The sequence below is a fragment of the Macrotis lagotis genome, chromosome 2, assembly GCF_037893015.1.
Source record: "Macrotis lagotis isolate mMagLag1 chromosome 2, bilby.v1.9.chrom.fasta, whole genome shotgun sequence".
Classification (NCBI taxonomy): domain Eukaryota; kingdom Metazoa; phylum Chordata; class Mammalia; order Peramelemorphia; family Peramelidae; genus Macrotis; species Macrotis lagotis.
This window is the reverse complement of record NC_133659.1, coordinates 130,817,644-130,889,732: the sequence shown is the minus strand read 5'-3', so window position 1 is coordinate 130,889,732 and position 72,089 is coordinate 130,817,644. Positions and strand designations below refer to the sequence as shown.

Below are 72,089 nucleotides of genomic sequence, written 5' to 3'. Positions count from 1 at the left end.
TCCAGGTCCTTCTGAATCCAGGGCCAGTGCTCTATCCACTGTGCCACCTAGCTACCCCAAAGATGGTGAATCCTTGACTAATTTTTGAGCAACTTAGTGGCATAATCAAAATAGCATCTTAGAAAGACTAACTCTATGGCAGTACATAGTGCAGATGAGCAGAAGAGTTTAGTCTGGGGGATATTGTAATAACAACTTATGTGAAGCAATAAAAAGCCTAAACTTGGGTGGTGGCAGTAACAATAAAAAAATAGGAAAATTATAATGACAGGGTCACACAATATGCAATTCAGTCCATAACCTGTGGGTATGTTAACAGAGGATTCCTTTGGTATATGGGTTGGTCTAGGAGGCCTCTAAGGTTCCTTCCAATTCTTAGATTTGGTGATTCTGTGAGTAGATTAAAAAGGAAAGATGATTAATTCTGGATTTGTTGGATATCATATTACACTTTAATAGAGCACAGGCCTTGGAGTCAGAAGGATGAAAATTTGAATCCAGCCTCAAACACTTGCCACTTACTAGCTGTGTGACCTTGGGCAAGTCACTTTACCCTGACTGCCTCTCATCTAGAGCTATCTCCAGTCATCCTGATTCATGGCTAACCACTGGACCCAGATGGTTCTGGAGAAGAAAGTGAGGCTGATGACCTAGTACAGCCTTCCCTCACTCAAATCCAATTCATGTGTTTGTCATGACAACAGCCTCCCTGATGTCATGGTCTTCCTCAAGAAAGAAGGACATGGGGTGGCTAGGTGGCAGAGTGGATAGAGCACTGGCTCTGGAGTCAGGAGTCCCTGAATTCAAATCCAGCCTCAGAGACTTAATAATTACCTAGCTGTGTAATCTTGGGCAAGTCACTTAACCCCATTGCCTTGCAAAAACTAAAAAAAAAAAAAAAAAAAGAATGAAGGACAAACATCATTCAGGTCTAGCAGCCAGCTGGTGATATGTGATAAGAATTCCGGACAGAAATGATGAACACTCAATATGTGCTTGAAATTAATAAGTGCTTATTGATTGACTATTAATAGATATGTAGATTTCAGTCATTTCTACAGAGATGATAATGAAACCCAAAGAAGCAAATGAACTTCCCAAGGTAGACTATAGAGAATGAAGAGAATAGGATCTGAGCACATGGAACAGGCCCCAGATCAGTAGTTGGGATTCAGCCGATTTACACTGGTTTGGAAGAACTGTTACCTAATTTTATGTTGAATTCGGCAAACTGGTTGTTAAAATGGCACTTCTAGGGGCGGCTAGGTGGCACAGTGGCTAGAGCACCAGCCTTGGAGTCAGGAGGGCCTGAGTCCAAATCTGTCCTCAGACACTTAATAATGACCTAGCTGTGTGGCCTTGGGCAAGTCACTTAACCCCATTTGCCTTGCAAAAATCTAAAAAAAAATCTTCCTAAAAAAACATAAAATGGCACTTCTAGTCAGGGTTCTCTCTAAGGTGGGAACCTGGGTGTCCACCCAAAGTGGAATCACAAATTTATATTCCTTACTCTTTTTTAAAATGTTTATTATTATTTATTTTTAATTTTTTTCCACATTACTATAATAGTCATGTTGTAAAGGTAAACACAACCCTCTCCCCCCACAAAGAGAAATCTCAAGAAAAATAAGAGGGAAAAAAAGTGTGCTTCAGTCTGTATTCAAATACCATCAGCTCTGTTTTTGGAATGGGTAGCATTCTTTATTGGGAGTCCATCAGAGAAATTGCTTCAATATTTTTCCCACAGTTGCTATTCCTAGCTGTATTTCCCTTCACTCTGTTCCTCCCCACTCCCATTTAATCTATTCTCTCTTCTTTCACCCTGTCCCTCCTCAAAAGTATGTTGTATCTGATTATCTTCTCCCACAATCTTCCTTCTCTTTTATCCTCTACATCCCCTTTCCATCCCCCGTCCCCTTTCTCCCATCCCTTTATTCTCCTATTTTCCTCTAGGGCAAAATAGATTTCTATATCCAATTGAGTGTGTATGTTATTTCCTCTCTGAGCCATTTCTGATGACAGTGAAGATTCGCTCACTTCCCCTCACCTTTCCCTGCTTCCACTCCATTGCAAAACCTTTTTCTTTCTTCTATGTAAAATAACTTAGCCCATTCTACCTCTCTTTTCCTTTTCTCCCAGTACATTCCTTTCTTGTCCATTAATTCCATCATTATAATATATCTTTATATTCAGTTCCCTCCTGTGCCTTGTTTATATATACTCCTTCTAACTGCCCTAATAAATGAGAAGGTTCATATGAATTAATAGTATCATCTTCCCATGCAGGAATATAAGAAGTTCAATATTATTAAATTTTCATAATTTACCCTTCCCCTCCACCCTCTCTATGCCTCACCTGGGTTCTGTACTTGAAAATTAACTTTCTGTTCATTTCTGGTCATTTCAACAGAAAAGTTTGAAAGTCCCCTGTTTCACTGAATATCCATTTTCCCCCCTGAAAGAGTGTATTCAGTTTTGCTGGATAGTTGATTCTCAGTTGTAATCCAAATTCTTTTGCCTTCTAGAATATCATATTCCAAGTCCTATGAGTCCTTAATGTAGAAGCTGCTAAATCCTGTGTAATCCTGACTGTAGCTCCACAATATTTGAATTGTTTTTTTCTGGCTACTTGTAATATTTCCTCCTTGACTTGGGAATTCTGGAATCTGGCTATAATATTCCTGGGAGTTTTCATTTTAAATCTCTTTCAGGAGGTCCTCAATTTCTATTTTGCCCTTCTAGGATCACAGGGCAATTTTGCTGGATTATTTCTTGAAAAATGAAGTCTAGGCTCTTTTCCTGGTCATGACTTCCAGGTAATTCAATAATTTTTAAATTATCTCTTCTAGATCTGTTTTACAAAGTCATCAGCTTATCTTAACCCCATTCTACATTTGAAAGAAGTATTTTCTTTAGAGAGCTTTTGTATCTTCTTTTCCATCTAGTCAATTCTGCTTTTTAAGGCATTCTTCTCCTCATTGACCTTGTGGACTGTTTTTCCATTTGACCTAAACTGGATTTTTAAGATGCTATTTTTTTCAGTAATTTTTTGTTTCTCCTTCACCAAGGTATTGACTTGGTTTTCGTGATTTTTCCCACATCACTCTCATTTCTCTTTCCAATTTTTCCTCTACCTCCCTTACTTGATTTTCAACATCTTTTTTGAGCTCTTCCATAGCCTGAGAAATTAATATTTTTCATGGAGGCTTTGGGTACAGAAGCTGTGAAGCTTTGATATATATATATATATATATATATATATATATATATATATATATATATATATATATATATATTTACTGAGTATGTATTTTGATCCTCCTTTGGGCCAAAGCAATTGTCTATGGTCAGATTTTTTTTTTCCTTCTGTTGCTTCTCATTTCCCCAGCCCATGACCTAATTTTAAGTCTGTGTTAAGATGGGGCTCTGCTTCCAGGGTGAAAAATGCATAGTCCCAAGATTTTGAGGGTTTTTGCAGCTGTCTTTAGGGACATTCCCCCAGGGACCCTCAATTCCTTCAAGGCCTTATGAGAGGCTCAGATTGCTCTCCTGGCTTGTGCTTTGATCTGTGGATGATTGTAAGCACTCCCCCTCTTCCCTAGAACTATAAGAAGGATCTGCTCTGCTATGGCAGTAACGCTCCTTTTTCTGAGAGTAGGACCCAGACTGCAGCCTGGATCTGAGCATGAGCAAAGCAACAGAGTCCTGCCTAAGGGGTAGATTTCAGAGAAACTTCTATAGTCTCCACAGACCCCCTTACCTTCTGTGGACTGAGTGCTCCAGAAGTGCTAGATGACTCTCTGCCAGGTAGTTCCCCAGACCTGCTCCTGGTCCCAGGGGCCGAGTCTGCACTGAGGCCTGCCCTGGCCTGGGCTCCCCTCTTACTCTGGTGCAGCAGAGTTACCCTACTGAGCTTCCAAGTTGCCCTTGGCAATCTCTGGGCAGAGAGGTCTGGAAACTGCTGCTGCCGCCAAGGACCCAGGGACCCAGGCACTCCATAGGCACAGCTGGTACAACCCAGGTTGCACTGCAACCCTTTCTAAAACCAGTGTAACAGGACCTTTCCCACAGATCTTCCAAGTTGTCTTGGGCTGGGAAATTGTTTCATTCAATCTTTCTGTCAGTTCCACCATGCTAGACTTTGGTTACAGTCATTATTTAAAAGTATTTGAAGATGTCTGGGGAGACTTTTTTTCCTGCCTTCACTCTGCCATCTTGGCTCCATCCCCTTCCTTACTCTTTTTTTTTAATGTATTTTTTCCCAAGGGCCCATAGTAATATCCATTTCATCCATAGGTGAAAAAATTGATGAAACTTTGCTTGTAATATTTATTTATTCATTTCTTTAAAACTCATTATGCCTTTGATGAAATACTACATTTTAATTTTCTCATTTTTGTTACTTCAATAAACAAGCATAAAACATAAAGAGAAAAAGTGCCAAACAACCAGGGGGTGACAAGCTGTCATTTGTTTCTGCTTTGTGTTACACCCAAAATTCCCCCGAGGTATTATGAGTGTACTGGTGTTCCTTGAAGGGTGAAATCAATAGGAAGTTGAGACACAATGAAACAATAGAAATACAGATTTCAAGGATTATCATATCACTCATTTTGGAAGCCATGAAAGAAGAAGAATATGTAGAATGAGTTTTAGCTCTGCATATCTTCCAACATCGGCTGCTATGTCACATGTCTGCTTTTGTTTCTAAGTGTTTGCTTACTGTGAGTAAATATAACATAATCCAATTTTATATACCTCTTTTATTGTTCTTATTTGAGTGTTAAATGCATGAAATACTAAACTACCTTTTGGTATATCTTTTTGTATATTAAAATGATCATGAGGGCAGAGAACCAGTTGTTATTTTATTTGAATTCCACCACTGCCCTGGATGATGATTCAGCAAAAAAAGACTGAGGAGCAGTTAGAAGAGTTGAGGAGGACCAAGAAACAGCAGGGTCAGGGAAAATCAGGGAAAAGAGAATACCCAAGAGGAGGTTGGGGGCGGGGATAGAGATCAATTGTTTCAGATGTTACAAGAAGAATGAGAATTCAGGGGAAAAAAATTCAGGAAAAAGGTCATTGGATTTAGTCATTAAAAGATTGTTGATGGCCTTAGAGCCAGATCACAAACTAAGTCTTGAGAAGTGAGAGGAATTGAAGGGAGTGATAAAAACAAGTGTAAAGATGATTTTTTTTCCCCCAAAAGTTTAGTAAGCTATAGGATGCTAGCTTGAGGGGACTGCATGAGTAAGTGAAGTTTTTTTTTGTTTGTTTTTGTTTTTTGGTGTTGTTTTGTTTTGCTTTTTGTTTTTTGCTTTTTAAGGAAGATCTGGGCAGTTTAGGGGAAGAAATAAATGGATAATTGAAGACTGAAGACTAAAGGGTTTTGCTTCTGATGCTTCCTATGCTACAGCTGTACATCTCCATTTCTTTGCCTGGCTTCTCATTGAACATGGCTATATCCACAGGAAGCCAAACATTTGGTTGAAAAATGGAAAGTATCAGTCTCATCTTTGGTCTTTTCAGTCTCCACCTTTGATGCAGATGTTGATTTCTTGAGATAGTCTGAGGTATCTGTGGACATGATTTTAGGAGAGTGAAAGAAGGACTACCTGGTTCTGCTTCTAATCTTCGGTCTCTCTTCTACTCTGTAATAGGAAAATATTGGACATGTCCTCATAGCTATCTTTGCCAGAGTTTCCTCTCCCTAAAATGGAACTTAAGTAAATCAATGAATATTTAAGTGCTATTTAGTGCCAAGCTAAGAGCTGGGAATGTAAAAAAAATCAAAAACTACAATTTTTACCCTCAAGAAGCTTACATTCCTATAAGGGAGTCAATATACAAATAACTATGTAGATCCAAGGATAATGTAAACTGAAAGTAATCTCAGAGGGAAAGGCAAAGCCTCCTGCAGAAGATGGGATTTGATCTGAGTCTTGAAGGAAGCAGGGAGAACCAGTAAATGGAGGTAAAGAGGAAGATTATTCTAGATATGAGGGACAACCAGTGTTCTGTGTGGGGAACAATAAGCAAGCCCATGTTAAGCGAGTATGTAGAGGGGAATCAGGTATGAAAAGCCTGAAAAGGTAGGAGGGGGTCAGATTGTGAAGGATTTTCAGTGTCAAACAGAGGAGTTTATACTTGATCCTGGAGGAAATGAGGAGCTATGGAAATTATTGAGTAGGAGAGTAACAAGGTCAGACTTGTGCTGTAGAAATATCATTTTGGTAGGGGAGTGGGAAAGACTTTAAGCAAAAATAGTCAAAAGGCCATGTGAGAGAGAGGGGGATCTATGCTAGGGATGGTGAACAGATAGAAATGGCAAGACTTTGGTATATATGTTATATATATGTAGAGTATGCCTGGCTTTTCAGTGAACATGGTTATATCTACATGAAGTCAAACATTTGGATAAAAAATGGAAAGTGGAGTAAATCAAGAGAAGAGTAGAGGATGACATCTAAGTTGTAAGCTGAGAACATGGTGTTGCCCTAGACATGATTCTATTTGGGACCTGTTGAGTCCTATGAGGACTTCAGTTCAAAATATTAAAAAATCAGGTATTGACTCTCAGAGAACAAGAGAGAGGTTATCTTCCTTTCCAACAATGCTTTGGAAAGAATGCCAGATTTCCCTCCTACCTTTCCAGGATTCTTACAACTTACTCTCCCCAATATTTCAGTCTAGCAACCCCAGGCTTCTTGCTGTTTCTTGAAAAAGACCTTTCATATCCTGATTTCAGGAATTTTCACTAGCTATTTCTCACATTGGAATTCTCTCTCTCTTCAACTCCTGGCTTCCCTTTCTTCCTTCAAGTTCCAGTAAAAATCCTACCTTCAAAGAGAAACCTTTTTCAATCTCTTATTCCCAGGTCCTGCCTCTCTCTCTATTTCCTCTATATTCTGTTTATAACTTGTTTTTGAAGTTGTTTGTCTTTCATTCTTGAAGAGAACCATGATATCAGGAAGATGATGCCATGACTTGCAAGCAAATTGGATTTAGGTAGGGCAGCTAGATGGTGCAGTGGATACAGCATTGGCCATGAAGTCAGGAGTACCTGAGTTCAAATCTGACCTCAGATACTTTCTAATTACCTAGCTTTGTGACCTTGGGCAAATCACTTAACCCCATTGCCTTAAATAAATAAATAAAATTTAAAAATAAATTGGATTTAGTTGAGGTGGGACTGTGCAAAGTCATCAGCCTCACTTTCTCTTCTGGAATCATCTGGTTCCAGATACAGATCAGAACAACTGGATATGGAGTTGGTGATATGTATTCTCCAGTAGAAACTGAGGTCCCCAAAAGAAGTAGGAGTTGTTTGTCTTTGGGTTTGTTTTGCCTTTTTTGGATTACCATAGTGTATTGAATGCTTATTGACTGACTGATTCAATTGACCTGGTTTTGAATCCTGGCTCTGATATTTATTAGGTAGTGAGGCCATTGGCACCTTACTGAAGGATTCTGTGCCTTAGTTTTCTAATCTGTAAAGTGGAATTAATAGGATTATTAATGTAAGGTAGAAATAGAGGTCATTTTAATGGAACTTCCAGAAGAACTTACAGATGAGTAAACTGAGACCAGGAAAGTTAATTTACTTATTCCAGGTCACTAGATGGTAAATGATGGGATTTGAATTCAGGTCCCATAATTCCAAGACCAGCAGAGCCTTTTCACTTCACTATGATACTTCCCACAATAATACTTCTACTTCATAGAGATAGTATAAGGAAAAGTGTTTCACAAATTTGTAATGTTATAGAAGTTATTATTTTTTCCACAAAGAATTATTGTCTATTTAAATTTTGTCCATCTTTTAATGCCGGTCTAAGCTTCTTCTTCTCTCCATGTAGTCACCTGATAACTCTAGCATATATAGTAACTCATAACTCTCAGCACCAAAGTACTTGTCCTAGAGTAAGGAAGACCTGAATTCAAATCCAGCCTCAGACACTTACTAGTTGTGTGACCCTAGGCAAGTCACCCAACCTGTTTGCCTTATCTATAAAATAGGGATAATAAGAGCACCTATATCCCAGGGTTGTTGTTAATTGTTGTGTCTAACACAGCATAATGTTTATTCTCTTCCATTTCCTTTCCATTAAAATCTTTATCTTTTCAGATTTTTACCACTCATCAGTTATTTTGACACGTATTCAATCTAGCATTTTACTATATTCTGCCTTCATAACATTTTAAATTGTTTCGTGTGCATAAAATCATAAGCTCCTTGGAGATGTCTTGGCTTATGTAATTTTGTATCACAATGACTAGCTTAGTGAAAGGCTCAGAAAGCCACCAAGGAAGGCTTGATATTTTGACTTGGACAAAGAGTTTCCTGTTAAACTTTCAGAAGGAAAAAAAAAAGGTACATCTTCAGTGCCTTTATTTTTCAGGAAAATAGTGCCTCATTAGGATTTACAATTATAAAAACTAACTTTTTCATAGCTCTTTATCTATACACTGTTTCAGTCGAATTGTTACTAATAACTAAACAAGGATGCAAGATCGTTATAACCTTTAAGATACTCTATAAATATCAATATCATATAATCATCCCCATTTGAATAAGATGATGAACTTGAGGCCTAAGAAGTTAAATTCTCACAGCATATAAAATTCTCACAGTTAACTTATTTAGACCTTAAATAAAATTAAGACCTGAAAAAAAATTTAAAACTGAACTCATCAGGCAAACTCAGTCAGAGAGAGGGATTTAAGGTATTTGAACAGTGTAATTGCAAGGTTCTTAAAGCTGTCTGAACAACTTAGATGAGCTTGGAATAAGAGTTATTCACTAGACAGTCTCCAAATTTCAGTCCTATTCAATCCATCAGGCCCTTCCCCTCAGTCTACCAAGACTTCAGATGTATAGGTCCAGTTTCAGAACAATAGTCTGGCTTTCCCAGGCCTGAGTGATTAGTTTGTTCCCTGATCACAAAAGAAGCAATCAAAAACTCAGCTGAAGTTTACTGGATTTCCATTAGACAGAAAGAATGCTAAGGTGCAGGAGAACAAAGAATTCTAATGCTTCATTGCTCAAAAAGCTATTATGCTTCTGGTGAACTAAAAAAACCTCACAGGAATAGCAATCATGATTGCAGACCACACAAGAGTCAAAACAAACTTCATTTGAAAAGATAAACTGGGTAATTGTGTTTAAAAATACCAGAGACAGTTTTTTAAGATTCATATATGTACACATATGTGTATATATACATATATATGGTTGTACATGTGTATGCTTCCAGAATGATATAGCATTCAAATATTTAAATGAAAATTAAAACAGTTGGGGAATCACAATATACATTTTTTAACCTAAATAAATTTTTTAAAAAAGAGAAGCAAGAAAAAAGTTAGACCCAAATAAAATTTTAGAAAAGGTAGATATAACTCCCTGACAATTACTGAATGAGAAAAAAAGGGATATACATGTCTCTCACTTTTGCCACACTAAATACAAAAATTGATTATAAATTAATATATTGTAAGGCTTCATAAATAAATATAAAAAGCAAAATATTAAAAACATCTTTTTATTGTCCACATTGCAATTAAAATTGTATTTATTAAAGGATCTTTAGAAGAAAGGACTAAAAATTAATTGAAGATTTAATAACTAAAATCTAAAAAAACAAATCATAGAAACAATAGATAATTTAATCAAAGAAAAACAACAATGAAAGCATACCAAAATTTTTGGGATATAGCTAAAGCAGTCTTTATGGGGAAAATTTCCAATCCTAAACATGTTCATCAACAAAAGAGAAAAAGAACATGTCAGTTAAATGGACTTGCAACTAAAAAAGCTAGAAAAGTAACAAGTTAAAAGAAAAAACAACCTCTAAGCTCCAAAACAAATTCTGAAGATCAAAGAAGCATTAACAGAATTAAAAGCAAAAAACCTCTTATGGAATTGACAAAAATGGAAGCTTTTTTATATGAAACAAAATTTAAAAATAAAATAGATATACTTAGGATAGTCTATTTGGTTTTTCTTTTGCAAGGCAATGGGGTTAAGTGACTTGCCCAAGGTCACATAGGTAGGTAATTAAGTGTCTGAGGGCAAATTTAAACTCAGGTACTCCTGACTCCAGGGCCAGTGCTCTATCCACTGAGCCACCTAGCTGGCCCTGGGTTATTTTGGGTTTTTTTTTAAAGAGAAAAATCACAATCAAAAAGGAAAAATGGAAAATTTACAATAAATGAAGAACAAAGGAAATTATTAAATTCTATTTGTCCAAGTATATGCCAATAAAACTAGCAATATAAATTAAATGGATGAATATTTATGAAAACATACAATACCTAGAAATTATACAAGCCATAGATGAGCTCCTAAAGGCTAACAAACAACAACCTGAAATAAAAATATTGGTCACATTATATAAACATTTACAAAAATAGAAAAATAAGAGAGCCTACCAAATTCCTTTTATAACACAAAAATGACTTTGATAACTAAACTCAGAGAGAAAAATAATAAAGAAACTAAAAATCAAAGCTAATGAATATCAATATAATATTTTAAATAAAATCTTAGCAAATTGGCTACAGCAACATGCCAAAAATATTGGATATATGACCAAGTTTGTTTTATGTAAATAATGCAAGATCGGTTCAATGTTAGAAAAACTGCTAATATAAAAGATCATATTAATAACAAAAATAATATCTGATGATTATATTGCAAAAATATAATACCCATTCATGTTAAAATGATAAAAACCCAAGAATAATGAGCTTTTCATTAATATTATAAATAGTATATATCAATCTATCAACAAACATTTATAAGGGGCAGCCAGGTAGTATAGTGGATAGAGAGTACCAGCCCTGGAGTCAGGAGGAATTGAGTTCGAATTTTGCCTCAGACACTTAATTGCCTAGCTGTGTGACCTTGGCCAAGTCACTTAATCCCATTGCCTTAAATAAAAATTAAAAAAATAAACATTTATTAAGTACCTATTATATACTAAGTACCAGGAATATAAAATAAAATCAAAAACCGGTCTGGACCTCAAAGAGTTTATCATCTAATGGAGGAGACATTGTACACACACACACACACACACACACACACACACACACATATATACATACACACACACACACACAAAGAAATCTATATACAAAATAAATAGGAAATAATAGAGGGAAGACACAAGAATTAAGAGAAGTTGTGGAAGGCTTCCTATTAAAAAAATGATATTTTAGTTGAAATTTTAGAAACCAGAAAGGTCATACATAGTCTTATCAGAAGAGGGAAAGTGCCTGATAGTGTCTTGTTCATGGGACAGCCAGAAGGCCACTGTCACTTGGGTTGATGAGTGGGGAGTATTAAAAGGTAAGTGGGTGCTAGGTTATGAAGGGTCACTGGAGTGGGGGGAAAAGAGATTGACAGACAGACAGACATGACTGAACCTGTATTTTGTACTTTGGGAAAATCATGTTAGTGACTGGCTGGAGGATGACTTGGAGTGGAAAGAGACTTGAGGCAGGCAAACTTACCAGCAGGCTTTGCAGTAATCAAGACCTAAGCTGACAAGGAGGTGCCACAGAGTGGTGGTAGCATCAGAGGAGAGATGGAAGTGTATTGGAAGGATGTTGCATAGGTGAAACTGCATGCTTTGGCAAGAGATTTGATATAAGGAATGAGAGAAAGTGAAGAGTCTATTAAAAATAAGTGTATTTGACCTTACAAAAATATGTTAAGCCTTAGAACAATGTTTTAAATTGCACAATATAAAATACATTGCAAAGGCAACATTCTATTGAAATATAGTTATCAAATATTTTAAAAAAACAAACACAAGTTCATGGATTCCAGATTAAGATTCTCTTATTTTGAATCAAAACCTAGCATTAGATAAAATGGAAATAAACTAGAAATAGGGGAAAGGCAAAGATATACATTATGATCATTATTATTTGATATACTATTGCTATCTACAGCAATAAGATAAAGAAAATAAAGAAAAAGTATAAAGTAAATAAAATTATTGCTTTTTGTAGATGTTATGATGGCCTTTGGGGCATCTAGGTGGCACAGTGGATAGAACACTAGAATTCAAATATGACCTTAGACATAAGCTGGATGACTCTACACAAGACATTTAACCCTTATTTACCTCCATTTTCTCTCTATAAAATGCAGATAATAAACCTCCTAGGGTTATTATGAGGATCAAATGAGATACTATTTACAAAGCTAGTAAGATATCTGTATGATAATCTCTAAATAAATCATAGATATTATATTATTATCATTTAGAGAATTCTCAATTAAAATTCTTTAAAACAATAATTTCAAGAGGGAATTAGAATATAAAATACACATACAAATCATCAGTCTTTGTTTATATCAACAATAAAATCCAGTAGAAGAAAAGTAGAAAGAAAAATTTTATTTAGAATAGCTGAAGAATAGGGGAGGCTAGGTGGCATAGTGGATAGAGCACTGGTCTTGGAGTCAGGAGTACCTGGGTTCAAATCCGGCCTCAGACACTTAATTACCTAGCTGTGTGGCCTTGGGCAAGTCGCTTAACCCCATTGCCTTGCAAAAACTAAAAAAAATAAAATAAAATAACTGAAGAATGTATAAAATATTTGAGAGTCAATCTTCAAAGATAAATATAATGACCATAGGAATACAACTACCTAAGACTCAATTTCCTCATTTGTAATATGAGATAGATGAATACAAAGACCTCTAAGTTTTTTTTCCAGCTCTCAATCTGTGATCTTTGGCTCCATGAACTATAAAGCACTCTTTGTAGTAATACAAACTTAAATAATTGGAGAGATAATATTTGTTCATGGCTAGGCAGTGCCAAAGTAATAAAAAATGTCAATACCATTCTAAGTTATTTTTATTACATATCATATGAATCAAACTAACAAAACATTCCTTCAGAAAATCAGAAAAAAGTAGCAAAACTCATCTGGAAGAAAGGAAACAACTGTTGACTAAATGCTTATCATGTGTCACAGTGTTAAGTATTATCTCATTTGATCCTCACAGCAACTGGCAGATAAGTGCTATTATTTATCTACATTTTACAGTTGCCTCCTGAGGTAAACAGAATTAAGTGACTTGCCCAGAGTCACAATAAGTATCTAAGGCTGTAAGTGTCACTAGGAAGTGTCTGGGGGTGTAAACTCCATTCTTCCTGACTCCCCATTCAGCTCTCTATTCACTGTACCACTTATCTTAAGGGAAATAATGGAAAATAAGTGAGAAGGCAGGGCACTAGCAGTTCCAGATATCAAAATATACTATAAAGCAATAAATATTAGAAAAAGTCAATCAATGAAATATCTTGGTTATACAACAAATGATGTAAGAACTAAATATTTGTTGGGGAGGGAGAGAATTATAGAACTCAAAATTTGAAAAATGAATGTTAAAAATTGTTTTTACACACAATTGGGAAAAATAGAATATTAATAAATAAAACTAATGGCAGAGATACTAAAAGTAGAAATAGCTAATGTTGGAGGGTTTGTGGAAAGATGATAATAAATAGAACTCTTCTAATCAAGAGGTGGTTTGGTCCAATCATTCCTGAAAAGAATTTGGAATTGTATGATAAAAGTGACTATACTATTCATAGTTCTTGATCCAGCAATTCTATTCTGACCTATACTTGAAAGCATAACAAAGAGAAAAAGATGTATCACATATAACATAGCAGATTTTTTGCTAGATCAAAAAAAAATGTAAACAACACATCACCCTTATCTAAAAATTTTAATTTGTGCTGACTTCATAAGAACTTAGTTCTAGCAAGAAAACTTTTTTTTATTACCAATCTCTCAAAATGAGTAAAAAAAATTGTAGCTAAAAACAAAAAACACTGATTATTTGACAAAAGCTTCTCAGAAAAGTGGAAAGCAGTTTGACAGAAATTAAGTATAGATCAACATTTCATAACATATAGCATAATAAGCTTTAAATAGATATATGTGATCTAGATGTAAGACATCATATCATAAACAAATTAGAGAATCAAAATCAAAGAAGGGACTATCTGTTGTAAGATACCTAGATGGGAAGAGTTTTTGATCAAACAAGGAATAGAGAAGACCAAAGAAAATAAAGTGAGCAATTTCAATTACATAAAAACTGAAAAAAAATACATAAACTCAAGTCAACTAAAATTAGAAGGGAAACAGTTACCTGGGGAAAAAAATTGTATTACATTTCTGTCATTAATATTACATATATGGGGTGGCTAGGTGGCTCAGTAGATAGAGAACCAATCCTGGAGTCAGGAGTACCTGAATTCAAATCCGACCTCAGGCACTTAATGATTGCCAAGCTGTGTGACCCCCATAGTCTTAAATAAATAAAAAATTTTTAAAAAGATTACATATCAAAAATAAGTAAGAAACTGATTCAAATATATAGCAAGAACTAGTCCTTAAAAGATAAATGGTGAAAGAATATAAGTGGGTAGCAAAGAAAGAAATCAAGCTGTTAATGATTATACAAAAAATACTACGTATCACTAACAGCATGAGAAATGCAAATTAAGGCAATTTTCTATTGCATACTAATCATATTGAAAAAGATAAAAAAGAAAAATAAATGTTTTTTTGAGGAGTTTCAGGAAGATAGACACGCTGTGCATTGTTGGTGAAATTATACATTTGTCCAGCCATTCTAGATAGCAACTTTAAACTATACCTAAAAGATCACAAAATTATGCATATTCTTTGACCTAATGGATCTCGAACTCAGATAGATCAAGGAAAGAAGAAAAGAACCGTGTTCATTCAAATACAAAAAGCATTATAAAATTTAAAAAGCATTATAAAAATACAAAAGTATTTTAGCTGCTCTTTGAGTTGTAGTAAAGACCTGAAAACAAGAATGCACATCAATTGGGTAATGTTTCAAAAAAGCCTGGGAAGAACTGAGAACATGTTATCTCAGAGTTAGGCCAGTTAAATTAAATTTTATTCCCAAGGAAAATTTTAGCTGCAAATCTAGTTTGGTGTCCCTAATCTAAATGTAGAAAGTCAGGAAAGCCTGGAATGGCAACTTCCTGATGTCAGTCAGGAATCCCATTCCCTCTTAGGATTCTGGGGGTATGCCTAAAGTATTGCAGAAGTCTGTCTCTAATACTATCAGCTTGAGTCCCAATTCTGGAGATTACCCTCCTCCCTGCCCTATAACTGGCAGGGAATAGTGCCTCGGTTATATCTAAACAATTAATGTAACTGGGCAGTAAAGAGGAATGCTAAATAGAGCCCTGGACCTGTGGAAGGAAAGACCTGAGCTCAAATCCAGAATCATATACTTCCAATTATGTGACTCTGGGCAAATCACTTAAATTCTTAGCCCTAGGCCTTACTCATGCATTTATCTCAATTATTCACCAACATTCTGATATCTTCATTTATTCTAATCCCATTCCATCCTTCAAAGTCCAACTCACATCCCATTTCCAAACATGAGCTTCCTCTTCTTCTTCCAGTCCACAGTGATCTTAAGAGATTTGAACTCTTACAGTACAATGGTTTGTACCACACAATTGTTTGTTTAATTACTATTGGGTCCAGTGCTGTATTATATCCACTTGTCTTTTCTCTACAACTAGTTCATAAATTTCTTTTTTTTTAATTTATTTTTATCATAAATTTCTTGAAGGCCTGGATCACATTGGTTTCTTTTATATTCTCAAAGGGTCATGTATATATAGAAGATGCTGGATAATTAATCAATTATTCATATACTCCCAGTTCCTATTGATCACAAAACCGAAAGTCTTTTTTTCCTGACCAAGCAATCCATGGATAAAAATCTGCTACGGAATATTTATGCTTGCTGTCAAGTGCTGTTCTCTCCAGTTCATATTATCACAAACTTCCAGAAGTAGGGAGATTGACACCAGGAAGAACACACTGTACATGCTTCTAATAATAATGCCAAGGAACTAGACTTTCATTGATCAGTCTCCCTGTTACTCTACTAAATTAGAGTAGAAATAAATTTTAAAGATCATCTAAGCACCCCCTCCATTCATCTTACAGATTAGCAAACTGAGGCTCAGAGAGACTGTGATTTGCCCATGATCACCCAGGTAGTTTGTAACAAAGCCAGAGTTTGAACCTATGTCCTTTGAAGGCAGATGCATTTTTCTTCCCACCATACCATGCTGCCTTTTAAACTGTTTCTATTTAGGGAGACTAGAGAAACATTATTCTATATTACAGCAACAGATAAGAATATATGGACATTATTGTTTCTAAAAACAAACAAAAACAACAACAGTTCCCACAAAACAAAAACTGAGCAGAAGGATTAAATTAAGGAGAAAATATTTTTTTCTGTTCGTGTGCTTCCAGGAATTCTGTGACTACAGTACGTGGCCATAGCCCAAGGGAAACTTTAGCTGCAAATCTAGTTTGGTGTCCCTAATCTAAATGTAGAAAGATCAGGAAAGCCTGGAGTGGCAACTTTCAAGCCCACACTGTTCTTGGAGTACAGGCTGCTACTGAATTTCTTTCCTTGATGACAGAAGGAAGGTTTAGTCCAATCCCCTATTGCTGGCTCCATTATACGCATTTATTTAATATTGGCTGTTTAATCAAAATTCTAGATATAATTAACCTCCTCCCTTCTCCAAACTTGAGGGAGAATCGAGTATTCTATTCAATTCAATAAATATTCATTATCCCTTCCACATTGTGGCTTTTCCACATTTTGCAAAAGGTCAGCATAAGAAATTAAATGGAAATTTTGGGGGGGCAGGGGGGAGTTTTGCAGAAGCCACAGAGAGCCCGTGAAGTTCAGCAGACAACACAGAGCCTATGACCAAATACTTAATCCAAATTTTACAATAAGATACTGTAAACACCCCATAAAAGTAAAAGAAAAAAATTCAAATTTCTTCTCTGGTATGGAAGGAGAGTCAAAAAATTTTATGTGGATATTCCAGATTGCTGGGGGTGGGGGACAGGGGCCCCTTCTAAATCCATGTAATGTGGAAGAACTAACTAATTAAGAATATATATCATGAGCAAGGCACTGTGAGATGCTGAAGGTACAAACATGCCAGATGTAGCACAGTCTTTAGGAACTAACATTCTAATAAAGGAAAGACAAAGCATAGATGAAAGGGGATCTAAGAAAAGTCCTCTGAGAAATTAGAGGAGATTTTGTGGACTTGGGGAGAAGGGAGAGGTGGAAATCAATTAGTGCCTAGAAACATGGATGAGACTTCAAAAGAGAGAGATGGTGTGTGTGTGTGTGTGTGTGTGTGTGTGTGTGTGTGTGTGTGTGTGTGTGTGTGTGTGTGTGTGTTATAATCAGAATTATAGAGGAGGAAAGGAAGCAGCACTTTAGAAACACGGCACTCCTGGGTCTAAAGGGAGTCCTCTTTTTCATCTTCCCCCACAGGAAAAATGAATCACAACAGAGCACAGAGGCAGAGTTTGGACCAGGATGGGTCTGACGGATGTTAGTCTGTCCAAAAAGGTTCCTGCTCCATGAGAAAAGGAGGGATCCCCAGGCGGGATTGGGGGATGAAATCCAATGACTGGAAACCTGGTTGCCGGGAAGAGAGGAGGAAAGGGGGAAGGGAGCTTCTTTGTTCTTTGTTGTTTTCGTAGATTGATGAGAGTATCAGACTAAGTGGTTAATATAGCCTCATGAGGTCACAGGCCCCTTTTCTCACCTCATTTCAGACACTGTCTGAGGTTCCTTCTATGCAAACATTTTAAAGGACAAGCATGAGGTCTGCAAACAACTGGTGGGACTTTCTGTGACTGCTTTTCAGGAGCTCAGATAAATCTTTTGGGTGTAGATGTGCTTTGAAGCCTGGGTTTGTCTCAGCATAGGAACAATCTCTGTACTTCTGGGTCCCTTCAGCATGGTCCTGTCCTTGAAGGCTCTGTGTCCCAAGGCTATAGGTCACAGTCCCTAAGAGTTCTCTCTGGCACCTTTACCTTTTCTTAGAGTAAGCTTTATACCCAGAGACAGTGCTAGAGGAGGACTAGGGAATGAGACTGGGTGAAAGAATAAGAGAGGGACCTGGGTCTAGTATGATAGTGAAGACTGGATAATGGTGAGAGAATGGGGCTAAGATTCAGATTGGCAACTAGGAGGAAAACAGAAGCTAGTGATGGTGTTAGTCAAAGAGACAAATGCCTAGAGATGCAAATTAATTAAAAATGACTAAACATCAGCTATTTATTTAAGGTTTTTGTGAGAATGTAATGTATAAAGGGGAAAGTTAGGATTATAAACTAAACCTGAAGGGAAAATAATATTATCAAAGTGATTTCAACAAGATCTGAGTAAGTATGAAAGATGATTTTATTTTGTTTGAGGGGTTCCCTTTGTTTTGTTCCTCAAATCCATATTCCAAAGTAAGTAAACTCATTGAGGTCCTGGACAATTTTTCACTTTGTCTTTAAATATCTAGCTCTTAGTCCAGTATCCTTCACATTTCAGATTCTTAACTATTTGTTGGAAAGGATATCCACCAACAAATATATATAGCATATTCATGTAACGTAATATCATATGGAAAAGGGCAGCTAGGTGGCACAGTGGATAGAACACTGGCCCTGGAGTCAAGAGAACCTGAGTTCAAATCCAGCCTCAGATATCTAATAATTACCTAGCTGTGTGGCCTTGGGCAAGCCACTTAACCCCGTTTGCCTTGCAAAAACCTAAAAAAAAATATCATATGGAAAAAAGTGATGAGGAAAACTGGAAAGACTAGTATAAACTAATGAAGAGTCAAGTGCAAAGAACCAGGAAAACAATTTATACAATAACAACATTGTAAAAAGAAATAATGTTGAAAGACTTAAAAACTCTGATCAATGTAATAATAAACCATGATTCTAGAAGACCAATGTAGAAGAATCAGTGGATCAGTGGAATAGACTGGGTGCAAAAGAGATAGCAGGAAATTATTATAGTAATCTGCTGTTTGATAAACCCAAAGAGCCCAGCTTCTGGGCTAAAAATTCTCCCTTCAATAAAAAATACTATTGGGAAAATTGGAAGTTAGTATGGCAGAAACTTGGATTAGACCAACATTTCATGCCCTATACCAAGATACAGGATTTAGACATAAAAGACAATAAATATTATAAGCAAACTAGGAGATCAAGGAATGGTTTACTTGTCAAATCTATGGAAAGGGAAGCAGTTTGTGACCAAGGAAGAGATGGAGAACATCATTAAAAACAAACTATATATAATTTTGATTACATTAAATAAACCACCGTTAAATAAAAAGAAATGTAGTAACTTGGGAAACAATTTTTACAACTAGTATTTCTGACAAAGGACTCATTTCTAAAATATAGAGAACTGAGTCAAATTTATAAAAAACAAACAAGCCATTCCCCAATTGACAAATGGTCAAAGGATATGCAGAGACAATTTACAGATGAGGAAATCAAAGCAATCCATAATCATGAAAAATTGCTCAAATTAAAGCATCTCTGAGGTACCATCTCACACCTCTCAGACTGGCCAATATGACCAGAAAGGACAATGGTCAATGTTGGAAGGGATGAGGGAAATCTGGAACATTAATCCATTGTTGGTGAAGCTGTGAACTCATCCAACCTTTCAGAAGAGCAATTTGGAATTGTGCTCAAAGGGCAATAAAAATGTGCATACCCTTTGATCTAGCAAGATGTCAATGGAATATCTGGTTTGAGATGTCCAACCCCAACTACTGGGTCTATACCCTGAAGAGATCATGGAAAAGAGTAAAAACATCACTTGTACAAAAATATTCACAGCTGCCCTGTTTGTGGTGGCAAAGGATTGGAAATTGAGTGTATGTCCATCAATTGGGGAATGGCTGAACAAACTGTGGTAGATATATTTTATGGAACACTATTGTTCTGTTAGAAACCAGGAGGGATGGGAATTCAGAGAAGCCTGGAAGAACTGATGCTGAGTGAGATGAGCAGAACCAGAAGAACATTGTACACCATAACATGGAGTTGATGATCAATCTTAATGGACTTGCTCATTTCATCAGTGCAACAATCAGGGACAATTTTAGGGTATCTGCAATGGAGAATGCCATCTGTATCCAAAGAAAGAATTGTGGAGTTTTAATAAAGACCAGAGACTATTACCTTTAATTTTTTTAAAAAAAATTATCTTATGTAATTTTGCTATCTCTCATATTTATTTTTTCCTTAAGGATATGATTTCTCTCTCAACACATTCATTTTGATCAATATATAGCATAGAAGCAGTGTAAAGTCTATCAGATTGCCTTCTGTTGGGGGGTGGGGGGAGAGAAGTGAGATTGGGAGAAAATTGTAAAATTCAAAGAACAAAAAAAAAAGAAATACAAAAAAATTGGAAAAAGATTTCATTTGAAAATTGCTTCTGTTAGGTTGCATTTGATTTAACTAAATTTCCAAGACTGAGATAGTAGTCACAGGTATTTTGCCAAGTTTTCTTTGTCAAGGTTTACTTTCTCAGAAAGGTAGATTTTTTGAGGTGCTGGTGAAATATGTAAAAGCTTGTGGAATGACCAGGAAATTCTAGATATAGGGGTAAAAGTAAGGTGACCAACAATAGGAAATAGGCAATTAGTAATAAATGTTTATTAAATAAATACTTATTAAGTATCTATTATGTGACTGACACTGTGTTCCAGTGCCAGATATTGGGGATACAAAGAAAGGCAAAAGCTAATCCTTGCTTTAAAGGAACTCAGACCCAAGGGGAAAGAATATACCAACAACTGTGTACAAACAGGATGTATTCCCTCAATAGAGGAAAGGCACTTTTAGAATTAAGTTGGATTAGGAAAAATTTCCAGTAAAAGGTGAGGTTTTAGGTGGGCCCTGAAGGAAGCTAGGGAAAGCTAGGAAGCAGAGATGAGGAGAGAAAGCATCCTGAGCATCCTGATAGCTAACTGAAATTTTATATGGATGATTATTGATAAATATATGTGTATATATATATATATATATCATATGCAAGGCATTCTATGAGGTGTAAGGATATAAATACCATATATATATATATATATATATATATATATATATATATATATACCATATGTGAAAATATATATACCATATGTGTGAAAAATATATATATATATACACATACCACATGTGAAAATGCCCAGAGTAAGGAGATGAAAAGTCTTGTTTTAGGAACAGCAAGGAGGTCAGTGTCACTGGATCATAGATATTGTGGAAATGAAAACCACAAAGGTAGGGATGGGTGGAGGGGGCAGGTTAGTGAAGGGTTCTGAATACCAAACATAAGATCTTTTTTTTGGGAAGATTAAGCTGACAACTGAGTTAAGGATGGACTAAAATAGGGAGAGATTTATGTCAGGGAGATCAGCTAGCAGTCTATTTCAATAGTCCAGGTTTGAGTGATGAAGGCCTGTTCTAGGGTGGTGGCTTGTATCAAAGGAAAGAAAGGGGTATATGGAAGAGATGATATGAAGATAAAATCAATAAGTCTTGGTAACAGATTGTATGTAGAGGGTGAGGAGTAAATAATATCTAGGTTGGGAGACTGGGTAACTACAAAGATGACTACTCTCATTGGTAACAGAGAGGGTTGGGAGAAAAAATAATGAGTCTAGTTTATCATGTTGAATTTAAGATGTCAATGGAATATCTGATTTGAGATGTCCAACAGGAAACTGGAGATGTGAGACTGGAGGTCAGAAGAGAAGTTAGGACTGGATAAGTTAGTTTGAGAATTATCAACCTAGAGCTGATAAGTGAATCCAGAGCAGAGGAGATCATCAAAGAAGCAGTATAGAAAAGAAGATAAAAGGACCCTGAGGGATACCTACCTACTCATCCAGGATTAATCTGGATGCGGATCCAGCAAAAGAGATAAAGGAGCAGTTGGATAGGAAGGAGAGAATCCATGATATCCAGAAAACCTGAAGAGAAAGGTGATCAATAGTGTCAAGATATCAAAGACCATATACCCAGTTTAAGGAACTCAATTCAATTATTAAAAAATACATATACAAATTAAAACGCAATATTGAGACAATTTCTGCTTTTTACAGGTAGAGAGGGTCACCTTTTTGAGTTAATGGGAGTAGGGAGAACTGGGGGATAAATACTTCAGAAAAAAAAATCAGCCAAAGGGGTTGGGCTAGAGTGGCCTTTACAGATAATATAAGCCCCAAGGCCCAAGAATTTGAATTTAGGATCACAGATTTAGAGTTACAAGTGATTTCATGAGTCATCTTACCTAAAGATTTAAATTATTTAAAGAAACTGAGATTTAAAGAAACTCAGGAGCAGAGTTTGTTATGCATCCAAAGTCACACAGGTGTTTGCCACTTAGAAGCCCAGGTCTTGTGATTTCAAGTGTAACACACTCTTTCTATTGTACTATGCTGACTTGATGCAATAGGAATTAAGAAAGAAAGAAGCAAGTGTTTAATGAAGGGCCTAGACCCTAGACACTGTGCTAAGCTCTTTACAATTATTGTCTCATTTAATCCTTCCAACAATTCTGGGAGGTGGGTGCTATTATGATCTCTTATTTTACAAATGAGGAAACTGAGGTAGATGAAGGTTAAGTGCTTTGTCCAGGATCACATAGCTAGAAAGCTTCTGTAGCCACATTTGAACTAATTTCTTCCTGACTCTAAGCCCAGGGCTCTGTTCATGGTTTTTGAATGGAATGACATGAAGGTGGATAGACTGGGACAGGGAGAAGCCCTAACCCCACTTCTTCCAATAAACATAAGCACCTGCATCTAGTTAAACACAGTCAGAGAGAGGACTGGGTCAGACTATTTTTTTTTTCATGGTTTTTAAATTTCAGCCCCTCTTAAAAGTGTTGGAACCAGCCCTCATTTTCCTCCATGACAACCCCTTGACCTATCATAAGTCTCTGGCCTGATACTCCAAATGAACCCCTTCCTGACCAGCTCATGACAGAGGACTAAGGGGTCTGATGTGGAACCCCAGACTCCTTCCCTTTGCATAACAAAGGGGACAGCCTCCGGTACTTACAGAAGGAATAATCAAACCCTTAGTAAAAGCGTTCCCAATCCACATCTTCTTTCTTCTGTTTTGGCAGCTGACTTCAACCTGTTTACCTAATTACGGTAATTCTTCAGTAAAGCCCATAAACCAACATGGAATCCACATTGAGGAAAAGGGGCCTGTATCTTTGGGAAGAATAATGGGTCTGGGGGACTAGCCTTCTGTCTGTCTCTCCAACCCTTGTGCCAGCCTTGAGTTGCCTCCCTGTCTCTCCTGAGTAATAAGTCTTCCTCAATTATCTTCAGACATTAAGGAACAGTCCAGGTTTGAACTCCATATAGATATCTGTTTTGAGCAATGGAAAAGCAGTAATAATTCTCACCCAAAGAGTTGATTTATAATTCTGATTCTCCTCTATACTAGTTGAGTAACCTTGGACAAGTTATTCCTCCTTTCTGGGTCTCAGTTTTCTTCATGTTGGAGGTTATCTCAATGGACCCTTCAAACCCTAACATTTTATGGCCAGAGACCTTTAAGGCTAATTCTAGCTCTAAGTTCTATGAATCTCTATCCTGGTCAAATTCAGGTTTTAGACTCCCCTCTCTATCAGAATTCACTTTTATAGTCTGGTACTCATATAACTCAAGCTTTTTCTCTGTGTCTCTGTTTCTGTCTGTTTCTGTTTTTCTCTCTTTCTCTGCCTCTGTATGTCTCTGTCTCTCTGTCTCTGTCTCTGTCTCTGTCTCTGTCTCTGTCTCTCTCTCTCTCTCTCTCTCTCTCTCTCTGGCTCTGTCTCTGTCTCTGTCTCTCTCTCTCCACAGAAAACCTTCCAGTCACTCTCTCTGAAATGGAAGAAAGGGGTCTTCAAAGGAATATTTTTTGCCTTTCTTTATAAATTATTATCAGAAAAAGGAGACTTTGCCTTCAATCTCTTCATATTAGAAAAACTTGAGAAAGTCTTCAATGGTAACCAACTCTAAACAATACCCTAAAAGGACCCACCTCTTTTCCTGGTTATTCAGGAAATAGAAAAGGTTAAATATTGATGGGACTGTTGTAAGTCCAATCAGACTCCTCTGTCCTAGAAAGAAATGTAGATTCTGAATCAACATAATAACAACTCACATTTATATAATTGTTAAAGTGGAATGAAGTGGGTAGTAGAAGCGTTATTATCTTATTTTAAAGAAGAGGAAACTGAGACTGAGAGATGTTAAGTGGCTTGCCCTGGGGTTACACAGCTGTCTTGGGAGTCAGAATCTGAATTCTGATCTTCTGACCTCCACTACATCATTCCTTCCCACTCAGCCCAACATTACCTCTAGACTGTTCTGTAAGAGATTTCCTTGTGTTTCAACTCTCTAAGGACTACTATCTATTTTGTAAAACGAATCAGCTTTCACAACCCTAAGGAATCAGCATCCATATCTACACCCTATCTGATAAAGCCAAGTTTTACTTGCTGTCCTGGTCTAAGACCACTGCAATACATTTCTTCCAGATGTATTAATCTAGGCTTCTTACTCCTATGTTTCTTTGATTTCCTGGTTGCCTACTGAGTAAAATTCAAACGGTTCTGCATGACTTACCACTAAGCTTTCCTGCCTTATCTTGTCTGTTTTCCATATACTCTCTGTTCTACTGCCAGTGCAATAATTATTCTCTTCCCTATAATCCACACTTTCTTTTAAGCCTTTTCTCACACTGCTTCTTATGTCTAGGATGCTTCCCCTAGCTTGCATTCTACAATTGAATTCTCATCCATCTTTTAAAGCCCTTCTACAGAAAAGATCCATTAGCCTTAATCCTTTCCCTCTTCAGATAAAAAAGCTGAGACCTAGAAAGATAACTGTATTCAAGGTCAGACAGGTGTTGTTGATTTTGTCTCAGCTCTCACACAGTACTTTACATCACTCTGGAGTATTTCTTATGTGTTATTTTATATTATGGTTATTTTTATATTTTTATATAGGCAGTGTGTATAATATTGGACTTGGATTTAGTAAGACGAGTTTAAATCCTATCTCAAACAACTAACTGTGCTACTCTGTGCAAGTCACTTAAATCTTCTTGGTCTTATTTCCCTCATTTGTAAAATAGGGATAATAATAGAACCTATCTCAAAGGATTGTTGTAAGGATCAGTAAAGATAATATACGTAAAACACTTTGCAAACCTTAAAGTTTGATAAAAGAAAAAATGCTAGCTATTTTTATTATAGTTTCCTGTTGAACCATAAACTTCATGAAGATAGAGAACTCTTATCTAAACTTTGCATCTTCCAATACCTAGGACCACGTACAAAGAAACTCCCTTGACTTAATTCTATTATACTGAATTGAACTAAATAATAGAAAGTTACACTTTACTTGGATGTCAGAGAGGAAGCTGCTCCCACAGGCTCTGTCTTTACCCTCTTATTAAGTTACCAAACTCAAGAATGGGCTGAATTCAGGGGGAAAGCATGAAGATCTCAACATCTCCCCTCTGGCCACTTGAGAGTTCCTGAAAACTTTGGGGGGGGATATTTTGGGACTTTTGGTTAACATGTTGTTGTTTCTTTTTTTTTATGTTTTAATGAGGAGACTATTAGGAGCTATGACACTTTCAGTCATTCACTCTTCTAGGAAGTGACCCTACCTGCTGGGCTTTCTCCCACCATGTGGCCTGGATCGACTAATTGACTATTTAATATTTATAAGACACTCGGACCGGGGCAATTTTCAAAGCCTGACAGTCACAGATCTGAAATCAGCATAAACACAAGACTTCTGCACCTTTTGGCATGATCTAAAAGCACAAATGTTGGTTATAAGAGGTTCCTTTTCCTAATAATTACCTGCAAAGAAAGGAATCCAAATATTTCTTTGGAAAGGACTTAACCTTCATTAGAGAGAAAATGGGAAAGTTGGCTGTGTGAGAAAGAGAGGAAGAGAAAGGGGGGCATGATGAGCCTTTGGAAGGATGAGTATCATACTTAGAGTATCAGAAAAGGCTTTCTGAAGACAACTTTTTTTTCTTTCTGCCTTTCACTATTGAAATCAGCTGAATAATATTCAGCCAGGACTGGTAGTAAAAAGGGAAAAGAGGTTTTAAGTTTCTTTCTCCCCTCATGTCCAAGGCCAGGGATTCCTTCCCTTCTCACTATCTCTAAACCCCAAATCTATGTCTTATACCATGCACAGTCCTACCTTTTTAAAATAGGTAGATCCTGGTTTTTAAGTACTGCTCTCCTCTATATTTCAGGCCCATGCCCAGTCACAGGTTCTTATTCCCTACCACTATTTCCATAAAATCACAGGATAAAAAAATCAATGACAATATTTCAACTCTAGGATAAAATTATCTGAGGCAGATAGGTGGTGCAGTGGATAGAGCACCAGCCCTAGAGTCAGGAGAACTTGAGTTCAAATTCAACCTTAGACACTTAATAATTACCTAGTTGTGTGACCATGAGCAAGTCACTCATCCACATTGCCTTTCAAAAATCAAAAAACTTAAAAAAGTAAAATTAAAATTATTTGTTTATATAACTGATCAGCTTTCCAACCCTAAGGAACTAGCATCCATATTTATACATATTTGTCATCTGGTACAGCCAGTCCTGGGCCAAACCACTGCCATACATATCTTCCTTATATGTAAATTTAGGCATCTCTTTTTCTTCTCAAAACCCTTCTACAGCTTTCTGTAGCCCATAGAATAAAATTCAAACTATTTATGACAATAATAATAATAATAATAACAATAGTAATCCAATAGTGCTTTATGGTTGCAAAGTTCCTTATATATATTATCTTTATTGATTTTCGCAATCTTCCTGTTAGGTGGGTGTTGTTATTAATTCCATTTTACAGAAGAGGAAAATGTGACTGAACAGGATTAACTGACTTGTCCAAGGTCACAAAGTGTGTAATTCAATTCAATTCTTCCTAATACCAAGTCCAATAGTCTATTGACTATATCATTTAGCTGCCACAATGTCTAATTCCAAAAAGTTAAAATAGTCATTTGCCTGGAACATTTCAAAGTTTAGAGGTAGAGGAATATACTGAGAGAGTAACCTGTCTAAATCCCTCTATTACCATACAGCTTCCATAAAAGAGAGAGTCAAAAGAGGTTTACAGATACTGCTTTAAGTGAAAGGATTTTCACAGGACTCCCCCAAAGATTCAGTTTGCAAACACTTTCCTCAGGATTTACATTGGTTCTATCATCGAAATTAGATGGAGTTGGTTGTGAAATATTGAGAATTTTCTAGCTTCCTGGAAAGCCTATGCTAAGCCTGCCAAAACCTACTCTTCAACAATTTCAAAGTTAAATTATCTTCTCCAGGAAATGTTTTCCTTCCTATACATGTAGGTCCCTTAGTCTATGTTTGAGAAACAAGAAAAAGATATGACAACTCCAAAGATCAGAGTTTTTATCCCATATGCCCTTCTCTAGAATCATAGATATACAAGCTACAAGAGAACTCAGATAACATTTAGAACAATTTTCTCATTTTCCTGAAGAGGAAACTGAGTCTAAGAAGGGTAAAAGAATTTTGGATATCAAAATGGAAGGGACATTCAGGATATTTTAAGTTCAGCTGCCTGATTTTATTAATGAAGAAACTTGCACTCAGAAAGATGCCAGGTTACCCAACTAATAAATGGGTGAGGAGGGATTTAAATTGAATTCAGAACAAATTCCAACTGTCACTATACATTAATGTCACATTTGACTGAGCCAAGGTCTTCTGGCAGAGTAGGGGCAATTGAACCTAATAGAATTTCTAGGATTTCATTTCATCTTTTGCAATGATTTGAGAGGATCAGTTAACTTGGATTTGTTTCCTCAAGTGACTGACCCAGCCTAAAAAAATTACTCCTAATACAGCCTGGAGTTTGACTCCAGTTTTAACAAAGTTTTGTTGTTGTTGTTAACTTCTTTTTCCTGCTTATTTAGAATAAATACAAAAGAGATTATATAATGTTATTTTTTATTTTACCATCATAGTAATTTTATAAGGTCACAATTCACAGAGGTCACAATCTAGTTGAAGAGTCCAACCTGTGTCTCAGTTTCCTCAATTGTGCAAGAGGAACAAGAAGGGATTCCCAGGGCTCTGTATGATGGGAGAGACACTGGTAGCAAACAGGAACCAGTCCCAGGTTTTCCAAAGATTAAGGAATTCAGGTCTACAAACTAGCAGCTGTTTTGAAAGACTGAGTGTTTTAAAAAAAAAGAAAGAAAGGACAGAAAGGAAGGAAGGAAGGAAGGAAGGAGGGAAGAAAGGAAGCAAGAAGAGCTATTTCTGCTGCAAAGACTAGACTGTGTCTGGAAAAGAGGCCCCCCAAAGACATCGTCTGCTGAAAGAGGGGCACAGAGACACTAGGAGATCTATTTCCTCACCTGTGGTCAGTCTGAGACTTTGTAAATCCTTCCCAGGATATTAACTTGTCTATCTAATGTGTTTCTAACCCCAGGGAGTCCCGAAGGGTGTGACCCTCCTGTCTGCCCTCTTCCAGCTGTCCATCTATATAAACAAGCCCTCAACCTCTGGCTCCTCATTCAGGCAGCGAGCCTGAAGCATCTTTCCAGGCAACAGCTTCTTTGAAACTGCTGTTGCTGCCTTGGTTCAGCAGCTCTTTACCTAGGGCAGAAGGACGGTCAGACAACATGAGGATTCAAGCACTGATCGGGGCATTGTGGGCACTGCTCCTTGCCAGTGGCAGAGCAATGAAGATAGAGAGGAAGATGCAGGAGAACCTGCTGAAGCAGCTGCAACTCGGAGAGCCCCCACTCCTAGGAAAGACAGATGTGGAGAACCTGGTCGTCCCAGTTCATGTGAGGACCAAATATTTGTCTCTGATGAAGCACAGCTCCAGGGAATCTTTCTCTCGGGGGAAGAGGCACAGCCAGACCATTTCAGGTAACTGCCCTCTCCAAAACACCTTGGCCTTGGTTCTTTTTGCTGGACCATTGATCCACCCTGATAATGATGCCTTAGTACTGTCCTCTGTTGTGCAGACTTCATTGGTGGGGCAGAGAGAGAGAGAGACCCAGCCTTGGGACATCCAGGCTCAAATGTTTAGGAAGAAAAGGACAGATTTTTAAAGGAGCCCAGGATGGGGGGGGGGGGGATGATTAATGGAAAGCCTCCTAGCCTGGGAGACAAGAGATCTAGGTCCTCTTCCCAAATCCCTCCTTGACCCTCACTCAGTGAGGCCTTTAGAATGTGGCAGAGCCTCTCTGCCACTTCTTCCAACTGTAAAATGGGGGTAGTATCTAACATACCCACAAAAGCTGTTGTGGTTATAAAATGTGATATCATGCATGATAAACCCATGAAAAGTATAAGGAAGGTATGAAGTATGCTATATAAATGTAAAGGATCAGTAATCATTCCCCTCCTTTGTCTTGATTGGTAGTCCCAGCTGTGTTCCTACTTGAAGATGATGAGTGCCGGTATTGGGGGCATCACTTCAGATCTTTGTGTCTAGTGCCAGTATTTAGAAGATTGTCTTTCTGCTAGTATTGATGAAAGGCACACAAGAGGGATGGACAAAGTGGGGGAACAGATGAAGGAAGGAAGGGAGGAGGGAAGAAGGGAAGGAAAAAGGAAGGAGGGAAGAGGAAGGAAGATATGAAGGAGGGAGGGAAGAAAGGAAGGAGGGATTCTCAAATGCTTACAAATTTTCATCTTAGACAAGTTATTTAATCTTTCTAGACCTCATTTCCTCATCTGTAAAATAAGATTAGACTTGATGATCTCTAAGGTTCCTACTAGCTCTAAATCCGTGATCTGATGGGGCAACAAAATCAACCCCTGGAATGGTGACAAAGGCTGCCTTCCCCTGCTCTACAAGAATGGGAGGCAATAGATCCCTTTACAAACTCCCATTCATGGTCTAGAATTTGGAGAAGGGGTGGGGATGGTGCAGGATACCTATCTGATACAACAATATTTTCTGCCAGCATTACAATCTTTGATGGAAAGAAGGGACAGGGTTGCATGTGGGAGAGGGGTTGCACACAAACTTAGGAGCAAGTCACTTTTTTAGCAAAGAAGATTGGAACCAGAAAAGAACAGTCAGTATCTTTTTAGCCAATTCCCTCATTTTACAGCTAAGGAAGCTGAAGCCCAGAGATGTCAAAGTGGTTTTTCCAAGGTCTTACAGCTATTTGATGACAGTCAAGCTAGAACCCAGGCCTTCCACTTATACCACCTTACCTCTCTTCCTCTTTCTCAGTTTCCTAATCTTTCAAATGATGGTATACGAATATTTGTGTTTTTTTTCAAATTCCTACATATTATACGACTTGTAAGTTTAATCATTGTTCTTATTGGGAAAGGAAGTAAGATAAGCTAAATTGTTCCCAAACCAAGAATATAAGCTGTGGCTAGATACAACCAACTAGTGACAACAAAGCTAAGTTTGGTGGATCTTTTTTTTTTTTTTGGCAAGGCATTGGAGTTAAGTGACTTGCCCAAGGCCACACAGCTAGGTAATCATTAAGTGTCTGAGGTCGGATTTGAACTCAGGTACTCCTGATTCCAGGGCCTGTGCTCTATCCACTGCGCCACCTAGCTGCCCCGGTGGATCTTTTTTTTAAAAAAAAAAACTAGAAATATTGCATCAGTTACAGTCACAGGCACTTCTTTTAAGAAGGGGTGATTATTCAGGGTGAGGGATATTAGCTTCTACAAAATTGCTTCATTTCCTATTAGTTGCTGATAAAATGCTTAAAGAAATAAATCCACCCTCAGGCTCATGTAATAAAAAGCTTACCCCTATACCTAGAGGCAGAAGAAGGGATAGGAATCAGGGTTTAGATAGGGACTGAACCAGAAGTAGAGTCAGAAGGCACCTTTTACTCTATTGTTTCTAGCTCATGGCCCATTAGGAAAAAGTAAAAAAAAAAAAAAAACCTCTGATAAGACATGACCCGGTTTTCACCTAGAGCATTTCATTACATATGAATCATTTTCTCTTTCCCTGAGTAAAATTTTGTTGGCATGCCCAAATAAGAATAAAGATAGTGTGAAATAAAATTAGGTTTGAGGTTATCAGTGATTTAAAAGTATTTAGAATATCCTTGTCCCTACCCTCACCACTTTGAACTTATTTTTTAAAAATTAAATTGTTTTAATTCTATTTAAACTATTATAAGTAGGCAAATTCCTTTATGAATTTCCCAGTAACAGTCTCTCTTCTCCTAGAACTCTGATAAACTATGCCTCTTTTCAGGCCTTGGGCTTTCTCTGAGGAGGATGAAATCAAACTGACTGGTATTTGTGTTGCACAGAAATCGTGGGCAAGTTCTTTTCTGATGCCTCCAACCAGCTACTGGTCTTCAGCATGAAGGAGCGTCTTCTCCCCTCCAGGGAGCTGATTCAGGCTATTCTGAGGCTCTTCCAGATGCCATCCCCAAAGGGAATGATCAGGAGACAAAATACGTTTAACTCCCATGCCAGTGTTACTGTCTACTGGGTGCAGAACAGAGAGGATGGCACCAACCAGACATATATCATCGATTCTAGGTAGGAAAGGATGTTGGAAAAGAATACAGGTTCCATAATCCTCAGTCTTTGCTCAGGGAAGGGGAAGAGGAACTAATATGGGGGTATTATAAGTATCAATGGGAGAGAAAGGGACAGTTTCATCCCTGCAAAGAGCCCAGAACCTCACAATGTAAACTAGTGGCTTGCCAATTATTCACCCAGTCCTTGAACTATACAAACCATCATGTACCCTTGCCTTTCTTTAGTCTTTTCCTTGTGGTTCACAGGATTTAAAGTGTTTTCGCATTGTATTTCTCTCTCCCTAGACGAGTATCTATTCATGAAACCGGTTGGATAACCTTTGATGTGACCCAAGCTGTGAATTATTGGCAGCAGCAGGGCAAGGTAGACCAGCCCCTGGTACTGGAGGTCTCTATTCACAGGGAGCACATAGGCCCAATGTCTTCCAACGTACACAAATTCATCCACTTCTACTCCCAGAATCCTGATGATGGAGAGTTGCATGCTCCTCAGCTGCAGCTATACACATTGGACGAAGAGGAGTATGGGTACGATCAAAGGAATGGGCATGAGGGTACTTCCAGAGGCCAATGCTTTGGGAATTAATTTCAAGCTTGAAACTGGGGCCTGGAACTATCTGTTAGGATTAACTTCTGTGTGTGTGTGTGTGTGTGTGTGTGTAAAATATATCTGTAAGACTGTAATAACATCAGATCAGGGGGGAAATTGAATCCCAAGTTCTAAAAGACATGTCCGTTGCCATTAAAGTTATATGTGACTTGGGTGGAGGGTAGGGAAATCATGACTTCTTTGCCATGTATGATCTCTACTGGTTCACCCTTCTTTTCACTTCTCCTGCTCTCAATGAAGAGCTCCCATCTTGATTTTTCTTCTTTCACCCACACAGCGCCCATGGTAACTGCAACCCTGACACCCCATTGTCGGAGACCACCCGATGCTGCCGGCATGAGACCTACATTAACCTTCAGGACTTTAAGTGGGCCAACAACTGGATCTTAGATCCCCCTGGCTTCAAAACCTACAACTGTCTGGGGAGCTGCCAACAGCTGAAGAAGGAGCACCTGAACTTCATGTGGCCTTTCTCTGCACAGAGGAAATGCCACCCCTCAAAAAGTACCTCTCTTCCTCTGATAGTTGCTGTTAAAGAAGGAGATCAGATCATGACCAAGGTGGTTAACCTTTTCAATATGAAGGTGTTGGAATGTAGCTGTTCCTCAGAAGGAACACCCATCATGAAGAAACTGAAGTCAAAGACATAGAGTCTTATTGTGTTTCTGTAGAACAGGATAATTGAGTTAGCTATGTATATAGAAGGATCCTGGAAGATTATGTAACTCAGGTAGGGGGAGGTAGGAGTGAAAAGTAACTTTTTCTTTAGCAAGTCACTTCTTCTCCCTGGGTTAGCCAGCCCTGCTTTTCCTAGGAAGTCAAGAAAATTCATCATGAATTTGGGAGATAGGTTTCCTGGCTATATAGGTGGGACCCAAGTCTATTTTGTGTCCTCTTCTTTTTTTCTATTTCCCATAGTTGTTGTGAATGACCTATTTTCTAAGCACTTTCAGGTATAAATATTGCCACTGTAAAGTCTTTGATGTTAGATTTAGAAACAAGAAATTCCAAACTTATTATAGCTTCAGCTGAGAATAGAAGATTATGTACTGTAGTTCTCCAGGAAATTTTTCTGTATAAAGTCTTATTTTTGGAGAGAACTATAGGGCTATCTTATTTCTGATAATCAGAGTTCTACTGTGAAGCCTAAATATTTTTGACTCGGATTCTAAGAGAAAAATGTGTGTTCTTCTACATCTTTTACATGGTAACAATGCTTAACCCAACTAATAAATTTCAGCAAAAAAGATGGGTGTTATTTTATTCTGTATCTTTGCTCAATTATATTCAATAAACATTAATAAATCCCTATATGCAAGTTAATATGCTCAGATACCAAGAACTCTGATACCTTGCTGGGAGAAGCTAAGAGAAGGGGTGAGAGAGGTCTTTAATTGGGACAACAACTGGATCTTAGATCCCCCGGCTTCAGAACCTACAACTGTCTGGGGAGCTGACATGGAATTGTAGGGATGAAAAATAGGAGTAATAATAATAATAATGTAGCAAAACATTTTGGAAACCTAACTTGAGTTCTTATCCTAACTTTGTGACTAAGTAGCTATATTATACTGGGTTAACATTTTTAGGGATTGGTTTCCTTTTCTATATAAAAAAAAGAGATCTATTACCTCTTATAGAAATCAATAGTTTTTATAGGCCTCATTACTCTCATCTGAAAAGTGAAAATAGATTAAACCATCTCTAAGATCTCTTCCATTTCCACCTTTACTTATAAAAGGTGCTTAATTGATGTTTTAATTCATTATCCTATGAGTAGCTGAGTGTATTAACATTAAGGTAAAGCTGACGATCTGAAAGAAATGATTTGCTGAAGATCTCAGTTTTAAAAGGAGAGCAACTAAACAGTGGCACACCAGGCTTCTTGAAGAAGCTCATCATGCCATCAGGGAGGTGATGCCATGACAAACATTTGAACTGGATTTGAGTGGGGGGGGGTAGAGGGGGAGCTTTGCTAAGTCACCAATTCCACTTTCTCCTCTGGAGTCATCGGGGTCCAACAGCCAGATATGAACTGGGAGAAGGAGATGGTCCTGGATGAGAGGCAGTCAGGATTAAGTGACTTGCCCAAAGGACTATAAAATTATGCATACCCTTTGATCCAAAAATACCATTAGTGGGTCTATATCCCAAAGAGATTTTTTTAGAAAGGTAAAAGGATAGATTTGTACAAAAATATTTATAGCAGCTCTAGTTGTGATGGCAAAGGATGTGAAATTGAGGGGTTGCCCATCAATATGAGAATGGCTAAACAAGCTGTGGTATATGAACGCAATGGCATACTACTATGCTATAAGAAATGATGAGTAGCATGATTTCAAAAAAACCTGGAAAGACTTTTATGAAATGATACAAAGTGAAGTGAGCAGAACCAGGAGAACATTGTACATGATAATAGCAATATTGTAAGATAATCAAATGGCATAGCTATCCTCAGCAAATCAATGCTCCAAGACAATTCCGAAGGTCTCATGGTGAAAAATGTTATTCATTCCAAGAGAAAGAACTGATGGAGCCTGAATGTAGTACAAAGCATGATATTTTCACTTGATTTTCAGGGGGAGGGTCTCCTTTTAGATCTGTTTCTTCTTTTACACTATGACTGATGTGGAAATATGTTTTACATAATTGCACATATATAACTTATATGAAATTATTTACTGCTTTAAGGAGGAGGAAGAGAGGAAAGGAAAAAATTTAGAACTCAAAATTAAAAAAAAAAATAATGTTAAAAGGGCAGCTAGGTAGTGCAGTGGATAGAGCCCCAGTCCTGGAGTCAGGAAGACCTGAGTTCAAATCTTGCCTCAGACAATTAATAATTACCTAGCTGTGTGACCTTGGGCAAGTTATTCAATCCCCTTGCCTTAAATAAATAAAAATTTTAAAAAATGTTAAAATTGTCTTTATATGTAATTGGGAAAAGTAGAAGATTGTATTAAAAATTTTAAAAATAAAAATTCTGCTTCCTAGAAATTAAAAAACTAAAGATCAAACTGCCAGGTCCAAACCCACTAAGTTCTGACTTTGACCCAGTGCTCATGAGAACCAAAACTGAGAATTAAAAAAAAAAAGGTGAATTTCAAGCTGGGACAGGTCCAGGCAAGAAAAGGATGCTTGTGAGTGGGACAAACTTCCTCTTCACCTTTCTTTTCCCTTTTCTTCTTCTACATCAAGACCAGCAGAAATAGAAGGACTTAGAGAATATCCCATTCTGGAGTGAGCTTCCTTTGATTCATGGTCTAGAGAAGTCACAGGAATAGAAAAGACAGTTCAACTGTTTTCTTTTTACTTCTTACCTAAGAAATTGTAGGCAGCTTAATACTAGAGAAGGATTTACAAATTACCTTAGAAGCATTTGAAAAAGCAAAAACAGAAGTAATGAGTGCCTAAATTAGGGTGGAAGTGGCATGAATTGAAAAGAGAAGACGGATGGAAAAGATATTGCCAAAAATAGAACTTAATAACCATTGGATATGAGGAGTGAAGGAAAGGAAGACTTCAAGATAACCAAACTCAGGAAAACTCGAGAAGGAAACTCGGAGGAGAAATAGGTTTGAAAAGGTAGAGGAAGCCTGTTTTAGATATACTGAGTTTGAGATATGAGAAGGACATATAGGTAGAGATATCTAGTAGCCAGGTATAAGTGTAGGACCGGAACCCATAATAATGCTATGTACAGATTTAGGAATTATCTGAATAAATGAAGTCATAGATTGTCAAGAAGAGAGTGTTGTGGAAGAAGAATACTAGGAAAGATCCTAGAGATAGCAACAGTTAGTAAGTAGGAGTAGGAAGATGAAGCAGCAAAAGTAGGAGAGGAGCATACAAATGGGCAGGAGAATAAACTGCACAGATTAGCAGAAGAGGAAATAGAATATCTCTATAGTTCTGTTTTGGAATAAGATATGGAACAGGCTATAAATGAACTTCCTAAGAAAAAAGCCCTAGGACCAGATGGATTTACAAGTGAATTTTAACAAACATTTAAAGACCAATTAATTTCAATTTTAAATAAATTATTTGGAATAATAAGCAAAGAAGAAATCCTACTAAATTTCTCTTATGAAACAAATGTTACTGATACCTAAACTAAGTGTAAAAACAGAAAGAAAATTGTAGACCAATTTCATTAATGAATATGGATTGAAAAATCCTAAATAAAATACTAGATAAATGATTACAACATTAAATTACAAAGATCATGACCAAATGGTGATTCATGTAGGAATATAGGGATTATTTACCTAAGGAAAACTATTAATATAATTGATTTATCAATAATAAAAGTAATAAAAATCATATAATTATATCAATAAATGCATAAAAAGCATTTGATAAAGTACAACACTCATTTCTGTTTAAAAACACTTGAAAATTTAGGTATAAATGGACATTTCCTTAAATTGAGAAAAAAAACTTAAAACCATTAGCAAGCTTATTTGTAAGGGGAATAAGCTAGAAGCTTCCTGGTAAGATCAGGTGTGAAACAGGGTGCCCACTTTTACCAACAGTCTTCAATATTGTATTGGAAATCCTAGCAATAGTAATAAGAGAAGAAAAAGAAATAAAAGGAATCAGAGTGAGTAATAGGGTGTCAAAACTATCACTTGATGATATGATGATATACTTGGAAAATCCTAAAGATTCAACAAAAAAGTTAATTGAAATAATTATTAATTTTAGCAGAATAACAGTACATAAAATAAACCCACAAAAATCACTAGCATTCCTATATATTACCAACAGGACTCTGCAGGAAGAGATAGCTTGAAAAATGCCATTTAAAATAACACTGGGGGGGAGGGGGGCTAGGTGACACAGTGGATAAAGCACTGGCCCTGGAGTCAGTAGTACCTGGGTTCAAATCCGACCTCAGACATTTAATAATTACCTAGCTGTGTGGCCTTGGGCAAGTCACTTAACTCCATTGCCTTGAAAAATCTAAAAAAAATTTTAAAAAATGACACTAGACATCTTTGACATATATAACTTTAGACAAGCTCAGGAACTATATGAACAAGTCATAAAAAACTTTACACAAATAAAATAAAATTTAATTAAAAAGGATTAATTGTCATGGGTAGGCAAAGACAATATGATAAAAATAACTTGACTTAAATTAATCTATATATTCAATGCTATGCCAATTAAATTACCAAAAGATTATTTTACTGAGCAAAAATAAATAAATAAATAAAAACAAAATACACCTAGAAGAAAAAAAATGTCAAGAATATAAGAGAAACCAATGGAAAAAAATGTAAAGAAAGGAGGTTTAGTAGCACCAGGTATTAAACTATGTTATAAACCAGTTCTATTTTGGTACTGGCTAAGAAATTGAAAGGTAGAGCAGTATACAGAGTAGACATACTATCTATAGCAGCAAACAAATATAGTATCCTAGTGTTTGACAACTGTAAAGGCTTAAGTTTTCCAGACAAGAATTTATTAGATAAGATTGACTAATGGCTACCATCTCTAGGATGGAGTGGGGGAAAGCAAAGGGGGGGAAAGTTATGTGATAACTGTTGCATATTAAAAAACAATAGTGGGGGCAGCTAGGTGATGCAGTGAATAGAGCACCGACCCTGGAGTCAGAAGGACATGAGTTCAAATATGATCTCACACTCCTAATAATTACCTAGCTGTGTGACCTTGGGCAAGTCACTTAACCCCATTGCCTTGCAAAAATTAAAAACAAAACAACCAATAACAAACCCTACATAATTGATCTGCAATTTCAGACATAATCTTTTTTTTCTATACTGCTTTTTATGGAAATGCTTGTTTTATTTCTCAGAAATTTGCTGGGGAAAGCTGGAAAACAGTCTAACAAACATTGGGTATAGATCAGATTCTTACATCATTTGCCAAAATGAAGTCAAAATGGATACATGACCTAGATAAAAAGGTAGATATTCAAGAAAATATGAAGAACATGGAATATGTTATATGTCAGATTTATGTATGGGTGAACAATTTATTACAAATAGGAGACAGAGAACATTTTGAGGTGTAAAATGAATAATTTTTTTTTAGGTTTTTGCAAGGCAGTGGGGTTAAGTGACTTGCCCAAGGCCACAAGCTAGGTAATTTACTGTCTGAGGCCAGATTTGGACTCAGGTACTCCTGACTCCAGGACCTGTGCTCTATCCACTGCACAGCCTAGCTGCCCTAAAATGAATAATTTTGATTACAATTAAATTAGAATTTTTCTGTATAAATAAAACTAATGTAGTTAAGACCAGAAGGAAAACAGAAAAGTGAGGATGGGGGTGGAGGAGGAATTTTATAGATAGTTCCTCAGATAAAGGTCTCATATCTCAAATATACAAAGAATTTTGTCAAATATACAACAATGCAAACTGTTCCCCAATTGATAAATGATAAAAGGATATTAACAGGTAGTTTTCCAATGGTGAAATGAAGCAATTTATAGTCATATAAAAATGCTCTCAAACATTATTGATTAGAAAAATGCAAATTGAAACAACCTTGAGATATTATTTTACACCTATCAGATTAGCTAAAATAAAAAAGAAGGGGAAAGTGACAAATATTAGAGGAAATGTGGGGAAAACTGGGAGCTTAATTCAACACAGTTGTATTTGTAAACTGATCCAACCATTCTAGAGAGCAATCTGGAATTATGCCCAAAGAGTTATTAAATGTCTATAACTTTGGTCCAACTATTAAGTCTATTTCCCAAGATGATTGGGGGAAAAGGAAAAGAACATATATATTCTAAAATATTCATGGCAGCTTTCTTTGTGGTGGCAAAGAACTCGAAATTGCCCATCAATTGGGGAATGACAACAATTTGTGGTATGTGGGTGTGATGGACCACTACTCTGCTATAAGAAGTGATGAGCTAATAATTTTAGGAAAATATGGAAATACTTCCACAAAAATAATGAAGAGCAAAATGAGCAAAACAAGAGAACACTGCATATTATGACAGCAATAATGTGTTAAAAACAACTTTGAGCAACCAAGTTATTCTATTATATGCCCAACTTAACTACAAAAGTCCTATGAAGGAAGATACTATCTACATCCAGAGAAAGAGTTGGCAAATACAACACACACACACACACACACACACACACACACACACACACACACACATACGTGTTTAATGGCAACCATCTCTAGGATGAAGTAAGGGGAAGCAGAGGGAAAAAAAGGTTATATGATAACTATTGTATATTAAAAAACAATGGCAAACTCTAAATAATTGATCTGCAATTTCAGGTATAATCCTTTTTTTCTATACCACTTTTTATGGAAATACTTGTTTTACATTTCTCATTTTACATTTCAGAAAAAAACAAAGCAATAACCAAATAGATAGGAGTACCAGGAGAGAGCTAGAAGTTCTCATGGAACTTGTTGTATATCATAAATTCCATGGATGTCATCTAACATTGCCAACCAAAGAAGGAGGTAGTTTGTCTCATCCCAGGAACCTGTTGAGCTTGAACCAGCAGCATTTTGCCCTGGAGTCAAATCCAGGAGCTAAGAAAGAGTTTGAAAATAAGGATAAAACTTTAGTAGTCTTATCCACTTATTGCAATTTCTTCATCTGACAGCAAATACTTCTCTAAATGTGGTAACACATGCATCCATATTAGGGAGGGGAAAGTCAAAGTCATGGAAGCTAAAGAAGAAAATGAGCAAGGACTTAAAGGAGTCAAATGTAATAGAACTATAACTGCATCAAGGACAACAAATCTTTAGAATATTTCTATGATTTCTTTGACTATTTGGTGGATAGGGTTATAGTTTAGGGGACACTAGGTGGCATAGTGGATAGAGTATTGACCTTGGAGTGAGAAGGATGGGAGTTTGAATCCAGCCACAGACACTTGACTGTTACCTGGGCCATTTCCAGTCATCCTGATTCATATCTGACTATTGGACCCAGATGACTCTGGAGGAGAAAGTGAGGCTGGTGATTTAGCACAATAACCCTCTCACTCAAATTAAATTCATGTGCTTGTTATGGCATCACTTCCTTGATGTCATGGTCTTCTTCAAAAAATGAGGCACAAAACATTATTATAGTTTAGTTTTTTATAATTTTTCAAATGTAAATGTTATCTGTTATAAGTATAGAGAAGAAATATATATATATATATATATATTTTTTTCAAGGCAATGGGGTTAAGTGGCTTGCCCAAGGCCACACAGCTAGGTAATTATTAAATGTCTGAGGTCAGATTTGAACTCAGGTACTCCTGACTCCAAGGCCGGTGCTCTATTCACTGCACCACCTAGCCGCCCCCCAATCTGCTATAAGTATAAATGAATCAATATTGCCTGCTATAGATTATATATATATATATATATATATATGTACATATATATATATCACACACACATATATATGTATATATATATGTATGTATATATATATATATATATATATATATATATATATATATATATATACCACACACACACACATATATATATCTACAAATATATATTTAAATAAGACCTGTTTGGGTCTCCATTTTTCCTTCCTACTCTATGGTGTCTGAATTAGCATTTCACATAAGAGGAGGAAGCAACCATCAACACCTCTATGAGGCCTTCAAGTTCTCCTTTGAGAGACTAACCCAAGGTCATGCTCTTGGCCCTTGCCAAATACTTGGCATATATCCCATAAATGTACATTGCCTCTTGCTTTATTCCTTCACCCCTAAAATTACCCAAAAGGTCTCTTTCTCTTTGTCCAATAATAAGATTGGACTAATACTCATAGTTAAGTAACCAACTGATCCTAGAGGGTCTGGCTCCATGACATCTGGTATACTATAGATAAGATCCTATATATTGTCCTTGTGGGTCAACTTTCAGTAAAAAAGGGAACATTTTGCTTTTCTCCTCTTAACTTCTTCAACTAATTACTGAACTCAAAGATGCCAAATAATGGATCTGCAAGATAGAAGATAATTTCCAATATATATGAGTAATGGGATTCTTTTCCTATACAAAAAGGGAAGGTTGGGGGGGGGCAGCTAGGTGGCACAGTGAATAGAGCACTGGCGCTATAATCAGGAGGTCCTGAGTTCAAATCCAGACTCAGACACTGACTAATTACCTAGCTGTGTGATCTTGGGCAAGTCACTTAACCCCATTGCCTTGCAAAAACCAAAAATAAAAAGTCATTGGTGAACTTGAAGAACACAAATGGGGGATAAGAATGCCAGTCAGATTGCAAGGGGCTGAGAAGTTAGTGGGATCTGAGAAAGTAGAGGCAATAAGTATAGACAGTTTTTTCCCTTGGAATTTGACTATGAAACAGAGAAGAGATTCAGAATGATAGCTTTAAGGGAAGGTAGGATCTCATTTGACCTACTTGCCTATATTCACATTGGTAAATCATGTCAGAGCTCAGAATTCAAACTCAGGTTCAGAATTGAAACTCAGGTCAGCACCAAATTCATCAGTTTTCCTGTCCCTGTCCTTGAAGACTTAGTGTTTTCAGTAAGACATGAAACATATATGAAAATGATTTAAGGATACTTAGAAACCAATTTAACAACTAGTACAAATTAATAAATTTTCTGTGTAAATAACTCATTAGGATTAAAGAATTAATTTGAGACTATAGATATCCCCTGATGGGGACATCTTGCTACCAGGAAGATCACATTTTAAATTTATAATTTACTATAATGAAATTGATGATGGGGGAAATGAGTGGTGCCATCAGAGAAAAAATTCAAAGACCAGGGTTCTTTAAGTGAAAAACTCATGAACTAACCCTGGAGTTATGAAAGCTTAGATTTTTTATTCACAGGCCTGCAAAGTTCACATATATTACAGACCATAGGCAGTTCACAGATTTATTTCACAGGTCTATGAAGTTTATCGGCTTACAGACCTATAGATCCTAAACAATCCACGGATTAAATTCAAAGTGGAGAGTAGTGAGCTTTTTCAAAATAGACTGGATAACAACAGTTATTCAGACAAGAATGCCTGAGGGAAAGAAAGAAAGGAAAGGAAAACAATCATAAGAAATGACTGGGCTTAGAGCTGAGTGAGCCCAGCATGCAGGGGGATGTGGACCAAACTTGTAGAGTGTTGTCCACTTGTGCAGGAAGGAGTCCGGAAAAAAGTGGGGTCAAAAAATTATCTTCCTCTCTATGACTGGGGTCCAGTACCTACTTTGGAAGATTGTGAGAGCCAGGAAGCTGGAGGAGGAGTAGACGGATGGGCTGAGGTAGCTCTTATTTTGTTGAATTTACAATGAATGATGGAGAGAATTTATATCTCAGAGAAACTTATGCTGAACTATTTGGGTCAGAGGCTCATAGTGACCAAATAGGAATAATATTTTCTTAATATTACAAAAAAACTAGATAGATATTTCTCCTTTCATCAACATGATATAAAAGGAATTTCAGAAACAAATCAAGAATTCGAGTTGATGGCCAAGTTCAGGGTGCAAGATTAGTCTCATTAATCAGAACCATAGTCCCTATGGGAAGAGTTGTTGGTTGTCAAAGTCAAAACTGATCCCAAGTGTCAGCTTGACTATAAAATCAAATATAATGTGTAACCCAAACCTAAATCTTGATTCTGACCTCAGAGTTCTTGAAGTCCCTAGAAAGGGAATGAAAACCTGGGGTTAGAGAATTTAGAACAGGAAGGGCCTTAGATATTATCTCGTCATTTCCTTCTCTGAAGTAGAAGATGAACTTTAATAGATCTTGGAGGCTTTTATTTATAGGCTCTTATGAATGTTTTCTGCATTTTTTGGTGAGGGTAGAATATGGGCTCTCATGTGTCTGGTTGCATTGTTACCTTTAGTACTTGAATGAGGAAGGGGTCAATTTTACCAACATCTGTGGGACTATATGCTGCAATTTCCAAGAATGATTGTAGGGGAGCAATACCAACCAAAAAGAATTACGATTAGGAGGCCCCCTCCAAGATTAAATCCATTCTATAAATTAAGAGGTTGGGGGTGCTGGGCCATGAGTATTCTCAAATGACCCCTCTTCATGCATTCTTCCTTCTAGTCAAACCGTCTACCAGCTGTTTCTGGCCTCCCCACAGAAGGAATGCATTTCCCATTCTGGTTGCAGAATCTATAATTTCCTTCAAAGCCCGGCTTGGGGACCACCACCCCCGAGGCCTCTCTTGCTTTACTCAGTTGTTAGAATTCTCTTTCTGGTAATCATTTTGTGTGAGCTTATCTTGTGTTTGCTTCAATGGGCATCTTTTTTTCTCCAGAGTGTAGGCTGTTTGAGGCATTTCCTCTCTTCTGCTTTGTGTCCTAGAGTTTGACACAAGAGTCTCGAAAATAGCAATTATCGGGGTGGAGGCTAGAGAACAGGCCCCGCAGCCATTGGAGGACCTGAGTTCAAATCCAGCCTCAGACACTTAATTGCCTAACTCTGTGACCTTGGGCAAGTCACTTAACTCATTGCCTTAAATAAAAAGAAAAAAATTAAAACTTTTAAAAATAAAACAAAATAAAAAATTTAAAGAGATAATAGCAATTGCTTGACGAGTGTTTTTTTATTTGAATTTTAGAGTTGAAGGGGTTTTTTTTAGGTGTTTTTTTTTGCAAGGCAATGGGGTTAAGTGGCTTGCCCAAGGCCACACAGCTAGGTCATTATTGTGTGAGGCCGGATTTGAACTCAGGTCCTCCTGACTCCAGGGCCGGTGCGCTGTCCGCTGCACCACCTAGCCGCCCCTGAGTTGGAGGATGAGAAGGCTGAAACGAGGTTCCTAACACCCGCAGCCGGGGGGGGGGGGGGTCCCTAATTCAGGTTTCCTGCTTCCCCGCTGACCTCGCTTTGCCTTCCATCCCCTAACTGCCTGGATGAAGGGTTGGGGTTAGCATAGACCCGCCTCGACTCCACTAAAACCAGAGGGTGGGGGGGGGGTCTCAGAGGGTCTCATGCATTCCTGTGCTGGGAAATGTGTTCATTTAAAGGCATCAAAGTGGAGCGGGAAAGAGCCGAGTCTGGGAGATCTGCATTCGAGAGCTGCGGCCGGGGGCGGGGCTATGAGGGGCGGGGGCGGGGCTCTGCGGAAGGGGGCGGGGCTATGCGGACGGGGGCGGAGCCCTGCGGGCAGGGGGCGGGGCTCGGCGGCAGAGGGCGGGGCTCTGCGGGGCTCTCCGGGGCTCTGCGGCCGGGGCGGGGCTCTGCGGCCGGGGGGCGGGGCTCTGCGGCCGGGGGCGGAGCCCTGCGGGCAGGGGGCGGGGCTCTGCGGGGCTCTCCGGGGCTCTGCGGCCGGGGCGGGGCTCTGCGGCCGGGGGGCGGAGCCCTGCGGGCAGGGGGCGGGGCTCTGCGGGGCTCTCCGGGGCTCTGCGGGCAGGGGGCGGGGCTCTGCGGCCGGGGCGGGGCCCTGCAGCCAGGGCGGGGCTATGGGGGCGGGGGCGGGGCTCTGCGGCCGGGGGCGGAGCCCTGCGGGCAGGGGGCGGGGCTCTGCGGCCGGGGCGGGGCTCTGTGGCCGGGGCGGGGCCCTGCAGCCAGGGCGGGGCTATGAGGGGGCGGGGGCGGGGCTCCGCGGCGCCTCCGGTCCGGCCTCCGCCAGGTCACTTCCGGCCTGCGGCGCGGCCCGGACTCGCGGCTCCCCGGGAGGCTCGGTCGGCGGCTCGGTCGGCTCCCGGGGCTGTGCCGGGCGGCGGGGGCCACTGCGGTCCTGAAGCTCGGGCGGGGCGGGGCCGGGGGCCCCAGCTCCGCCCTCCCGCCTCGGGGTCCCCCGTGAGCGCTCGGACGCCTGCGGCTAGCGCCCCGGCTGTGCCTCCGGGATGAGCGTGGGCTTCATCGGCGCCGGGCAGCTGGCCTTCGCCCTGGCCAGGGGCTTCACCGCGGCAGGTAGGAGCGCGGCGCCGGCGGGCGGGCGGGCCGGCGGGCCCCGGCGGCTCACAGCCTCTCTTCCCCAGGTGTCCTGGCCTCCCACAAGATCACGGCCAGCTCCCCGGACATGGACTTGCCCACAGTCTCGGCGCTCCGGGTAGGTGGCCCCGCGCGGGCTCTGGCTTGGGACCGCGGCGCAGTCTCAGGGCCAGGCTCGGGGGGCCGTGGGGCAAGGGGCACGCCCGACCTGACCCGGCCCCCGCCACAACGGTGAGGCGGGCCGGCCTGGGGGGGGAGGACCTGACTTTGACACAACATTTGTATTTAGGGGACGAAAGGGGGCTCCGAGCCCGCCTGCCCAAGCCGTGGTCAGGTGCGTCTGGGGCAGAGCTCGACAAGCATTAAAAGCCTACTGTGTGAGGGGTGCATGGATAGACAGTCTTTTCAAGGCCCTTTTCATTCCGGTCTTGACCATTCTCCTTTTTTAATGCTCTAAAATTTATCAATAAATGCCCTTCCTGGGGCGGCTAGGTGACGCAGTGGATAAAGCACCGGCCCTGGAGTCAGGAGGACCTGGGTTCAAATCCAGTCTCAGACACTTAATAATGACCTAGCTGTGCGGCCTTGGGCAAGCCTTACAAAAAAAACCCTAAATAAATGCCCTTCCTAAAATAGGCCACTTGGACTGATACCCATTACTCCAGATAAAATCTTGCTAGGGAAGATAGGGATCATCACCTCTCTAGTCCTAGAAACTCTTATCTCTCTAAATGCTGTCTAAAATCGTGTTAGTTTATTTTCTTATCTTTTTATTGATGTTTTTTGTTTTATAATATCTTTATTTCCAAATATATCCCTTTCTTCTTCCCTACTCATAGAGTAAGAAAGATTTTAAAAGAAAAAGAGAAAGTTCAACAGAACAAACCAACAAATCAACTAAGCCTTATATAGTTTATTCTATACCCAGGATCCCCTGCCTCTTAAAGAAAGGGCATCCATTTTCTTAGCTTTTCTATAGGACTACTTGATCACTATGATTTCATAAGCATTGTTTTGTTCTGCCAAATACTACAGTTCTTTCCATTGACTTTGCTCTAGTCTATATATATGTATTGCTTTTACTGGTTCTGCTTACTTTTCCTTACTTCAGTCCATTTGTATTCTTCTGCTTCTCTGAATTCTTCATGTTGAATCTCTTATGTTCAGCAGCAGCTGGGTAGTGCAGTAGAATGAGAATTCTCCTTGGAATTAGAAAGATCTAGTTAAAATTTGGTTTCAGATGCTCACCAGCTGTGTGACCCTGGGCCATTCACTTTACCTCTGTCTGCCTCAGTTTCCCCATCTATAAGATGGGGATAATAGCACTACCTCCTGGCTTTGTTGTAAGGACAAAATGAGATCACATTTGCAAAATACTTTGCAAATCTTAAAATTCTATATTAATGTAATTTTAAAAAACTACTTTGTTTAGACAGTTCCCCAGTCACTGGGGCATCCATTTACTTTGTTTCTAGTTTTTTACTCCCACAAAAATAGCAAATTGATATTTGCTCTATTTGCTGTACCACCTAAGCTGCCCCCACACACACACATTAGTTTTTTTTTTTTGACTGCTTTTATCACACTATTAACTCATAAAGCTTGGAGTCTACTAAAATGCCCAGGTTGTTTTGCAAGTGATCTCTTTTATTTGTAACATTAATTTTTTGAACCATTTATAAGAATTTTCATTTAAACCTATAAAATTTGATCCATACTCCAACCTATCAGTGACCTTTTGGATCCTATGTCATTCAGTGAATTAGTCATTCTTCCCATATTTATGTTGACTACAAATTTGCTAAGCCTACCATTTATGTCTTAAACTAATTCAGTCAGTTGAATAGAATTTATTAAGATTTTAGTATGTGCTAGACATTGTCCCTTAGTAGTCTCAGGAGATTAAGGAAAATTAGGGATGGTTTCTTGCAAAAGGTACAGTTTTAGCTGGACTTAAGGGAAGCCAGGAGGCAGAGGTGAGGAGATTAAAGCATTTCAGAATGGAGAGATGAAGAGTTGAATTCAGTGGGTTGCTGAATTTGTGAAAGGAAAAGGGCCAAGCAGAGATCCTAAAACCACTCTACTAAAGCTTTTCTTCCAAATTATCATTGAACAAAATCTTTTGACCCAAAATCCAGTGCTCTGTTCATTGTAATATATTGCTTCAAATAGGGTTAGGGTTTCTACCATAGTAGGAGTGATCTTTTTCCCAGCTCAAAATTCTCTTAGTAAAGGCAAACTTCAAATCCCAACATTGAAAGCATCATAGGCCTAATGGACAAGTGACCTAGGTGGGGAAGTAGGCTACAATGTTATTACCAACGTGCCCCGTTCCATTGCTATATCTAGGCTTCCATCCATTCAACAAATACTTAGAAGTTATCGTGGCATTAAAATGATCTTGGATTCTTGCCAGCAAGAATAATAAGCTCTATCTAGTCTAACAGAGTTAGAAAAATTTTGAGCATGTTAACCAATAAATGAGCAATTCTTTGGCCATGGTGGACCAGAAAACTATGTGTATGATACTAGGAACAGGAGAAAAATATAGCACATCCTTGACCTCGAGAAGCTTACAATCTAGTAAAGAGAACAAAATGAGTAAAAAATATTCAACTTGGGAGGGACATCAAATGGATAAAAAGGATTCAAATGCTGTGTTAATGAGACAGCATATTTTCAGATTTGCTTTGTAATAGCAGGGTACTTTGAGAATAAGAGGGCATTATTTAAAGTTAAGGATACTAAATTTGATTTCTGCTGATTATAAAGAGGTTAGGCAAAATCCATTCTTGTCTATAGCTAGTCCAATGACCTAACTGTCCCTTTGGGCAAGTCCTGAGTTTGGGTGGGTTATTTTGGGTCCTGAACCTAATGCTCAATCCTTTAATTTGAATTTGTATTACTTCCTGCAGAAAATGGGTGTGAACCTGACCCACCACAACAAGGAAACAGTACAACACAGTGATGTGCTCTTCCTGGCTGTCAAACCTCACATTATTCCCTTCATCCTGGATGAGATTGGGTCTGATATCAAAGACAGACACATAGTAGTCTCCTGTGCTGCTGGTGTCACTATCAACTCCATTGAGAAGGTATCACAACTTTCATTCCAGTCCCTGAAAGGGAAAGGGTCAGACTCTCAAGGTGCTTGGGTGGATGTGCTCAGTGACTGGTAGGGAGAGAGATGAGTTTGGAGTAGTGAGCTGAAATGGAGAGAGGGAGCAAGAAGTCAGAACTGGGAGTTTAACTCTATTTCTTTCCTCAGAAACTGACAGCCTTTCAGCCAGCCCCCAAGGTCATTCGATGCATGACCAATACTCCTGTAGTAGTCCGGGAAGGAGCCACAGTATATGCCACTGGTACCCATGCCCTGGTGGAAGATGGAAAGCTCCTTGAACAGCTAATGAGTAGTGTGGGCTTCTGCACAGAAGTGGAAGAGGACTTGATAGATGCTGTCACAGGACTCAGTGGCAGTGGCCCTGCCTATGTGAGAGCTGGAACTGGGGTGGGGCAAGGAACATAATAGGGTTTCTGGTGAATTGTTTCCTCTTCCTCTTTTTTGGAATAGAGAGATCTCTGGGTTTGTGGGGAGAGGTGATGGATGCTAATTTAGGACTTTGGAGATCAGCTGCTCAATAAATATTGAGCATCTATATATAGTACAAATACAAAAATGAAAGACAGTTCCCAGCTGAAGGAATTTATAGTCTTTTGGGGGAAGACTGCATACCTAAAGGAGCTAAAAAGAGGGTAAGGGGTGGGGTAGGATGAGATCGGGGAAGGTTTGCTGATGGGAACAATCAGAAATCCCAAAATAATACAGCCACATGAGACATGAGATGTTATGAACTGAGTTCCATGGCTCCACTTTCCAAGAAGAAGGATAGAAGGTAGAGATAAGGTAGAGTCCCCAGGCTGATAAGATACTACAATATGATCAGGTTTTCCCAATATTGAGCTACCTGGGACATTGTGGAAAGGCAGGGAGCAAGGTGGCACAGTGGATAGAGCACCAGCCCTGGAGCCAGGAGAACCTGAGTTCAAATCCAGCCTCAGACACTTAATAATTGTCTAGCCGTGTGATCTTAAGCAAGTCAGTTACCCCATTGCCTTGCAAAAAATAAAATAATTACCTAGCTATGGGACCTTGGGCAAGTCACTTAACCCTACTGCATTGCAAAAACAAAAGAGGAACATCAAGGTGCCCCCTCCCATCCTTTTCAATACGAAGCTTGTTTGTTTCCTTTGCAGGCATTTATGGCCTTAGATGCACTAGCAGATGGTGGAGTGAAGATGGGTCTCCCAAGGAGACTGGCAGTCCGCCTGGGTGCACAGGCCTTACTGGTCAGTATCCCTGCCTTTCTCTTTCAGCCTTTTGTTTACATGAGGTATTACAGGGTTCCTTTTGTTATGGTATTTTGTCTAGTATGTTATTTAGGTATCTTGGAATGAGGGTAGTAAAAAGAGAGGTAGGTTGGGAAGTCTAGGGGAAGTAAAGCTTTTGGCTCTAATGCAAGTCATGGATTCCTTTGACAGTTTGATGAAGCCTATGGACCCCTTCTTAGAATAATATTTAAGTTCATAAATAAATTACATGGGATTACAAAAGAAATCAAGGGTGTTGGCAATAATTATCAAAATATTTTTAAAAAAACAAGTTAAGAAATCTCATTTATGAGGCAGTTCTCTAAGTTAATGACTCTATTTCTTGATTCTTTTTGCTCTATAAGGGAGCTGCTAAGATGCTCCTGGACTCAGAGCAGCATCCAGGACAACTCAAGGACAATGTTTGCTCCCCAGGGGGAGCCACCATTCATGCTTTGCACTTCTTGGAAAGTGGTGGTTTTCGATCCTTACTCATTAATGCTGTTGAGGCCTCCTGCATCCGGACCAGGTGGGCTCTACTCTCTCCTTATCTTCTGCACCCTGGCCTAGGGCTGTACTCCTCCTCATCAGTAACCTCATTGCCACCAGTTCAGCTGGTTTATGCTTTTACTCTATATTGATTACAGAAATAATCCTTTACAATCTCCTTTAAGACAAGCAGCCTAAATTAGACCAACACATCCCTTTCACATGTTGTTCTTTTTGTAGTTAGGGGTAGGGCAGCAATTTTGGTTGTTTCAAGTTCCATGAACTGAGCCAGACTCCATAAGGATTTCCTTTTCTTCAGTGATCATTCTAATTCCACTGCTACCTGATCCCCTCATATTCTCTCTGCAGGGAGCTGCAGTTCATGGCTGACCAAGAGAAGATTTCCCCAGCTGCCATCAAGAAAACTGTCCTGGATAAGGTGAAGCTGGAATCGCCTACTGTTTCTATGCACTCACTTTCCAACAGAGTTAAGCTGTTTAATCGTAGCCATGCCCCGGAGGGCAAGAAGGATTGAGATGGTTTGACCTCCCATTTATGTACCTAGTCTGCAACCCACCCTCCATTCCTGCCCTAGGGTACTAAATCTCTTTGATCTCCTAGCCACCTCTAGTTCCTGGTACTCCCATTCTTGAGAGGATTCTCTGTTGAAGTCCTATCCCTTGTAAAGAAACTACTTTAAATCTCTTTATATCAGTGGAGATTAGTCCCATTGATTTAACTAGATTTAAAGTAATCTTTTCCCTCATGTATGGAAGACAAAAAAAACTAGGAATAGCTTTCAGTGATGGTGAAGAAACAGTGTAATCTTTTGAGTTCGAATGAAAGATCAAATTGTAGTAATGGATTTTTTTAAAAATCATGCTCTATAGATATTGTCTTTTCAAATAGCATTCGGTTATAACATGGGATTCTTGCTAGTTTTGTTTCAATAAAATTATATTTTTATTTTTAAAGAAGATGAGTAGAAAAATTTATTCCATTTATTATTTCTAAAAGTAAAGCCAGGTATTCAGACCACAGACACACCAGCCCTATTTATCTTCATTGTGAAGAAAACCCGTGAGAGGGAAATTATAGCCTAAAGGGCTGAACTTACAAACTTTAATTAAAAGGTAAGAATAATTATATCATATTATCTGACTAGTATTCAGGCTATTGGGCAGTTTTCTTGCTCTCCAGGTGCCTACAAGTCCAGAACTATGTATCTTGGGAAAGGGGGTTAAAAAGTATTGGTCTTGGGGCAGCTAGGTGGCACAGTGGATAGAGCACCTGCCCTGGAGTCAGTAAGATCTGAGTTAAGATTTGGCCTTTGACATGTAATAATTGACTAGCTGTGTGATCTTGGGCAAGTCACTTTACCCCATTGCCTTAAATTTTTTTTAAAAAGTATTGGTCTAGAACCATGGGTTAGGTGCCCATTGAATTTGGATTTACACCAAAAAAATTAAGTTTTGGATATCTAGTATTTAGGATATTTCAGACTTAAGAAAAGGTTGCTATCAATGAACCTCATTCATCCTGTAATACCAGTTTTAGTCTTCTATTTTCCTCCTGCCTAAAAAAAAAAAATGTGCTTGTCCTCATCCTTCAGAAAGAAGGGAAGTCTATTCCCTTCTCAATGGACTATTCATTCCTCAAAGGTGAGTCAAAATAAGAAAGGCTTTTTCTCCACTACTACTAAAAGCCAGATCTGTCCTTTTCAAATTTAATTCCTCAATCACTATTCTTTACCTTAGGGGAGATACTGAATTGTGTAGATATTGATTCACTACACCAGGCCTTGGGAGTACAAAGATGAAAAAAACATAGATCCTGCATTTGTAATTTGTAATTCCTTTTAAATCAAGGAATTTACAAGTTGGTAAGGGGAATAATATATTTGCACCAGTAAACTATAGTGTGATTGTGTGTGAAGAGACTTTGGAGGAAAGGGAGCAAATGGCATGTCATGAGTGTGGTTAAAGCTGAGCTGAACTTAAAAGGAAGGAATACCTTTAAATAAAGATATGAAAAGTATTGTAATGTGCAAATACTCAGATATCCAAATGGTAACAATGCTGAATGTGTGAAGGAGAATAGAATGAAAAATATGTGCAAAGCACCAAACCATGTGCCACAGATTTAAAAGCAAAATCAAAATGGTCCCTACCCTTAAGATTCTCTCCAATGCCAGAAGAAAAAAAAATGTTTTTTATCTTGTTGGTAATGAAGAGCTGATAAAGGGTTTTTAGCAGAAGAGTAATGTTAAGGGCATGTATTAAGACGGTAGTTTGGGCAATAAAATGATTTATGATTTGGGGGGGGGAAGGAGACCCATTAGGAAGCTATTAAAATAGTCTATCATAATCAATAGTGACATTTATAAGCATATACCCAACGCAATGCAGGAAGCTAAAAGAGATATCAAGTTTATTTTTAAAAAATATTTTTTGAAGAGATTAAGTTTAGGTAATAAACGGTTCATATTTTGAAGAAGCTAACAGTCTGGGGGAGAGGTGAGAAATCGGGAGACATACAAAGCTTTATAGAAATAATATGGAAGGCAATAAACATTTATATAATGTCTAACCATGTGCTAGTCAATGTAAACATTTAATTTTATCCTTATGAAAACTGTGATATAGATATTATTTTTTAATTGAGTAAACTGAGGCAGAAGTTTTGATATACCGAGTCACACAGCTAATATCTGAGGTAGAATTTGAACTTGGGTCTCTGTCCTAGCACTCGATCCACTGAATCACCTGGTTGCCTAATATACATTATAACATGGATAAGTTCCTTAGAGACTTATGAATCAAAATTCTATGAAAGAATGAGAGAGGAAAAGGACAATGGATGGGAAAGTCAGTACCAAGTGATCTGATCAAGAAAAGTTATTAGAGAAATTAAAATTGAGCAAGGAGTAAAAACTAGAGTAAAAAGGGATTGATAATATTGTGCATATAGAATCAACAGGACTTCACAACTGATTGAATGTTAGAGAAAAAGGAAGAGTAAAAATGATAGTTTTGATTCTGGAAAAATAAAAAAGTGGATCCATTAATAAAAGTGACAATCAGGAAACAAGGGCAAATTTGAGGAAGGAAAAGAATTGGGCTCATTATTCATGTTGATTGAGGGGTGTCAATGAATAATATCTAAATAGATGTGTCTGGCAAGTAATTGAGAAGAGATCAGGGCTAGAGATAAAGATAAGAGATATGAGAGTCTTCTCAATACACATTGAAGCTCACTGAATACTCATTCGATGAAACCCTTACTGGAGCCAGGCCCTAGAGAGACTTATAGAGAAAAAAAAAAAAGAGCCAAGCTGGTACCTAGGGAGATAGCTATACTTGGGGGGTGTGAAGAGCAAGAAAAAAAGAATAAGGATAAGTAAGAGGAGAACCAGGAAAGAATGCATATAGAAATGGAGGGAAAATTTACTCTAGAGACTAAGACTAAGGATGTGGCAGATGTTATATGCCAGATGGTGATAAGTTAAATTTTGCTGAACTGCATTTTTTCTTTTCTAAAATTTTATTACAAGGGATGATTCATTGGGTTGAGGAGTCAGGAAAGATATAGTCAGAAATTAGTATAATGTATACAAACAGAAGACAATTTTTTAAACTGAAAGAGAAGAATGTATCAAGAAGGGGGTGGCCTGTAAGTAACATCAAATGAGGCAAAAAGATAAGCGTAATGAGGACAAGAGAAAAGGACCTGGTAATCAGGAAGTCATCCATACATAACCTCTGAGAGAACAGTCCATAGTGTGGTAGAGATGTAAATATGATTATTAACATGTTAAAGAGTAAATGGATAGCAAAGAAATAGAAGTAATGAACCTAGACCATTAAAAAAAAGTTTAGCATTGAAAAGGAGACGACAGATTGAGGAATGGTTTGGGTTTTTTTTGGCAAAGTAATGAGATTAAGTGACTTGCCCAAGGTCACACAGCTAAGTAAGTATTAGGTATCTGAGGCCAGATTTGAATTTAAGTCCTCCTGACTTGAGGGCTAGTGCTCTATTGATGCACCACCTAGCTGCCCCAGAGGGATGAGGTTTTTAAATCTTATTTTCGTTAGTATGTTTTTTCATATTACCTTCATTTCCAAATATATCCCTTCTCTAACACCTACCCAAAGAATATTCTAAGGAACAAAAAACATAAAATAGCAAATATAAACAAAAAAGCCAGCAAAACTAACCCAATATATATCAGTGCTGTCTGACAGTATTTTCAATAGCTTACAACCTTTCTACCATCTTTACTAGGAAGGGAGGGAGGTGCATTTTCTTCACCCTTCTTCGGGACCGAGATTGGTCATGATTACATAAAATTTTAATTGTTCTTTCCATTTATATTTTTATCATTATGTATATTGTTTTCCTGGTTCTGCTTTACTCTGCATCTGTTCATATAAATCTTCATATTCATACATCTGTCTACCATAATTAGTTTCTCCATTTTCTCAATTAGTAAACGTCTATGCACTGTTTCTAGCTCTTTGCCACCAAAAAAAAAAATGGTTCTCCAAATATTTTGAGATGTTTGCTACCAATTTTTGTCTTTGACCTCCTCAAGGTATCCTATGCCTAGCAATATAATCTGAGTCAAAGAGCTGATATTTTAGCCATTTTCTCAGCATAATTTAAAATTGCTTTCCAGAATAAATTGACCGATTCTGAGCTCTATTAACTATTTATTAGTGTGCTTGGAATTTGTACATCTCCTCCCTTCCAGCACTGATTATTTCCAACTTTTGTCAACTTGCCAATTTGCTGACCAGGAGGGAAAACCTCAGAATTGTTTTGATTTGCATTTGTTTTATTTGTGACTTGGAGCAATTCTTTCTGTATTTATTAATACTTTGAAATCCTTTGAAAGAATATTTTACATTTTAGGAAAAAAAGACTATAGTTCAAACAAGAAGTATATATTTAGGAATTCTCTGCCTAGAAGCTGTACTTCTTTCTATGGGGGCGGGGTATGCAAGGCAATGGGGTTAAGTGAGTTGCCCAAGATCACACTGCTAGGTAATTATTAAGTATCTGAGGCTAGATTTGAACTCAGGTTCTCTTGACTCCAGGCTCGGTGCTCTATCCCCTGTATCACCTAGCTGTCCTAAAAGCTAGAGTTCAAGGAGTAGATGAGATCACCAATGGATAATGTATATGTAGAGAAATCAGCACCCCTGTGAGTCTTGGTAAAATAATCTTCACCTATCCCAAACTTTCTAGCAGAATGCTCCTTACCTAGCATTCATGAATTAATATTTGGTTCTTCATAGCTTCAGTACCTTAGGAGGAGCTCATTTGGCCCAATTTAGAAAATCTGAGGCAAACAGAAAGCCAGAATTCTGGTGGGTATTGGCCACTTACCATCACTCTAAACCAGCTTTTTTATTCCTGGACAAGATCACCATTCTTTCCTTTTCCCCAACCACCTAATCCACCTGGAGAAAAGGACCATCATTATTAACTAATCAATATTAATATAGTTTTTTAAAAAGTCATTTGAAAATACAAAATTCACAAAAACTTCTGTTCTTTGTAGGACCTTTTAGTTTGAAATTCTTGGAGTTAGTCCTGGTTACAAGGTTCACTTTGTTTCAAGTCTTATTTGATTATAAACAACTCATAAATACATGGGGTTTTTTTTTGGGGGGGGGTGCAAGGTAGTGGGGTTAAGTGACTTGCCCAAGGTCACAGCTAGATAATTATCAAGTGTTTGAGGTCATATTTGAACTCAGGCCCTCCTGACTCCAGGGCTGGTGCTCTATCCATTGCATTACTTAGCCGCCTCCTCATAAATACATGTTTAGCCTTCCCAGCTTATTATTGCTTGATCTATTAAACATTTATTCTTGTAGTACATTTAGCCACTGTTAAATACTTTTAAAGATCTAGGATGTCATTGGTAAGGATATCCTTTCAATTATGCAAACAGCAACCCCTTCTTCATAAAAGGAAATATTCTTTGGGCATGTAAATAAAATAACTTAACACTTTAGAGACTAACTTTTCAAAATGAGCTTCTCTAAACTGATCTAGACTAATCATCAAAAAGAAGACATATAATCCATGTGACCTATACTCAAAAAATTTTCAGCTTGGTGAGACTGCATTTACCTTAATATTATTCATCAACAAATCTTTTTGAAATGTCTACTATGTTCAGGTCAAAATGTATACAAAAATGAAAAAAAGTGTTTATGCTCTTAAGATGTTCATGATCTAATGAGATGAAGGGAAGGGAAGTGGGTAGCACTTATTCTGGGCCCTGATAAAAGAATTTCAACAAACAGATATATGGAGATAACATTCCAGATATAGGAGAAAGACTTCTTCCATGAGTATGCTGGGATCAGAATGAGTAGAATGAGATCCAGTTTGCTTTGGAACATGAGTATAAAGATAAAAACAACAAAATGAGGGTAGATAAGTAGGCTGGGACACAGAGGAGGGCTTTATTTAAGGACCAGGTCAAGAGTTGGTATTTAGTTTATGAGCAATTAAGAACAGCTGGAAGTTTAGGTCAGACTACTTACTGAGATCAATCTTAAAATAATCTAGAAAGGAATCTTTGGATCTTGACCAGGTTGATAGCAGAATTAATGGGGAAAAAAGTTGATAAAACGTTTTACATGTTATCTCTTTATATACAAGGTACTTTACTAATAGCTGGCATTTTAGCAATCACTAACATATATCACTTTATGTTTGTTTGCAAAAGTTCATTACAATTCAGTCTAAAGCCTTAGGACAAACTTCTAGGTTTTTACAGCTGAGGAAACCAGCTGAGGCAGGTTAAGTGCCTTGACCAGTCTCATAAGCATTTAAGTATCTAAGAAAAGATTTCAAACCAGGCTTCCTGTCTCCCAAAGTCTAGCACATTCAGCCCCTTGGGGAATAGATATAAGGCATTGTGGAAGAAGAAGGAAACATATTTGGCAGATGACTGAATGGAAAAAAGCAATCTTGGAATGTCAGGCCCCTTACTCTCAATATGATTCTGAGTAGCTTGTGAACAGAGGAGGGTGGGAGGATGTCACCATCAGAAATAAGGAAATTGGAAAGAGGACTGGTTCATAGAAGAGGATAGGGGCAGGCCAGAGAGAAGGAGGAGACCAGGAGATGCTAAGTTCAATTTTGAATGTGTTGAGGTACAGAGATGACATATACATGGAGTTTTAGACGAGTAGGTGGAAATGTAAAACAATTTCAGATACAGATAACTGAATATATATATAATAAAAAGGCCTGGTAGACAATGGCTGGGCTTGAAGTCAGAAGAACTTAGCATTTCCTAGCTGTGTGACCCTAAGGAAGTCATTTAACCTCTGTCTCAGTTTCCTCATCTGTAAAATGAGGGTTATACATCTTAAGGTTGTTGTAAGGATCAAATGAGGTAATCTATGTAAAGTGCTTTCCAAACTTCAAAGCACTAGATAAATACTAGCCATTACATTAGATCTGAAAGTCATTCCTAAAAATCTGTCCTTCAAACCTCATCCCTCAAATCTTTAGTTTTTTCCTTTATGACACCAGGAAGAACCAAATCAGACAAAGAAAATTATAGACAAATCTTCCTAATGAATATTGATGCAAAAATCTTAAATAAAATTTTAGTAATGAAACTACAGCAAATTATTATTAGGATAATATGCCATGATCAAGTAAGATTTATACCAATCCTAGGTAGGCAGGGATGATTCAACATTAGGAAAACACTCAACATAGTTAAACATAGCAATAGCAAAATCAACAGAAATCATATGATTATCTCAATAGATGCTGAAAACACTTCATAAAATACATTCCTATTAAAAACATGGAGTTTCCCTTAAAATAATAGTATCTATCTAAAACCATCAACAAATATTATATGTAATGGGAATAAACTCGAAGCATTTCAAGGGTGAAACCAGGATGCCCATTATCTAAAAGTTCTAGCTTTGTTTTTATTCTTTTCTCTCCTTATAATCTTTTCTTTTGTTTAACTCGTCTGACAAATTTTCAATTATATCCATAGAAATAACTTCCCATTAGAAATTTACCATCTTGATCAATTATAAACCTAAATTATAAACCCATTTAAGGATGCCCATTATCACCATTACTCTTCAATATAGTATTAGAAATGCTAACAGTAACAGTGAGAGGAGAAGAAAAAGAAATTGAAAGACTCGGAATTGTCAATGAGGAAGCAAGACTTTCACTCTTTGCAGAAGAAATGATGGCATACTTAGAGGACCCGAGAAAATCATCTAAAAAAACTCCTTGAAACAATTAACAAATTCAGCAAAGTAGCAGGATATAAAACAAACCCACGTAAATCATCTACATTTCTATATATGAACAACAAAGCCCAAGAGTAAGAGAAATTCCATTTAAAATAACTATAGACAACATTAAATACTTGGGAATCTACCTTCACGACAAACCCAGAAACTATATGAACACAATTGTAAAGCATTCCTCATCCAAATAAAGTCAGATCTAAATAATTGGAAAAATGTCAAATGCTCATGGTTAGGTCAAGCTATTATAATAAAAATGACAATTTTACCCAAATTAATTACTTATTCAGTGTCATACCAATCAAACTAACAAATAACTACTTTACCCAGCTAGGAAAAAATAGTAACAAAATTCATCCGGAGCAACAAAAGAGCAATAATAGCAAGGGAACTGATGGACAAAAAAATGTGAGAGAGGGTAGTCTAGCTCTACCAGATCTAAAACTATACTATAAAGTGGCAGTCATCAAAACTACCTGGTACTGGTTAAGAAATAGAGTAATGGGGGCAGCTAGGTGGCGCAGTAGATAGAGCACCAGCCCTGGAGTAAGTAGTACCTGAGTTCAAATCCAGCTTCAGACACTTAATAATTACCTCAGACACTTAATAATTACTTAGCTACGGGGTGGCTAGGTGGTGCAGTGGATAAAGCACCGGCCCTGGAGTCAGGAATACCTGGGTTCAAATCCGGTCTCAAACACTTAATAATTACCTAGCTGTGTGGCCTTGGGCAAGCCACTTAACCCCATTTGCCTGGCAAAAACCTAAAAAATAAAAAAAATAAAAATAAAAGAAATAGAGTAATGGATCAGTGGATTAGGATAGATTCAAAAGAAGTAGCAAGAAATAACTACTACTTGACAAACCCAAAGGCAGCTTCTGGGATAAAAAGTCACTATTTGAAAAAAATTGTTGAAAAACTGGAAGAGTTTGGCAAAAACTAGGCATAGATCCACATCTCACACTCTATACCAAAATATGGTCAAAATGGGTATAGGATTTAGACATAAAGAGAGATACCATAAATTAATAAACAAAGAAGTACTCTATCAGATCTATGGAAAGAGGATATTTATGACCAAACAAGAATTAGAGCATATTATAAACTGCAAAATGAATGATTTTTGACCATATTAAAAAAATTTTGCACTAATAAAATCAATGCTGCCAAAATTAGAAGGAAAGCAGAAAGCTGGTAAACAATCTTTACAAGTAGGAATTCTGATAAAAGTCTCATTTGTAAAATATATAGAGAGAATTGCATCAAATTTATGAGGTCACAAGTCATTCCCCAATTGATAAATGGTCAAAGGATATGAACAGTTTTCAAATGAAGAGATTAAAGCTATATATAATCATATAAAATGCTCCAAATAATTATTGAGTAGAGAAATGCAAATTAAAAGAACAATAAGGTATCATCTCACATCTATTAGATTGGCCAAGATGAGAAAAAGGGAAAATGATCAATGTTGGAGAGGTTGTGGGAGGAATGGGACATTGATGCATTGCTGGTGGAGTTGAGAATGGGTCTAACCTTTCTGGAGAGCAATATGGAACTATATTCAGAGAGCAATATAATTGTTCATATCTGTTGACCCAGCAATTCCAAATCTAGGTCTATATCCAGAAGAAATTATGAAAAAAGGAAGAAGTCCTACATGTTCCAAAATATTCATAGCAGTTCTTTTAGTAGTGGCAAAGAATTGGAAACTGAGGGGATGCCCATCAATTGAGAAATGGCTAAACAAGTTATGGTACATGAATATCATGGAATATTATTATCCCATAAGAAATCATAAATGGTCGGACTCTAGAGAAGCATAGAATGATGGGATCTGATGCTGAGCTAAGGGAGTAGAACCAAGAGAACAATGTACACATCAACAATATTGTGAAATGAACAAACTTGATGGAAGCAACTCCTCTTGGCAGTCCAGAGAGCTAGGATAACTGCATTAGACTGGTAATGGTCCATATTATCCCTGACCAGAGGAAAAAAACAAAACAAAACAAAATACCCATTAAAAAAAACCCCTTCAGAATCTGATGAACATTTTATAAAAATAATCTTTTAAGGGGCAGCTAGGTGGCACAGTGGATAGAGCACTGGCCCTGGAGTCAGGAGTACCTGAGTTCAAATCTGGCCTCAGACACTTAATAAATGACCTAGCTGTGTGGCCCTGGGCAAGCCACTTAACCCCGTTTGCCTTGCAAAAAACTAAAAAAAAATATCTCTTATGTGTCTCTTTCCCTTAGTCCTAATTCTTCATACCAAAAATTACTAATCTGTAAACATGTCTCTCCAAATATGTATGTACAATGCTAACCTGACTATTTGCCATTGAGGGAAGGGAAGGTGGAAGGAAATTTTGAAACTTAAAAATATATATGTACATATGAATGAAAATAATTTTTTAAAAAAATTTTTAGTTTTCAACCACCTCCTCTAAATTCTCTTAGAATTTATGATCTGGTATTTATTAAAATATCTTACATAGTATTTGGGATATGTTCTGGGGGTCTTATTATAAACCAATCAGTCATATAGCCAAGCACTGTGGTAAACACTGAGGTTTACAAGTAAAAAGTCAGTCACTGGCTTTCAAGGTGTTCAAATCTAATGGGGGGGGAGGAACATGCAAACAACTCTACACAAACAAAACAGATATAAGATAAACTGGATTAATCTCAGATGAAAGGCACTAAGATGATTTTTAACTGATTCTTCAAGGAAGCCAGGGAAGTTAGGAGACAGAGATGAGAAAAGAAAAAGAAGACCCTTTATCCAAATTGGTAGCAAAACAGAAATCAGAAACTATATTAACAGGAGAATATATACCAGACAACAGGAAGCGAAGGAGCTCTCCCACTGGAAGTGATAACTCAGCTCAACCAAGAGAGTCCCAGATCTCACCTAACTGGGGACAGGGTCATCATAAAGACCAGCAGCTCCTCTCACAGAAGCTTCTTCCCAGTGTCCATTCCATAACCAGTAGAGGGGTTGGCATTTTCCATACTGTCAAAGCTGGAAGCTAGAAGTGCCTGAAGTTCAGAGTCTGAACAGATACTAAGAAAGCTCCAAGAAGACTCCAAGACTACCTCAAAAAAGAACTCAAGTCCTGCTTTCAGCAAGTCCACCCTGCACTTCCAAGCTGGCACAGGATGGTAATCCCCACCATTGAGGAGGGAGTCCCATGCCAATGGTCTTTTGGACTGGAGTATTCCCAGGGCCTGTTTGCTAAAGCCAACTATAATTGAAGAAAAGTCATATGAACTAGTCAAAAAAGCCACTGGTTCAGAACTGGTGGATGGGAGTTACAATCTTGGCTCTCTGCTGCTTGGCATTACCTCAGACAGTCAGGGTTAGTCTGAATGACTTCTAGATACATGGTAATAATAAGATGCCACAACACCAACAGTCTGCTCAGCTTTTTTCTTGATAGCCATGGGCTGGTCAGGTTAAGTAGCCACTGAAGTATAGAATAGATAACCTCAGAGTCAAATTCAGAGAGAAGAGGGTGCATTAGTAACAAAAGAGGCATCTGGGGATGGGGAGAGCCTGAGCCAGCCTTTCTGTCTAGACAGCACGATCCTGAGACCCTTTTCCCTAGGCTCACCTAAGTCATGGGCAAGCTGCCCAGTCTCAACATTCACTTGCTTCAGTTAGATGGGTCATCTCCAAGTCTGAGCTGGTATAGCTACTGCAATGGGATACAATTTTCCTTCAAGTCCCTAGGACAAGTCCCTCCCAAGGCCAGACTGTAAGGGAGAAAACTGAAGAGAAGAGGTAAGAGTCACACAGTTTGGTTCAATTAAAGTCTTTGAAGGAATGACCAGGGTCCTGAAAGTCTAGAAGCTTCTGGTCTAGAAAGGATCTATGGATTTTTGGCCTTTGCAGGGAGGAAGAAGGTGAGTGAGAAACCTGAGAAGAGGCCAGAGATGGATTATTGTGGGGTGGGGATGGTAGGAATCAGAAGTTTAGAGCTGAAATCAATGTCACAGAGGCAAAACTTTGTCATTCTGCTGGTCAGGAAGCTCTTTGGAGCTTGCCCATGCTCACACCGATTGTTGGCCCTAGACCAGAGGTCTTTTAGATCCCTGGAATAGTGCTCTTTTCACTGCACCGTGGAGAGGAAAAGAATGACACTGTGATGGTTTTTCAGCCTCTGGATGGGCACTGAGACCATGATCAACTCTCAACACTGGGGCTAAAATAGGACTTATTTAAGTGGAAGTTGCAACAGAAGAACTAAATACAGGAGAATTTTGCTTCAGAACATAATATTAAGATGCTGATACAGAGGAAATACTATGCAGAGAGCAAATACTTAAATTTGTGCCTTTCTATGCTGACCTTGTTTATCCTAAAAAAAAAATTATGATATAGGAAAAAAACAATCTTGCACCATCCCTGGAAAAAAGTTTGCCTCCATCCCTGGAAAAGGATGCCTCCCTGTATTAGACTTTGAGTTGATAAAAACTATCTTGGGTAACCATATTTTGCCACCTAGATTGGATACCTGGCTCTGCTGCTGGGAGGATCCTACAAGGGAGATAGAGGTTAGAGGCTAACAAAGACTATCAAGATAACAGACTTTTGGGGGCTGCTAGATGGCACAGTGCATAGAGCACCTGCCCTGGAGTCAAGAGTATCTGAGTTCAAATCCGATCTCAGACACTCAATAATTACCTAGCTGTGTGGCCTTGGGCAAGCTATTTAACCCCATTGCCTTGAAAAAAAACTAAAAAAAAAGATAACAGACTGTTACCCCAAAATATACATTATCCTTGAACATTCTGATATATTCTATTAAACTTTTCCTGCACATCCTTTCCAGCACATACACCATGCCCTGTTTCCCTATATAAACCATAGATGTATCACCCCAGTAGCTGTTTATCCCCTAAGGATTAGCCTCTATGCAATAATCTTGCAACTGCACAATAAAACTTATATGCCCTTCATATTTCTAATATGAAATATGGTAAAAGAATATGACTCATTAATTCATTCATTACTCAAACCCTAAGTTTCATCAATGCTATTGATGGACTGAGGAATCTCTGCCTGTGGGATTCAGGTGGGATTGCTTAGGACTATATGAAATGAGCAAAAGCAAAAGGATGAACTATTAATTTCTCTTATACCCTAAACTTTAAGATAATACTCCATCAGGGGCAGCTAGGTGGCGTAGTGGATAAAGCACTGGCCTTGGAGTCAGGAGTACCTGGATTCAAATCCTTTCTGACACTTAATTACCTAGCTGTGTGGCCTTGGGCAAGCCACTTAAACCCATTTGCCTTGCAAAAAAAAACCCTAAAAAAAAGATAATACTCATCAGTGGTTCCACAAGGAATTTTTAATAACTTTTTGTGTTTTGCTTTCTGTTAGGTGATAAACCTATTGGTGAAAATACTACAATTAAACAAGTATAAAGTATCTGAGATAATAGTCATTTCTGAGTTTAATTTGGATTTTAACATTAGTCCAAAATATCCTTTACTCCCAGGTACTCAAAGGAAATTGAAAAAGACAATATTTCAATCAAAGAAACATGTAAGGAAATTACACAGAAATGCTGGTGGAAAAAGAAAAAAAAGAAACATGGTGCAGTAGATCAAAAAATGATTAGCCAAAACCAAGTGGAAGAACAAGCCTGGAACATCACAGACCTAGAAAATCAACTGATAGCAGTGCAGGAAAAATTGACCACCCTCAGGATGCCAAAACTTCATCACAGTTAGCTCTCCAGAGAGCAATGATAAGGAAAAGGACCTAAAGAAATAATTCAAGAAAATTTCCCATAATTAGTAATACTACAATAACAAAAAAATTCAGAGTCCTAACAAGAAAAGGTCTAAAGTTCAAATCTACAAAAATTCAAGCATCAAAGGATCAAAATCCAAAAACAATTTTAAAAAAATCACTGGGGCAGCTAGGTGGTGCAGTGGATAGGAGCACCAGTCCTGCAGCCAGGAGTACCTGAATTCAAATCCGGCCTCAGACACTTAATAATTGCCTAGCTGTGTGACCTTGGGCAAGCCACTTAACTCCATTGCTCTGCAAAAAAAACCCCAAAATCACCTAATCTAAAAAAGGAACAAATCATATGTCAGAAAAGTACAGTCAACATCTCCTAAGACTTTACAACTAAAACAAAGGAAGAATAGGACAGAATCAAGAATACGTACACAAATGCAAACAGACACTTAAAACTAAGAGATGTGAACACGGTTTTGGAGGGCTGAAGAATAACACTTGAAAACTTAAAATCCTTCAAAGAATTCTGTGACAAAGGACTTCAACTGAAAAGAACTAGGTTCAAAGAGGTGCAGCAATATTTCCTTTAGGTGATTAAGTAGTTAAAAGATATTCAACAGCAGACCAAAGCATATTAAAATTTGTGTTTTTTCTCATGTTTTTTTTCTTTTGTTCTAATTCTTCTTCCATATGGAAGTATATTTAACATGATTGTACATGTATGGCCTATATCAGATTACTTGCTGTCTTGGGGAGAGGAGAGGGAAAGGAGGAAAATATGGAACTCAAAATTTAACGAAAAATGAATCTTTACGTGGAAATACCAAAAAATTTTAAATATTCACAAAAGGTTCTTAAAATGTATAATTATAGTTGGGGTTATAAAGCAAAATTTACAAACATGTAAAAGAGAAATTTAACAGAACTGTATTGGCTTCAATTCAGTTCAGTAAATATTAAATAGCTACTGTGTACAGAAACACTGCAATACCAGATGAGATAGGTTTCCTTTTGAGATTACAATTTGGTAAAAAAAAAATGTGTATCATAGTAATTTTGAAATTAAGAAAAGTGGATGAAAGATTCAAAAGGTTAAGGACAATGACTGAAGAAAAGAATATATTTGAAAATATGAGTGATGTAAGAACAAAAAAAAATCTAAATCTTTAAAAAGTGTCCAAGTAAAGAAAGAATCCTCATAGTAATACTTTTATCTTGGTATTGAAGTTGAAGGTAGGTCAGGTAGGTTTTCAATGACTAGTTGCCCTTGGAAACACTTCTAAAATAAAAAATATATGAAGACTACAAATTTGGCTAAAATTTATCATGAAGTGTCCAGTTAAAAAAAGGAGTAACAATGATTATAGCAAATAAATCCAAAGTGGAAAAGTTAAAAAGAAGAATATTAGATATGGCAAAAGAAATAGAAAATTTTAAAAACCCAACAAATTTTTATATCCCAAATAACAAGATAAACTGAAAAGGCAAAAATCTGAGCAGAAACCACAGTATCTATGTATTTCTTAATTATTTAATAATATAGAAAATCTACACTTGTAAAGGCATAAAAAAATTAGACAAATTTATTGAATAGGAATTCTAATGTCTAAAGAGAGAAATGTGGAAAAACTTCTTTGTCTTAAGTGTATATGTGCCATTTGCAAAAATTGTGTACATAGACAAGGAAGCTCTGATTAAATTTGAAAAAGCTTCATCCTTAGAGTACAACAATATAGTACACTGAAATTCCAATTTTTTATCTGTGTTCCTGATGTTATTTTAATTTTAGTTATTTAGATATTTATTTCAATATAATTTCTTTGCAATTCTATATCTGAAAGGCTGTTAAATAGATCCATGGCATGAAAAAATCTTAGTCCCCTGCCCTGGAACATGGTAAAAAATTTTAAGTACATTACAACTAAAAATAAAAGAAAAAACTAATTCAAAGAGGAAGATCAGAAAAGCAATGATTTCTTCATTGCTTTTCTGATCTTCCTCTTTGAATTAGTTTTTTCTTACAATTTTTCTTACAATTTTTTCTTACAAGTTTTTTCTTACATTGTTTCCTACAATGATATTATAAATAAATCAAAATTTATATGCTAGTGCCAAAAATGGTTCTAAATATTTGAAAAATCATAAGAAAAAAGCTTAAATTTATACCTAGCAACATTTTAAATCATGTGTTAAATACCTACAATGTTGCTGTCACTGTGCTAGGTGTACAAAACCAAAATTATACTATCATCTGTCCTGGGTGTATCAAAAGTCTTAGTGTAGTTTTAAACTTTAATACTTATTATATTTAAGTTTTAATAGCTTAAATCTAAAATGTTTGGAACACTTTATTATTTGAATGCCATAAAACCTGTCTGGGAGATACTACACACATCATTTCCCTTTCATAGATAAGGAAACAGAATCAGAGGGGTCAAATTATTTGTTGGTGGTCACATAGTTAAAAAGCATAAGAGGCAAGATCTGAATCCAAGTTTTCTTGATTCCAACTCCAGCAATCTATCCATTTTGCTACTATCCCTCTCAGTACTCTCTGATCCAGAAAATCTCCATGCTGGGAATTTATCTGAAGGATATACACACACACACACACACACACATATGTATTTAAAACAACAATCTTATAAATGTATTACCAACCATATTATTTGTAAAATAACATATTGTAAACTTTTAGAATATTGGGATGTTGTATATTCCAAAACATTTTTGTTTTACACTTGTAAAACATAATTTAAATAAGGTATAAGGAAACATAAAATTATTTTATTACCTAGAAATAACCCAAATACTAAGGGCATGAGGAATAAACTGTTAATGTGATGTTCACTTGTCATTCAAAATAAAAAATGAGGAATATCAAAAACATTAAGGAACATGGACAGATAAAGTAAAACAATAGTGAAAATTGCAGAATCAGAACTATATTTCATTGACTATAACTATGATCAAATTAGTATCTGAATATTTATATGCATACAGATGTGAATAGCTAAGATGGGAAAGAAAGGACATAGAAGGAAAAGTTAATGAGTTCCTGGGTTTTGTTTTGGTTTTTTTAGATTTTTTTCAAGGGAATAGGGTTAAGTGGTTTGCCCAAGGCCACACAGCTAGGTAATTATTAAGTGTCTGAGGTCGGACTTGAACCCAGGTATTCCTGACTCCAAGGCCAGTGCTCTATCCACTGGAACAACCTAGTCTCCCCAGTTGTTTCCAGAGGGAGGCAAGAGTCAAGTCGGGAGGCCACCCTGGGTCCACCAACAAGGAGACAAAGTCTGCTAGCAAACTGAAATGTCTATCCTGGATTTCTATAGGCGCAGACTGGTCCAGACCCTGAAAGGAGGTGTTTCAGATTAGAGGCTGGCCTTGAGGCCAGAGGACAGGAGGGACCAGATAGGATTAATAGGCACAGTTAAGGAAGGACAATAGTTGGCTAGAGAAAGTAGGCAACCACAACAACAAACTCCTGAACAACAGAGGTGTTTTCAGGGCAGTAACAAGAAGTATTTTCGTTGCCCCTCTGGACAGCTACCCTGAGCTACAGAGATAGCACTATTAGAGTGCCCACTGGTGGCTAATTCAAATATTGTACTATGTGTTAAAAAATCTTCATTAGATTTTGTTTTTTCACTAATGTGACAGCCTGCATATAGAAGCCAAAACCTAAAGTGAATATTGTACTTCATGTTTCGCAATAAATGTTTTTCCTCTCTAGCTATAATCCTAAACTTTTTCTACTTTTCATGGTCAGACTCCTAGGCCAGAGGTGCTAAGTCTTTTTTTTTTTGTATCATGTGCCCCTTTGACAGTTTGTAAAAGCTTTGCAAAGGATAGTATTTTTATTTACCATATTAATGAAATTAAACAATTTTAAAATTGGCAAGTAAAATTTACTTCAAAAATAAAAACTTTAAAAACAAGACACAAAATAACACATTTTGAATCATTATATGCACATACATACACTCTTATTTTATATTATGAACTCTTTTTAATGGCTATGTCTTATCTCATCAATTCAATTTATAGGCCTCCTGAGGCCAGTGTTCATGTCTTGGACTTCTTTGTAGTCCCCATAGTGCTATGCCCAGTATTAAGCTTCATTCGTAAAATAGATATCATGTTTTTAATATCTTCTCTTGTAAACATGTTGTAAAGATTAGAGTGCTATGTAAGTTGATTTATGATGCCAGTAATGATATTGATTCCTTATATGTAAAATCAGAATAATAAAATTTCCACTACCCTACCTCAGAAGGTTATTTTAAGGAATACCTTGTAAATAATATAGTGCTACCTAAGTGTGAGATTTAATTTTATTACTTAATTGTGCTTTAAAAGGGGAAATAAAGCTTTCTCTTTCCACTAGAGAGTGCTATACAATAAGATATACCCCACCACTACCACCATCATTCTCATCCCCCTGCAACAACCACTATGAAAGTGATGTAACAGGTACCACCCTTATTTTCTCTCAGTTTTATGGACATGGTGGTGTTATGAATATGAATCTCCTTCCTACCTTACATATCCCAGGACTTTAATCTCATGATATGAGTATTCCTTCCAAAAAATTCAGATTTGTAAACTATTCCTGGAGTTTCAACCCATGTAATTTGAAATCTTTTTCAACACCTTCCCTCTCAACAACTACCCAGAAAAGAAAGTTCTTTTCATCAAATCCAAACAGTTCAATATCAGAACCATCAGATGATTAAGTATCAGAAAAGAATGTGAATTATCAATGTAAATGACATTTAAAAAGATGTGCACCATTTGTTTGGGGGGGTTTGTTTGTTTTTGTTTGTTTTATTATATAAATATTTTATTTGTTTTCCAATCATATCCAATAGTAGTTTCCACCTATAATTTGTGGGTAAGGTTTTGAATTTTACACATTTCCCCCCACCCTCCCCCTTCCCTCCCCCCCACAGAAAGCAGTCTGATAATCCTTATATTGTTTCCATGCCATGCATTAATCAAAATTGAATGTGTTGAGAGAAAAATCATATCCTTGGGGGAAAAAATAAAATATCAGAGCTAGCAAAATTATGTAGAACATAAGATGACTTTTTTTTTAATTGAAGGTAATAGTCTTTGGTTTTTGATTAAACTCCACAGTTCTTTCTCTGGATACAGATGGTACTCTCTGTCGAAGATACCCTAAAACTATCCCTGATTGAATGAGCAAGTCCATTAAGGTTGATTATCACCTCCATGTTGCTGTTAGGGTGGATGTACATCATTTGTTTTCCTTTTGCACCCTATGAACCTACAAAGCCTTTTCATCTAACTTACAACTAAAATCCACTCTAGCAGCTGTCTAGCTTTAATTGAATGTGAGCTCATTGAGATCAAAAAACTGTCTTGCTTTTCTGTGTGTATCCCTAGTTCTTAACAGATCACTTTGTACCTGCTTTTTTCAACGTTCATTTTTTTAAATTAAAGATTATATTTTGAGTTTTACAATTTTTCCCCTAATCTTACTCCCCCCCACAGAAAGCAATTTGTCAGTCTACACTGTTTCCATGTTGTACATTAATCCAAATTGAGTGTGATGAGAGAGAAAAATCATATCCTTAAGGAAGAAACATAAAGTATGAGAGATAGCAAAATCAGACAATAAGATATCAAGTTTTTTCCTAAATTAAAGGAAATAGTCCTTGGACTTCGTTCAAACTCCACAGTTCTTTCTCTGGATACAGATGGTATTTTCCATTGCAGACAGCCCTAAATTGTCCCTGGTTGTTGCACTGATGGAATGAGCGAATCCATCAAGGTTGATCATCACCCCCATGTTGCTGTTAGGGTGTACAGTGTTTTTGTGGTTCTGTTCATCTCACTCAGCATCAGTTCATGCAAATCCCTCCGGGCTTCCCTGAAATCCCATCCCTCCTGGTTTCTAACAGGACAATGTTCCATGACATACATATACCACATTTTGCTAAGCCATTCCCCAGTTGAAGGACATCTACTTGATTTCCAATTCTTTGCCACCTCAAACAGGGCTGCTATGAATATTTTTGTACAAGTGATGTTTTTAGGGTATAGACCCAGTAGGAGTATTGCTGGATCAAAGGGTATGCACATTTTTGTTGCTCTTTGGGCATATCAACCTTCAATTTTGAAGAAGACCAATGACATCAAGAGGGTGATATCTTGACTTACAAGTAAACTGTATTTAAGTGAAGCAGAGTTGTACAAAGTCATCAGCCTCATTTTCTCTTCCAGAATCTTTGAAGTCCAGCAGCTAAACATTAAGTCAAGGATAAAATCTGCCAGGATGAAGAAGATGATTATAGAATCTTATTTTTATTTTAGTTTTCCAAATACATGTGTAAAGATAGTTTTAAACATTCATTTTTGCAAGATTTTGAATTCTGCATTTTTCTACCTCCCTCCCTTCCTTCCTCCCTTCCCATAAGAGTAATTTAATACAGGTTATACGTGTACAATCATGTTATACATATTTCCAGAATAGTTGTTATAAAAGAAGAATCAGAACAAAAGTGAAAAACCATTAAGAAAAAATAATACAAATAAACAAATAAAAAAGTGAAATAGTATGCTTTGGTCTACATTCAGACTTCATAGTCTTTCCTCTGGATGTAGATGGTATTTTCCATCATAAGTCTTTGAGAATTATTTTTGATCATTGTACTGCTGAGAAGAGTTAAATCTATCATAGTGTTGCTGTTAATGAACACAGTGCCCAGTTTGTTCATTCACTTACTTCACTCTTATCAGTTAATGCAAGACTTTCCAGGCTTTTCTGAAGTCTATCCACTCATGATTTCTTATAAAACAATAATATTCTATCACATTTCCATAATATATTCAGCCATTCCCAACTAATGGGTATCCCTTTAACTTCTAATTCTTTGTCACTACTAAAAGGGCTTCTGTAAATATTTTTCACAGGTGGGTCTTGACTATGGCATCTTTGATGTCTGACCAAGCTCTAACCATTCTATATCCCCTACTTCAGCTACCTTCATAGCTATTGGAATAAGATTTTCTTTGCCTATTCTGCCAGGGGAATGCTTGCAGGAGACAATCCACTTAACTCATTGTCAGGTTTGAGGTCTGTCAGTTATCCTTAATCTAATCCATATGCCTAGATGGTTTTAGCAGGATGTGGCTACTGCACTTGATACACTTTCACTGCAGGTGAGAGTTCAATAAGAGGCAGATAGATATCAGAGGTAGATGAGCAGTCCTGAAGAGTGCTCACTAGAGATACTAGATTTCCCTGAGCACCCCATACAGCACAACTTTGCCCATAAGTGCTAAATAAATGTTTTCTATTTATTCATTTGTATTCAAAATACTGTCGAAGTCTCTTAAGAATTTTGGAACTGAATGCATGATGTGGCATAGGATTACCCAGCCTAGGTGCCCTCATCAGAGAAAGTGCTGCACTCTGAGCAAAGTGAAAAAATTCAAAGGAAACTCAAGATGCACAAATTTAGAGAATATCTAAATGTTCATATGGATTACTTGTGACTGACCTATGGTAGAGCATTCTGAGCTCATATTAACCCAAACAGCCACAGTCAACAGATACATTGTAACCTATTACAAAGTGATGTCATTTTGATCTTCTTCAAGAATGAACTACCAACCAATTCAAAATAAAACATCCTTCCAACCCTCTCCTTTTCTTAATCTGTTTATTTCTATTGAGACATATCCATCGATTTAGTCACCTGGCTATACAATCTTGGAGTCATCCCTAAGTCTTTTCTTTCTCTCAATTAAATATCCAAATCTTTTCAATTTTACTTCTATAATATGTACCACCTCCACCCCGTCTCTCTAACACTTAGTTCAGCTACTCATTGCTTACCTGGATCATTGCAGGAGCCTCCTACATGGTCCATCAGTCTCTAATCTCTTCCCACTCCAAAGCCATTATCCACATAGCTTTCACAACTGACTTTCCTAAAGCACATGTATAATCATATCACTCTTCTCTGGAAGTGCCCAATGGCATGTTCTTGCTTCTAGATAAAAATAATGAATTCCACTGTTTGGTTTTTAAGGTCCTTTAAAATTTAGACTTGTTGCAAGACTCTCTTTGTTCCAGGCAAACTGGCTTATTT

At 37.6% G+C, this 72,089-nt stretch overlaps 2 protein-coding genes across 2 annotated transcripts; both read left to right on the top strand.

Moving 5' to 3' along the window:
• The first annotated feature begins 28,659 nt into the window (after positions 1-28,659).
• LOC141511183 (left-right determination factor 1-like) lies at positions 28,660-32,905 on the top strand. The gene is made up of 4 exons (XM_074220434.1): positions 28,660-28,912; positions 31,291-31,525; positions 31,813-32,055; positions 32,415-32,905. The coding sequence occupies exons 1-4, from the start codon at positions 28,660-28,662 to the stop codon at positions 32,785-32,787; spliced, it is 1,104 nt and encodes a 367-aa protein (XP_074076535.1). The 3' UTR covers positions 32,788-32,905.
• An 11,886-nt stretch (positions 32,906-44,791) lies between these two features.
• Positions 44,792-54,763, top strand: LOC141513202 (pyrroline-5-carboxylate reductase 2). The gene is made up of 7 exons (XM_074222814.1): positions 44,792-45,009; positions 45,078-45,148; positions 47,946-48,125; positions 48,299-48,520; positions 49,285-49,377; positions 49,764-49,927; positions 50,257-54,763. Exons 1-7 carry the CDS (start codon positions 44,943-44,945, stop codon positions 50,420-50,422), a joined length of 963 nt encoding a protein of 320 aa, XP_074078915.1. The 5' UTR covers positions 44,792-44,942; the 3' UTR covers positions 50,423-54,763.
• The last annotated feature ends 17,326 nt before the right edge of the window (positions 54,764-72,089 follow it).

Bases quoted from the DNA above. Each gene is read 5' to 3' on its own strand.
- LOC141511183 (XM_074220434.1), top strand. From the start codon at position 28,660: ATGAGGATTCAAGCACTGATCGGGGCATTGTGGGCACTGCTCCTTGCC. The intron at 31,526-31,812 runs GTAGGAAAGGAT...CTCTCTCCCTAG, and splicing joins ACATATATCATCGATTCTAG to ACGAGTATCTATTCATGAAA. The intron at 32,056-32,414 runs GTACGATCAAAG...TCACCCACACAG, and splicing joins TTGGACGAAGAGGAGTATGG to CGCCCATGGTAACTGCAACC.
- LOC141513202 (XM_074222814.1), top strand. From the start codon at position 44,943: ATGAGCGTGGGCTTCATCGGCGCCGGGCAGCTGGCCTTCGCCCTGGCC. The intron at 45,010-45,077 runs GTAGGAGCGCGG...TCTCTTCCCCAG, and splicing joins CAGGGGCTTCACCGCGGCAG to GTGTCCTGGCCTCCCACAAG. The intron at 49,378-49,763 runs GTCAGTATCCCT...TTGCTCTATAAG, and splicing joins TGGGTGCACAGGCCTTACTG to GGAGCTGCTAAGATGCTCCT.